This window comes from Crocodylus siamensis, chromosome 2 (assembly GCF_052110815.1).
Source record: "Crocodylus siamensis isolate JL-2025a chromosome 2, ASM5211081v1, whole genome shotgun sequence".
NCBI classification, from domain to species: Eukaryota; Metazoa; Chordata; order Crocodylia; family Crocodylidae; genus Crocodylus; species Crocodylus siamensis.
In genome coordinates, this window is record NC_143396.1 from 133,766,946 (window position 1) to 133,839,034 (window position 72,089).

Below are 72,089 nucleotides of genomic sequence, written 5' to 3' on the forward strand. Positions count from 1 at the left end.
TAACGCTCCCCATATTTCTTCCCAAAACTATTTGATTCAGGTATCCTAGCTCTTCACTAACCTCTCAACCTTTGTATCTGTCCCCTAGTGAACCTAATTTAAAGCCCTCCTCACTCCTAGGTTGGTGAGATGCTCTTCCCCCTCTTAATCTGGTGGGCCCTATCTCTTCCTACTAGTTGTTTTTCTTGGAACAACACCCCATGGCCAAAGAAATGAAAACCCTGCTGGTGACACCAATTACACGGCCACATGTTGTTCTCCAGGATATATCTGCTCATATTTGTGTCTTTCCCATTAACTGGAAAAATTGATGGAAACAACTTGAGCCCCCAGTCCCTTCACCCTCATGCCAAGAGTCCTGTAATCATTTTTGTATGCTCAGTGTCCACATGGATAAGTAGCATGAGGTAGTAGTTGGAGGGCTGTATGAGTCTCTGCAACCTTTCCATAACATCTTGGATGTGGGTCCTGGCAGGCAGCAAGCCTACTGAGACAACTACTTAGCCTCAGTTGAAAGCAGTTTCTCTCTTACCCAGAGAGCCCCAAAAGTGGGGCTTCCCCCCACTTTTACTATTTATTTCTTTAATGGAATAGCATTTTGTGATATGCTTTTATATGCAAAATGTAAAAAAACATAAAGCCTCATGGTATGGTTACAATTAGAACTGGCTTGACAATACAAAAAAAAAGTATAAAATATTTTCACATGAATTCACTTTATTGCTATTACATTAGAAGACTAAAGGGAAGGCTATGAAAATACTACTAATCACCCTCCCACAGCTGATCCTAGCTATTCATACAGACCTCAATTCTAGTCTTACAACTTATCTTAACTTTTTTTCACAAATTAAAGGTTGAGCAATAGATCTTCAGTAGCTCTGCCTCCTCTCACTATCGCCTCAAAAGCTCCAGATTTCACAGTTGTCCATCCTGCCCTTATTAGCCGTACCTGGTGCACATACATGGTCTTCAGGCTGCTCACACTCATACCCATCTGTTCAGATGGCATCATGCCTGCTCACAAGCTGGCTGGTGCTTGCCCTAGGGTTTAAGTGTCAAGCGATCATAGATGGGCAGCTAGCATAACATGACAACTTCCATCCCATCCACAGATATTCCCTCTTCAGTGAAAAGCAGTGAAGCATTGCCACCACATGCCTAACCTTGCAGTGGACTGTAATAGGTTGGAATTATTCAGGAGTCAGGTTTCTGACAGGAGATAAGGCATGGCTATTAGCCACAGGATCCTTCAGCTAAGCCTGCTTAGGTTTCTGTGTGCATCTTGTTCCTGTTGGCGGCTCAGCTCAAATAGTACCACAGTCACCGACATACTGCTAGTGCAATATCTATTTTCACATCAGTGAACAGAGTTAGAGGTGGAAGATAAGTCAAGATAGAATTACAGCTGACCAGGAATTTTTCCATGGATTTATTACTCTTTACATAAAAAATATATATATATTATTTTAATCAGAATTGAAAGATTTTGAAAGACAAGCCTATTTTGACAAGAAATCAAGTGATAAAAATTAAGAATGATTCATTTCAGAATTATGGTTCAAATTATTTTTATTTTAATACCATTTTAATTTTATTATTACTAATTATTTAAAACCTTTTTTGCTGTTATAACAGCATCTACAATACACCTTTTGTAGTACAGAAGTACCATTAAAAAATCACCAAGTTTCCTCTACTCCGATGGATGTTACTCACAACCAGCCAACTTTTTGGGATAACCCTGGCCAATCTCTTCTTAGGTTCTCACCTTCATCACTTAGAGAGGATGTTAAGAAGCTACTACAGATAATTTGGCAACCAGCATTAAGTCATCCCTTTAAACTACTGTATTTGCATAATTAACGCTCAGCCCAAAGTAATATCTTTTTATCAGCAGATGGTGCAAAGTAGCAAGCCTTGTACATAAAACTGTTGCCATGAGAAAAATTGCATGATAAACTTTGACACTATCAAGCACTCTGCACAAGCAATGGGCAGCAAATAATACACAGCAGGGTCTGATAGTCTTTGACAACTGCAGACCAGATTCTTACTTGGTGTACATCAGCATGATCCCATTGACTCCACTGGAGCTGCATTGATTTATCCCTGTTGAGGTTCCCACTCACATATTATCAGGAATCAAGGCAGCAAGAAAGCAGTGCCCTGGTCACCCGAGTAAGCTCCACTGCCAGTGCCCCAATACCCCCAGCTTTCTCCTGTTGCCTGCATATGTGTGGCTGCCTGCATATAAGCAACAGCACCATTTTATTTCAACTTCCATTTTGATGGGACAGTGTTTCATTTCAAGTTGCGTTTTGTTGAGAAACTGCTGTTCCATTTTGTCTTGTTGAAACTGTTTCAACACTGTTTTGACTTTTTGCCCATAGGCTATAATGGGGAAGCACAAAAATGCCTATAACTTCGTCATTTTTTTACCATAATTGGATAAAAATGGCAGGGATCATAGCCCCTTCTGAAGGCATAAAGCCTGCCAAGTTCCAAGGAGATAGGTAGAAGAGTTTCTGGGAAACCACACCAAATCTTGCAAGCAAAACTTGTGTCACTTGTAAGTGTGAAGGCACAGGGTGGTGAAAACAGCAAGCGTGGTAGCCCCTGCTGAGGCCATGAAGCCTGCCAGGTTTCAAGGAGATAGGTGCAGGGGTTTCTGGGAAACTACACCTCAAGCTGCTGACAAGCAAAACTCTTGATGTTTGACACTGCGTGTGTGTGTTAAGGCTCACTGTCACTGGCATTGGGGCCTCTACCGAACACAGTAGCATGCCCCAGTGAGGCCCCCATCTCCCCTACAGCTTCAGTCTGGTTCACCACTTGAAATGGCAACAGATAAGAACTTAGTAAGCAGCACAGTAGCACTAGCAGCATCTCAGGCAGCCATATAGTCACAGTCAATATGAGAGCAGCCCTTCCTGCCTCTTTCCCCTCCCTCTCCCTATCACCTATTTCCTTGCAGGTAGGCCCAGCTTCAGCTTCAACATGTTTCAAAATGTTTTGGCTGCCCTCGTTTCATTTCAAGGCTGTTTTAAAGCCCTTCCTTTTGTTTTCATTTTGCTGTTTCAAGCTCAAAATGAATCGAAACAGTGTTGAAACAAAACAGCCAGCGAAATTTCACATAGCCCTAGTAGCTTCCCCTGCCTGCTTAACCTTCTATCATAGTATCAGGTAGGGGCTGACCCTGGATCAGTGGTAGCAGTGGCTCCAGCAACAGTGGCTATGGTGTTGGTTACAAAGGACCAACTCATGGGATCATAATAAATTCTAGTTTATTGGATGGAATGTGAAGTTGTAAATAAAATCATAAATGCAAACTTTGAGTTTTGGGTGGTACTGGTCACCTTAGCACACACAAACAAACACACACACACACACACACACTCATTCAAACCCATGTAGAATAGTGTGTAATGGCTGCTGTAGTGATTGTGAGCACTGGTGTCAGAATACCTTCCTATCCAAGGCCCTGGAGACTGCTGTTGATGGTCAGCTTCCTTCAAGGTGATGTCTTCTCTAGAAGGGGGTCACCTACTTGTCCTTCTGCCTTGGTAGGTCAGGTGCTGGATGAAAGGGTGCCACTGAGGGTCACACTTCATTGCCTTTTATCCATTTCTGGCGGACTTGTGTGATGGGTACCGTCATCTTGCCTACCCAGTCCAGAGGTCGCTGTCCCACATGGGTCTTGAGTAGTATCTAACAGCTATTAGTCACGGGAGTCTCTGCCTATTACCTGAAGTTTTGGGAGTCCACCCTTGACTTATTGACTTAATGGCTGTATTGACATGGGTTACAGGAATAGTCCATAGGGTGAGTGCTCAGTTCCAGGAATCAGTTTTTTAGCTTGATTAGCTTAAAATGGAGTTCCTTTGGCTAGGCTATTGTCTACTGATAATCTTCATTCACTCGCATTCACTCAACAGATTTTATCACTTTACAATTACAATTTCAGTGCAGTTTTAACAATGGTCCAAGGTGTAACTTCATTATACAGGGACTACATTACTTAAGAGTTTAAAAGTATACCATATAAAATGCTAAAGATGAGACAAATGAAATATGAAAATGCACTGTGAGAAATATATAAAGATGCAATGTGAGGTAGTGAAGATCAAAGCCTACTGGGGACAGGAAGTGAGTTAGGTTGGCACAGGATATAATTACAGACTTTGCAGTGGATATTTTAGTTCTTTTGTTTTCTTTAGTGACATTGAGCTTAATTGATATGTAGATGTAGTTTCTAAGTTTCTCCTACAGGAAGCCACTTCAGCTTTCTAACTTGCTCTGAGTCTTGCCACACCCATAAAATGAGTGTTCTAGGTCTTTGCCAATACTTAGAAGGAAAAGAAATGCAGAAAATGGGAGGGGGGCAGTGCAGGCAAGGAGGGGCTTCTGTTATATCCATGTCCAGAAGGGAAATGTACAAAGGAAGCACTGCTACAATGGCGACACTGGTGGTGGCTACACTGGGGACTGTTTTTGCCCTCCCTCTTTGGGAGTGGCAGCAGAATAGAAGATGCATGTTGACAGATAGGCCTACTGGAATCCATCATGTCTGGCTGTGAGCATCACTGCAGTAGGAGAATTTCAGTCTGGTACTGGGAGATTGGAGATGACGTGACTGGAATTCAGTTGAGCTGTGCTTCACAAGGTACTGAAGGTCTGGCCTGACAGATCTAAACTGCTTAATTGATACACCTATGACACTAGACTGGGAACTGTGTTTTAGGGGCCAGAAGGATATCAGAAATGATAAAGAATGTAGGATACTAAAAGAGATCATACAAGACAATCAAGATTTACAGAAGACAGCACCAGGACCATTGAGGGCATGAACTATGATACACCCCACCCAGGAAAATGTGATCTAGGAATGATTCTTATGTTGTACATGGAAGAATGGAGGGTAAAACCAAAATAAATCATGTCAGTTTTCTTTTCTGACCATGTAGCATTGAAAACAGAGCTGCAGGAGAGACCCCAGAGAAGGCAAGGAAGAGTCCTGTATTAAATTTTCAGGTCCATTAGAAGATGAACAACTGTGTAGGGGATACAGATACCCTTGTATAAAGGGCAGGAAACACAAAGACTGAGACACGGGTAGCCAAGAATTGCAAAGAATGGGGAAAGTATATGGAGGGGGCAGCATTTCAGAGGAAAGGCTGGAGATATGTACATCAGGAAGATAGCTGACACATAGATGCTGTGGAAACCACACAGACTATTTAAGTAGGTGGAGCAGGGGTTCCTAGTGGGGAAAGAAACAACAGAAGTTTAAGAGGAAAATAGACAAAAACCTTTTTCAAGTGCAGGCACTGTGAACAGAGGAAGGGGAAGAATGATCCTATTTTTCCCATATAACACAAAAAAGACAGATAGGATACCCCACAATGTCCCAGACAATAAGGAAGAATGGAAGGAAGCAGGATATTCAGGAAGAGTTACTTGAAGCTGCCAGGATTCCCATAGAGACCTCTATGGTGTGGGATCAGTGAGAGAGGCTTAGATTCCTTTGTGGTAGAAGTGGAGAGAAAAATACCCTGGAAGGAAGGAGAGAAATGCCATAATCCTTAATTGTGGAAGAACTAACAGCCACAGTGAACAGCATAAATGGAAAGAACACACCTAGGTAGAACAGACTTCCAGCAAGGTTCTACCAAGTGTTTTGGGACCTCCTGGAGCAAACCTAGCGGAGGTTGTTAATGAACAATTGAGTGCAGACAGAAACGCAGCATGCCGCTGTAAGCAAGAATGCTTTGTAGGAAGCATTCTGAGTTCCAATGATCCCCTGAACAAACAGGAGTTCACTATTGGTTCCGGGGGTGCTACAGTCTTCTGGCTGGCAGCCTGTACCCAGTTTCTTCTAGAATTGGCCCCTACTCCCAACGAGGCTCTGCTGTTTTCAGAATGAGAAGGAGGAAAGGGAGCCAAGGGAGCTCATTCTAGGGGTTTCCCAGCCAGTGCTGAATGGTGGTGTGGGTGAATTGGAGCCCCCCACCCCAGGGGTCCTCCAATAAACCTGCCCCACCCTCCAGTGAGGGCTGAAACCCCACCAAACTGAATTCCCTTTCCCCACTTCCCATTCTGAAGATAGTGACAGGTTGGCAGGCAGCGCAGACAGAATCTACAGAAGACATTCCGTTTTGAAATGTCTTCATTTGACCCCTCGTGCCATGAGGGTTCAGATTTTCATGCAATCAGCTATTTTTGGATTGGTCTGCAGCTGTGCACTTGTGTTTGGTCACAACTATAGACCACTTTCTGTGGCAAGACTGGGCAAAAATTGTCACTTTTGTCTGTGCCCAAGGAGATGCATTGGGACAAAATCATAGCCCTGATGGTGTTCTTGCCTAAAAAAAGGGAGAGGAATAAATTTGAAAAGAAAAAAAAGAGGCCAATTACATTGTTTAATGCAGATTGTACATTAGTGGTTAAGGTATTGACTGTCAGGCTCATGAAAGTGTTAAACAAAATGATCAGAGAAGATCAGATTCTCCATGCCAGGGCAGTGAATCCATGGAATTCTTTCAGCAAAGATTTACCCCGGCTTTGTTAAATCCATACCTCAAGAAGGCATATATCAAGATCTAGTACTCATTTCTGCATGTGCTACTAATCACTCCCACACCCACTGTGTCACATTCAAATAGGAATCTCTTCTCAACTGTTGCCCTAGCATTGTGTTAACATGGCATTCTCAGATTCATTTAGAAAGTATTCCCCAGAGTTATTTAGATAGCTTGACCCAAATAAGCTTGTCTTTAAGTGACAGCAGTCAGGTAGGAAAATGGATTTGTTCACTTAATTTATGATGTAACTATCAAATTCTTCTTCGTCAATGATTGGCTGTGGAGCTTATTTCATATTGTTTTATTTTGGTAGACACCAACTTAATAAAGTCTCCATCATAACTCTTAGTATACCTGTAATTTTTAACATAGTTGGAAGGACACCATAGCCCTATTTCATTTTGAAGTATAATATCCAGCTCCCATATGTTTATGCATACAAAACTTGTGTGGGGTTTTAAAGGTTCTACCAATGTAAAATGTTTTAACAAATACATTGCAGATTTACTTAGTTAAGAAAGCAATAATTCTACATTTGATTATTTAAAAAAGGAATTGGGGGAGGGGAGATATGGTGGAGAGTACTTGTGCTTTGAAAATGGCATCCTCCACATGCACAGTGACAGAAGAATACATGTAGTACTTTGGAGTCATGTATAGAAAGGAAAGTGGGGGAGAAGTGGAAGTGAAGTAAAGCTGAAGTAAATTATTTTTACTAGTCCCCAGGGAGCCCAGGTGTTTGGGGGCAGGGGTTGTAGCATTATCGCCACTGAATTTGTACTTCCAGATAGCTGCTTAATATGAAGTGGGGTTTTCTCATCTCTTGTCCCTCCCTTCCCACTTCTCCAGTTTAATGTATGCATTTTAGGCAGAGTTAAGGTCATGATTAGTACAGTGTAAGTAGGCTTGACAGAATTCAATTTTAATTTTTTAATATTTTCAACAGATAGTATCTTTTTTATTTTTAAACATTTATTTCAATGGTATTGATTCAAATTTTCAGGATTGTGCAAAATTGTGGGGGACAAACAATTTAGTAATGACAGAATACCATTATTATAGTGTGGTTTAACTGCATGCCACAACAAACATAATTATAGGATTGCCACCAACTGAGGCAGAGCTGCCATCAGTCCCAGCTCCACTCGCCCTATAGCTCCCTTGTCCTCATCCTCTTCTTTTCTTCCCAGTCTCCTGGGTTTTCTGGGGGTTGCAGTCAGGACAGTTCTTTAGAACTGGTCCCCTTGTCATCACACACTTCATCAGCTATCATTTTTCTTTTGCCCCCTTTCTATAAATTTTGATTATTTATAAACAGAAATATTTTTTCATTCGTCTATGAGTGAGAGGTGAAATCGATGTTTATCAACATTTCCCAATAAAAAATGGATTTCTGCCAAGCCTAAGTATAAGTTGCTGTCTTGTTTGAATGTTTGCTGATGCTTTATATGCTGGCTTCCTAACACAGTTCTTAGAGACACCAATGATTTTGAAAGGTAAGAGATTCAGTGCCAATCTGTGCCTCTAAAAATAACCCTACAGTATAGAAGTTGTGTTGTGTGTTTTTTAGTTCACAACAATGCACTTCACATACTATCAAAACTACTAGGTAGTAAAATAATGGCTGCAAGTTCTTGACGTGCTTTGGATGGCTTAAAAAGAATAAGAAAATTATTCATTTTCATGAACACTCTTCAGAGTGCTACCCTTCAAACCTCTGAACTGCTAGCCAGGCCACTCATAGAAATCTATCTTATTAGAGGGATAGAAGTTTTGGTTTTCCCTTCTTATCCCCATTATGGAGAAAAACTAATGGGTCACTTTGTGATATCCTGTTGAACCCAGCCATGAAGGAAAAGTCAATAACTCATGAGAATCTCAGTAACTAAATAAAAGTGTGAAGAGTTTCACTAAACCTGAATGGAATTAATATGAAATATGAACAGCAACTTACATTCAGCTGCCTCCCTGTCCTTTGAATAAGTGCGAGGAACAAGCAAATGGCACTAATTCCTACAAAGCTATTGCCCTACTGACTTGCCTGACCCAAGCCTTTTGAAAGAGTTCAATTCTTTTCTAGCTGCATTTTAAAACACAAGCTGCTGCCAGCCTTTTCTCAGAAGCCATGAATTTTGTATGCTGGCCTACACCCTGGGTCAGTGCTACAGCTGTGTATGCATGTTGTAGGCATCACGTTTTATCTATCCAGCATTCAGTTGCCTTGGAATTCATTTTTATAGGGTTTCACATATATCATTCTTCTCTGCCACAGTTCACTAAAGCAGGACTTAGCTGGAGGAGATGCCTGTATAACAAGCAGTGAACTGCATGGTTGAAGACCTTCAGGAAGCACATGCTTATGTAAATAACTAGGCATCCATGGATCCTTGGTTATTAAGGGCTAGATACAGTACAATAATGTGCTCTTATAGCAATGTGGAGACTATGGTGATCCATGGGAGTCAGTTCTCTCTCTTTTTCTCTTAACAGGAAGGCATGGAGGAGAAGTGAGTAGCTTACTGATAGTGAGTATAAGGAGCAATTTACTGTGCTGGCCAGAGAGGAGGGGGTGGAGCCTCAGTTTTGTCCAAACACTCTGAGGAGTAAGTGGACAAACAACCTTGCTTGCCCTTGCAGAAATGTGTAGGTGGGGACATTCCTGCTCCTTCATTCTGAGAAGTTATGTGGGTCATGATCTTCTTCAATTAGAAGGTTCAGCTAGAAGAACAGCAAGTTCCACCTCTCATCAAATAGTCCATGATTCATTCCCATTAAACAGTCCTGACAGAGGAAGATCCAGATAAAGGTGTTCCTATCACAGAAGTCCAGACCCAACATGCATTGAATATAAGGTTAGTTAAAACCTGCTTTGGCAAAACACATACAACCTAATCCAAGCCATAGAGGTCAGTGGGGTTAGATACAGACATTACATAAACTTGTATAAGTGACGGGAAATTGGTTTAAACCTATAACAGAACAGAAGTTCAGCACCCATAGACTTAGTTAAAAAAAATGGCTGAACCAAGTCTAAGATAGACCTGAATGGCTGCAGTATCAGACTTAATTGATTTAGATTAGATCAGCATAAAGTACTGCTGAACTTCTGTCTCAGATCTCCAAGTCTTTCCATTGGCCTTATTGGTAGGGTTGTGTGAAGCTTCGTTCGCCAATTCAATTCGAAGGAAGTTCGGTTTGATATGGCAACTGAATCTCCAAATCTGAATCAAATTGGGAAACCCTTTCAGGTCTGCAAATAGAATCAGAACCTCTGAATCAATTCAGAGAGATTTGACGATTTGGCCATAGACACAGCTTTGTATGTTTTTTCTATGTACCTTGAGGTACCAGGCACAACTCGTGAATGCCGAGATGGTGGGATGGATCCGACCCACTCCCACGGAAGTGCGGGGGAGTCCACCATCTACTTCCGGGTCCGCCTCAGACCACCCACCCCTGGCTCAGTGACTGGTAACTCCTGGGTCTGGGGGGGGGCACCCAGGGTCACGCCAAGGCCAATAGCTGATCTGGAGGGGGCATGGGCAGGTCCTCTTTCCCTGCATGCTCAGTAACAGACCCAGAAGTGTTTCCAGTTCACTTCTAGGTCCTTCCCCCAAACTCCCATGGGACACTCCACCTGCTCCACCATCTCAGCATTCATGAACTGTGCCTGGTACCTTGAGGTACATAGAAAAAAACATATAGAGCTGTGTCTATGGCCAAATCGCTGATTCTCCAAATCAGAATCTTCAGAGTCAACCAAATCAAAATCGAGACAGTGATCTGAATTAGCAAATTGAAATCTAATACTGCCCACTTTGCACGCCCCTACTTATAGGGCTTTGCATCAGACATGTGGTATCTGACTAACTCTATTGAGACCCTCCCTTGAAAGCAGAGTTAGTTCTTCCCACACCCAGGCACATGAAAAGAACAGGGGTCATGAAGCCCCATTGACTGCTTTGGGTCCTTGCAAAGAAATGTCAATCTGCAATGCCCTTTCCAATGACCTTATGGGCCCTCCTATTTTGGAAGATGGAACAGAATTCACTATTCCTATTCCCACTTTTACCACTCTGTTTCCTTCTCATTGGAAATATACCACTAGTATCCTGCTGCTGCAGAACCACACCTCACTAGGGAGAGCTCCTTCAAGTTGGAGTGTCAAGGATCAAGCTTGCTTGCTTTTTCCATGTCTTCAAGACAATGTCTCTGGATAACTAAGAAGCCACTGGCTTCTCATAAGGTTGAATTTCTGGATCACAAGTTATCCTCTATGTAACTTCATAAATAACACTCAGTGCTTTTAAGCTCATCATTACTGCAAAAGAGATCACGAAAAGACCCTTGCCTCTCACATAATTTCTGGACCATCATGGCTACAACATTTCTTTAAAATTATCATAACTAACTTCTCTCATTTAAATATGTTGTAAAATATTGAATCTCTCTCATATAGACTGTCCTTTAAACTCTTGTATCAGCAGTGGGCTCCTACTCTGTGTAAAGAGGGTCTTTACATTTCCTTTGGTATCTGTCTTTTTTTTCTTTTACCCTGCAGAGTAAATGGCAGTGGCACCTTCTTGCAAGCTCTGAGATAGTTATGAGCATGTAGGCAATTGTGTAACAATAAATAAATCCTGAGCTTCATGGGCAACATCTACAAAAGGATGCTCAAAAAAGTGGTAAGGCAAAATTAGGTCCTTGAAACTGGAACTGCATTTCTATAAGGTAATTCTAACACATGAGCAGAACCAGCTGTGACTGAGTGGGGCCTTTTAAAGCTGATTTTAGAGCCTGGGGTGGAGGCTACATCTGCATGGAGAGAGACCTGTTGGCAGGACAGCAGAGGCAGGGACAAATCCAGAGGAGAGAGCAATGGTACAGATCCCCATCTTCCCTCCCCCCAGTTCCTGCTCCACTCAAACTTGAAAAGCAACTGCCCTGGAAAGGCAGCAGCATTTCTATTCAGGCAGCACTGAGGCATCAACTGACTCCATGGATCATTACAATATACCTGTTTCCTGCTATTCTCTTTATTTCACAGGTGTTAATGACCCTCACTCCATTTTAATGGTCTTGATGTTCCATTAATCAAGTATCCTGTCTTCTGCAGTTTTGCTGTCTGTTAGCTAATCCTCGCAATAGTTCTTTTCTATTTCTTACCCTGCAGACCATTTTTAGTTTTAGTTAAAAACCTTAACTGAGGTCTGGAAATGACTGTCAGGGAAGTATTGTATCCATTGTCAAGAGGCTTGTGGGGGCTGTGTTTTGTTTTATGAATATGAATAAAAGATGTACATTTAACTATAATGACTATAGAACTAATAAAGAACAATTTTGGACTATTCTTGCCTAGTTTGTTCTGTTTTTTTAACTTAATGTATTAAGCTAGCAAATTAGCACACCTTCCAATAAAGTTATAATTATTTTTGTGTTCATCTTAAACTGCATAAAATTATCAAGCCCCTAGAATTTGATAACTTCTCTTTAACTAGAGAAAAATGTGTTGTGTTATATGTGATGATGTACCACACCATATGCACCCCCTTTTTCAAAATCTTAGATGTGGCTGTATGCAAAGGGAATGCTTTCTGGGTGAGCACATTTGCATAGCCACTTGTAGTCCTGATCCCTCATTTACATAACAAATTAGTTTCCATTCCACAGAAAATTGTGATTGTTCTTTTAGTTCAAATATTTGCATTTTCCATGGAGTAGAAAGCCACCTCCCACCCCTTTCCCACACCAAAATAATAATAATAATAATAATAGTAATAATAATAATAATAATGGAGAATGTGGTATAATTTTGAGTCAGTTCCACATTAACCTGTATCTGCTACTGGTGCTACAGTGGTCAGGGAAATTGTAGCTCAAGATACCTCTATTACTACCTATGGTCGGTGGGGGTCCATGTCTGGACTTCACTGCCATAACACACTGGCAGTCATGCTACTCTCATGCTGCCCTGCACAGCTTATTTAAGAAGGCTGTAGCACACAGAAAGAAAATGGAACCTGTTTCTTTTAGAATTTGAGAGGTGTAAAGAGCTAGGTCCTTACTATATGATGCAAATCTGCAGAGGTTATTGAAATAATGTGAATGATAGCAAGATAAGATATCATTAAACTGGCTGTACGAGATTCTCATTCTTAATGACATTCTATAGCAATTTATAAATTTGCAGCAGTTATAATTAGTAATGCTATTAATGATACCTCATCATGGCATTAAATATACTGCCTTTCCTCTGCACAAATTATGACATTAATGTTGGCAACAAATCAGTTTTGCATGTCATCTTGTACACTTAATTGGGAATGCTCCTCACTAAGACAAATGGGTTGATGAAAAAGGAATCCTGTGTAGTTAGTGGCTGAATTCAGCACAAGTGCCAAGCTACCAAGTCAGCATGAGGTTTCCTAAACAGGAAAGAAGAACTGGCACCTCTTATTGTGTTATGCTGTTACTTGCTGTCAGAAAGTAGTTGCTAGTAACACAGGAATAGGAATGAGTATTCAGCATTCCTTAATTCCACAATCTACTCTTAGAAACACAATTTGCCTTAACAATTCCAGTAGGGAAATGTGACCTCAAATAAAAGCAGCCTGTTTACTCCTTGGCTTTCAAGTCCCTAACTACAATACTGAAACTATTCAAACATATTTGCCAGTACATGCAGCATGTTCTACACTAAGTTGAACCACTATAACGTCAAAATGGCAAAGCCAAGCATTCCATAAAATGCCCTTTACAGTTACCTATTCTTGCTCATCTTCCAGCAGCACTTATGGCCCTCAACTGAAATTGAAGTCCCATCATGCTAGGCACTGTAGAAAAGCAAAAAGAATGCCCTTGCCTTTAACAACTTACATAGATCTCACATGCAGGTGGGCATTTACCCTACTTTTATGGATGGAGCTAGGATTTGGAAAAGGAGGTTGTGAGGTGTTCTACATCCATCACATAAAACACGACACAGGTTTTTCCATGCAAAGAGAAACAAGAAGCTTTACTAATATGCTAGAGGGCTAGCACTATATATTATTCAGTTAAAGATCAAAGCAAAAACAAATATAAATGTATTGAAATGTACACTAATTTGCTAGATTGTATATTAAATTAAAAAAACACAACCAACTGGGCAAAAAAGCAGAAAAAAAGACCAAAAATATTGTGTCATTAGCCCTTTAGTCATTATGGTTAAATGTATGTCTCTTATTCAAATGCATAGAACAAAATCTAACCTTCTTGAGTATCTTGACAGTGCCTTCAATATTTCACTGTCAGTCATTTCTACACCTGTATTAATATTACCACACCTGAGTTAAGGTTTTTAGTTGGAGTTAAAACAGTCTACAGGGTTGTGAAATAAGAGAGAGGCATCACTGGAATTGCTAAAAAACAGCAAAACTGTAGAAGAAAGGATAGCTTGAACAGTGGGACAATAAGACTATTAAAAAAGGACAGAGTCATTTAACACGTGTGGAGTGGAGAGGGACTGGCAGAAATTGGAGAGATTATCATGAGCCATAAAGTCAATTAACTCTTTCTTGGCTGCCTGAATCCAAAATGCCTCTGCTTCTCCCAGAGAATTGGTTTTAAAGTTTAGATGAAACAGGATTCAAAGGGAGCGGGGGGCAACTGCACCACCACTAGGTCAACCCTTGCTCAGACAGATCCCCCCACTTTCTTTTTACAAATGGGGAACCTGAAACAACTGACTGTGATAACAGAGTAGTTAGGCCATCCTGCCATGGCTCCAGAGACTGAGGCCTTCTCATACAGCCAGAATTATAATTAAGGGCTCCCCTTGTTGACCCACCTATTTGTAGCTGAGTAGCTAAAGGTGACTGAAAGCAATGCTGGACACATCTGTCCCTTGTATGCACTGGGCTATAGAGATTGGTGAGCCTTAAGCATGCTAATCTCATGGGCTATTAGTCTTGGAAATATATTTAACTTTGACATTATGGGACACAAGTTAAAGAACTTTTTCAAGGTCACACATCATGTCTGCAACAGTGGACATCTATACACGTGATGCTATATTGCCATAGCAATGTGTTATGGCGATGTAATGTCAACAGGCAAAAACCGTGATGCCACAGCTATGTTACCATAGCAATGCAATCCCTTATTATAACACATCACCATGGTGAGACAGCAGCTAAGAAAAACTGTGCGGCTGGCATAATGTAGTACAGGCCGCTGCTGAGCCATCATTTAGTACTTCCAAAAGAAAGTATTGTCCTGTGGGGTCAGGCCAACTCTCAGGATCTCAATATTGTGCTGTTAGACAGGAGGGTGTGACACAACTGCACATATACAAACACACAAATAAATTAGGTGCATACACACATACACACTACCAGCTCAGGCACATTGTGAGGGGGCCAGGACCACAGGGGACCTGGCCCGAGGGAGGAAGCCCAGGGTTCCGTCCAGCTTCCGGGACCCGATCCGGAAGTCTGGTCGGGACTTTGGAGTTTCCCGGAACGTAAACCGGGCCGGCGTGGGACCGGCCCGGGCAAATAAAAGGAGCACCCCTACCCTGGGCAGAGGAGGACGGAGGCTCCGGCGGGAGCCCGACCCGGGAGCAGCAGAGCGGGGAGCGACGCGAGGGACGCCGGCTGCAGCGGAGCCAGCGGCGGCAGACCCAGGGTCAGCGAAGCAGGGAGCAGCACGAGAGACGCCAACTGCAGCGGAGCCAGCGGCGGCAGCTCCAGGAGCAGTGGAGCTGGGAGCGGCGCGAGAGACGCTGACTGAGGTGGAGCCGGTGGCGACGGTACCGGTAGCAGCGAAGCCGGGAGGCGCGGAGCCGGTAAGCACGGAACCAGGAGCAGCAGAGCCGGCGGCAGCAGGGCGGGCAACAGCGGAACCAGAGGCCACGCGGCGAACCCCGGCTGCAGCGGAGTGGACCGCAGCGGAGCCGGGAGCAGCGAGGCATCCTGCCAAGACACAGGTAGCCAAGGGACTGGTGGCGGTTCCGCCGGAGGAACCCGGGAAGGGAACCTCGGCCGGAGGGGCCCTCCTCCGGTGGCTGGTGGCCGGTTGGTCACGGAAGAAGACCCGCGGGCAGGGCGGTGGACTTTGTAGCCCCCCCCCCGGTCTAGAGACTCAGGCCGGTTAGGGCCGGACAAATCTGGACTAGAGGAGCCCTCAGTATCAGGGACACTAGGTGCTGGTGGGACTCCGGGGCGGGTCCGTCAGTGGGCAGGTACCCCACCGGACTATTCCATCAGCAGGGGCACCCCAGCGGGGCCCCATATCCCGGAGGCTCGGGCGAGGGTGTAGGGGAGGAGGAGCCCTCAGGACCCCTGGACTTTGGAGTCGGGGTACCCTTTTCCGTGGACCGTCAGCGCCCCACCCAGGTGAACCCCTTATTCGATCAAGTCGTGGCAGGAAAGATTGGCGGTGGCGCGATCGGTCCGGCGCATACCCCCTTCTCTCCAGGGGCCATTCGGGGAATTGGGGAACTCACTATCGGGTGACCTACCCCAACCCCTCACACACATACACATCCAAATCAGCCTAGGCACATGCATACCTATCACCAATTCAAGCACATACACTATACACCACTAAAGTTAGACACAGATCACTAATTCGTATATCATACACAATGCCATATATGTATATACACACACACACTCACCAGTTCACACACACGCAACCCACCTACACATACACACAAGTAAGTTCCTAACTTTGATGGTACAGTGTGTATGTGTGTGCTTGGGGCATCTGGGATACTTGAGGGAAGGTTCAGGCAAAAGAGAGAGAGTTTAAGTGTAGGAAGTAAAAGTGGCCAGAACCAGGATTAGAACTGGTAAACTACAGAAAAGCTGACTGAGGAACTGAGGCTTGGGTTTACTTAAGGTAGACTAGGTTTACTTAAGGTAAACTGAGGCAGACAGCTGAGACATTGGGGGCAGGGGGACAGATAAGTGGTGTCAAGGAGGAGAAAGCTAGGAATGAAACTGAGACAGAAACCTGGCTGCTCAGAGGAAAAGGAAAAGGCAGTGGTGATAAGACAGTGGCAAAGAAACAGGATTTGGAGGCAGAAAGGAGCTCAGGATAGGTGTTGGAGATGGAAGTGAGCCAGAAGCAGGAGACAGAGAAATGAGACAGAAGTTAGATGGGTGAGAAGCAGAGATTTCATAGATTTCATAGACATTAGGGCTGGAAGGGACCTTGGAAGAACATTGAGTCCAGCCCCCTGCCCAAAGGGCAGGAAGTCAGCTGGGGTCATAGGATCCCAGCAAGATAAGCATCCATTTTACTCTTGAAGGTGTTCAATGTAGGTGCTTGAACTACTTCTGATGGCAGGCTGTTCCAGACCTTGGGGGCTTGGACAGTAAAGAAATTCTTCCTTATGTCCAGCCTGAAACGGACTTGCAGTACTTTATGACTGTTCGACCTCGTCATCCCTTGGGGTACTCTGGTGAACAAATGTTCCCCCAGATACTGGTGATCACCCCTGATAAACTTATAGGTGGCCATCAGATCACCCTTGAGCCTGCGCTTTTCCAGGCTAAAGGGCACCATGGCTCTCAGCCAGTCATCGTAAGGTCTGTTTTTCTGACCTCTGATCATGCATGTGGCTCTTCTCTGGACTCTCTCAAGGTTCTCTACTTCCCTTTTGAATTGTGGAGCCCAAAACCGGACTCAGTACTTTAGCTGCGGCCTCACCAAGGCAAAATGATGTCCCAGGATTTGCTTGCGAAGCATCTGTGGATGCAAGCCAGTGTTTTGGTTGCTTTACTAGCCACAGCATCGCATTGGAGGCTCATGTTCATCTTGTGGTCAATGATGACCCCAAGCCTCTTTTTTCTGTAGTGCTAGCCAGTATAGCACTGCCAAGCCTATAAGGATGCTGCAGGTTTTTCCTCCCAAGGTGGAGAACCTTGCATTTTTCAATGTTAAACACTATCAGGCTCTCGTCCGCCCATTTGGTGAGCCTGTCCAGGTCAGCCTGGATTGCCCACCTGTCTTCTGCTATGGATGCTTTGCCCCAAAGTTTGGTGTCATCGGTGAACTTGGCCAGTCTGCTCCTGACTCCAATGTCCACATCATTAATGAAGATGTTGACCAATATGGGTCCAAGGACAGAGCCTTGAGGAACCCCACTGGTCACAGGGCACCATGATGATTGACTTCCATCAATTACCATCCTCTGGGTGTGACCACAGAGCCAATTTCCCAGCCAGCGGATCATGGTGGACCCAAGGCTGCAATTGGCCAGTTTCACTAAGAGGTGATCATGGGATACCAGATTGAAGGCTTTTTTTGAAACCAAGATATATGGCATCAATCTCTTCTCCCGTGTCCAGGTGATAGGTCACATGGTCATAGGTCTTGCTTGACCAATCTCATTTCCTTCTACCTGCAACAAACCCATGTGGGCTATCCCTCAGGATGTTGGTATCGGCCAGTCCATTAAGGATGGCCTCTTTAAAGAAACTTTTCTAAGATCTTCCCCGGGATAGAAGTCAGGCTGATGGGCCTAAAGTTTGCCGGATCCACTTTCCTCCCTTTCTTGAAGATTAGCACCACATTGCCCTTCTTTCAGTCTTCAGGCACTTCACCAGAGTGCCAGGAGTTTTCAAAGATCTGTGCCAGAGGCTGTGCTATGATGCTCGCTAGCTTGAGTACCCTGGGGTGTAGATTGTTAGGGCTGGCTGACTTGAAGATATTCAGCCTCTCAAAGTGTTCTTTCACGAGGTCAGCATTGATGGAGGGGAAGGGATCTCCCTCACCTGGACCTCCCAGTCTTGTAGTGGGCATGGGCGTCCCATGACACTGATGAAAGACAGATGCAAAATACCCATTTAATAAGTTGGCTTTTTCCTGGGCATCAGTTGTCAGTTGTGCCATCTTGTTTAGCAGGGGACCAATGTTGCCTTTGTTTTTCTTCTGGCTCCCCACATATCTTAAAAAGGACTTTTTGTTGTCCTTGATGCTCAAAGCTAGTTGGAGTTCAGTTGCAGCCTTGGCTTTCCTGGTTTGCTCCCTGCAGGACCGGACCAGCACAGAATATTCCTCCTTGAAGGTGAATCCCATCCTCCATCCTTTGTAGGCTTTTCTTCTTAGCCTCAGGAAGTCTGCCAAATCCCTGGAGAGCCAGAGGTGCTGCTGTGCCCTCTTGCTCCCTTTGCTCTAAGTTGGAATAGAATTAGCTTGTGCACTGAGGATTGCTCCCTTGAGGAGCAACCACTCTTCCTGAGCTCCCCTCCCCCTGGGGCCGTGGTCCCTTAGTGCCTCACTGACAAGCCTCCTGAGCTTGTCAAAGTCAGCTTTCCTGAAGTCAAGGACTTCTGTGTTGCTGACTGACTTGCCAGCTTTACGATGGATGGTGAATGTGATCAGCTCATGGTTGCTGTCACCCAGCTTCCCATCGACCGCTAGGTCACCAATTAGATCATCCCCAGTAGCCAGTACCAGGTCAAGCCGCACTTTTCCTCTGATTGGCCTGTAGACTTCTTGAGTCAGGTAGAGATCATCCACGCATGATAGGAAGCTTTGCGACCACTTGGATTTTGCTCAGTGATCCTCCCATGAGAAGTCTGGGTAACTGAAGTCACCCATGACAACCAAGATTGGAGCAGAGCCAAACCATAGTAAAGCAAAACCCAATGTAGGGGTCCAAATAACAGTTTAATTACACAGACAGCACACTACACAGCCCCATGAAGTTATTGGTTCACACGCACACACACACACACACACACACAAGCACTCACAATGGTAACAGGAGAAAGAGACTCAGTGGAAGGGTTGGAGTCCAAGTGGGGAAGAGAAGCAGAGTCCAAGCCCTTGGTTGAAGAGTGGGTGGGGGGTGATAGCTACCTATCCAGGCTGGAAAGGGATCCTTGTCCAGTAGGTGTTGTCCAGAGGTGGGTCGCTGGCAGGGCCTCTGGATGGATAAGTGGTGTGGCATGGTGCTGGTCTAGATGGAGAGGGCATCCCACTGGATCTATCTTCACTGCCCCTTTTTATAAGAGCAGATCTTGTGTGACCCTAGTGACAGGAGGGATGCCCAGGCAAGGGTCAGCTCCTGGTGTACTGAGCATGTGTGCTCCATGCAGGGGTGTGCAGTTTGGGTGTCTGTAATGGTGGAGTACAATGGTAGAGTTGCTGGTTCTGCAGGGTCTTTTGTCTTTCAAATGCTGGGTTCTTGTCTCTGTTCCTGGGTGAGGTCTGTGGTTCCTGGATGAATCAATGTTAGGTGATGGCCTGGTCATTACAGGCCATTCAGTAGAGGCCTGCTACCACTGTATTTTAATCATTCCCAATCACTCTCATTCATCTGGGAACCAATTTACATGGCAGGGGTACATGAATTATACAGCTGCAACACAGGGGATGCCCAGGCAGAGGACACAAGACGGAGGCTTAACATAAACTTGACATGACTTACGCTAACTTACATATATAGGCCTAAAACAGCAATCACACAATATAAAAGCAGTACAAACATAATAATTATCACTTATAAAACAGTGGATATTGATATTAAAATAGCAGGGAACTTATTTGCAAAGAGGGGAGAGAAAAATAAAACTTACTACCTAAAATAAAATGTTAAAGCTTATCCTACTTCTTAGCTTACTTATACTTATCTATAGGGAATAGAGGGGGAGAGAAAAAGTCAGACATGGCTGCGGAAAGGGAGAGAATACATTTTAAAATAAATAAAAAAAAGAAAAACTGGGGGTTTTGCTACAGAAATACTAAACAATGGCATAGTAACAATGCCATTGTATGGCCACCGGTAGACATGCCCAGTCAATATCAAAAGACAACTTCACAAAGACTTCATTATCAGAAGACAACTTTACAACTTCAAAATAACAGTTAAAAATGTCCCCCTCACCCCTTTTTATGTTTCAGAAAATATCAAGTAGTTCTGTCCCTGTCTTTTGCTGAAAGACTCTCTGGGGCAGTGTGATACAGCAGGAATCTTCTTAGCCTTCATTTCACGGGCAAGATGTAATCTTTCAAGAAGAGCAAGCTTCTCCACCCTCAACATTTCTGTGAGGAATTTAAGCCAACCAGTAAAAATATAAAATGAAAGGACAGGATTCCCCTCCACCTGAGTACAAATCCCCCTTCATCAGTGGAATAACTACTGATTTACATCATCCTGAGGCACCCCATATCAGGCTAAGAGAAATGTTAAACCATCTGACTAAGTAACTTTCCAGGTTTCAGTTTGGTCTCCTGGGGTGTCATGATCTTACCTATTTTGCAATCCCCCAGGCAAAGTCAGGACTTAACATTTCTAAGTAACAAATGGAGCAGGGTAAAAAAAAAAGGGAGGGGGGGGGATGGCAGCTTCTGAGCTTGTCTTTATAATCATAAAGGAGGAAGAAAAAACATGCCACATGGTGTTTCCCCTTGCATTTTACCTTGCAGTGCTATCAGAGTTGAGCTGACAAAGGTCTCTATGGGGTGGGACAGTCCCTGTTCCATGACTCTTAATTTTGCACCCTCCAGGAAGCGTCTTCAGCCAGATAAAGATTTTGAAAAAAAAAGCAGGATGCAGTGAGCTGCATCACACCTTGTTGTCTCTCCAGCTTCCACACCAAGCTAACTGTGTGCAATCCAATCCAACCTCCCACAACTCAACCCTTCACATCTCATTGTCTTGCCAAGATGATCTGAAAAGCCTGGAGGCCCCAGCACAGCCTTCTTTTTATTTTTAGTCTCAGGTAAGTTCACTTTCATCAAAGCAAATCCAACAAACACAATGAGACTTCATGACATTGCCAGTCAGCTTATTATGTCAATCAGCATTACCCTTTCCATTCAGCTCAGTGCTTGCACTCACAGCAAGAAATGGTGCCAGTGACGGTCAGCTGGGGTTCAGTTCTAAAATTTGCTAATGCTATGTTGCCTTAATCATACCAAAATCTCAGAAAATGCAACACCATTAAGCAAGATATATTCCCCTTGCTCAGCCAGGTACATTTTTAAATGTCTGTTGCTGGACAGAAATGTAATACTTTAAAAATCCAACATGTTGGTGTTCAATATTTATTCCCCATCAGTAATTTCTGTATCAAATGTATTCCATTTACAGTTCAAACCACCATTCTTGTAACTGCCACATGCTCCCTGTTCAAACTGATCTCCGAAAAAAATCAAGCTGCAGCCCCACCTCTCTGGAAATGTACAGTGCTGGAAACAAAAAAGATTCTGGACTGAGAACTTTAGCTGGCAATCAGGTTGAGGATACAAAAGAAGAATAGAAAACAGCTTCTTCTGTAGGAATGATACTGGCTCTGAAATGCTGACTACTAAATATTTACTTTATTTTTACAGATGTGTATTAATAAAAAATGATTCAGGAGTCTAGGGCCAAGATAAATGAAAACAGCTTAAAGTCAATCTTCTGACAGCCTACCTTGGGCACCTGAATTAGTGGCCTGATTTCAGGACTGATGAATATTCTGATGGGGGTCTTTGGGCAATCCACACTTTGAAAACAGTGTGTTCAGGCCCTGATTTAGCAAAGTACAAGATTCAACAACCTAGAGGTCCCACTGAAGTCAGCAGAATTGCTCTTGCACTTAAAATGGGGTGCATGCTTGAATAACTGAAGCGCCTGTCCTAGTCAGGTTGATTCTGAAAATCTTGCTTTAGATATGCATCTAAAGTTTGAAAGAAGTGACTGAAGTTTCCTGGGTGACGTGAGGAATAGCCCTTCATGTCCAAAATCTTGTCCAACAGCTGTCCCAACTATGTAGCTGGTCCAATAAAAGATGGCAAAAAAATCCTTATCTCTCTATCCAACCTCCAGACGTTCTGACCCTCTCACTCCATGATTGTCTAGTCTTTCGCTGTCTTTACATACCAACCCTTCAATCCACATGCTCATATAGACACATGTCAACTGCGGAATCCCACTTCTACGTCAGTGAAAGGGAGGATGCTCTTAAAATGGAGCCAAAGCACAAGTTTTCTCTGCTCTAAGTGAGATGACTCTATAGCAGAAATTGTTTAAGCACACACAAGGATCCTGCTTTGTCAGAATCTCAAGCAGCTCTCTTAAGGTTCTGACAGCTGTCTAGTTCATGTAAACTAATCTTTATACTCCACATACCTTCCAGTTCAGAGTATTCCTGAAAGGTATAGAATAAACTTCTACATCCCTTGTGGCATGTTTGCTTTCACTACTGGACTAGAGATTACCTAGTTTTAGGATTTCACTGTACTCTCTCTTCCTTCAAGCAGATTTCTACCACCAGGCACCTCTCAGAAATTCAGCTACATTCAAGAAGTAAGGCAGGATAAATTATGTCTTCACTAATTATTTACTCTGCTCAAATAATAGTGTAGCCTTCACGCCCAAAGCAGTATAATACCTCCATGCCCCTGCTATTCTCTACAAGTTAACAGTTGGGGAGCAGGAGCAGAGGGAGCACGGTGCATGTGTGCCACACGTGTACCTACCTTACCTCAGTGGTGAAGGCAGCAGCTGAGGAGGAGAAGTGGTGGGGGCAGCAACAGCTGACTTCCCCCTAAGGTAAGTGGGGCAGAGGGTACAGTGCAGCTGAGGTGGATCTGGAGGGGAAGCCCTCCAGAGCCCTCTTAGTTCGCCCAACAGGGAGCTGCACGTGGGCAGTGCACGTGAACAGTGTGCGCAAACAGGCATACCCTGTAAGGGCATGCTGGCATTTGCGCCAGCGTTCACGAAAGGCAGGTGTGAGGTAGCTGCCCAGAGAGGCACCTCCAGTGAGCAAAAGCAGCAGATACAGCTCTGCAGACACGGTGCAGATGTGGAGCGCAGCTGCCAGGGGCCCTGCCTGGGTGCTGCCACCAGATGGAGCTCATGGCGGGGCTGGTGGCCCCTTGCCCCCCTGTCTGTGGGGAGGGGCTCAGTGGGGTCCTGGAGGGGTGGGACCTGGTGGTCCCCTTGCCTGTCCCTCCTGTGCATGACTTAGGGCCTTGGAGGAGCAGGTGGGGGAGCTCCAGGCTGAGGTGAGCAGGCTGAGGGAGATCAGGGATGCAGAAGATGAAATTGATACCTATTTCTGCTCTCTGCAGGGCTGGTCACCCACTGTACAGCCCCCACAGGAGACGCATCCAATGCAGGAGTGGCAGAAGGTGTCCAAATCCAGAGCTGCTAGGCCTAGAGTGGTGGAAGCTCCCCAGGTTCACCTGGGAACAGGTTTGATGCCTTGGCAGCTGTGATGAAGAAAGACAAAGAAATTGGCTCCGGTGGGTATGATGTCACTCCCCACATGACAAAGAATGGGCAGAGAGCAAGCACCAGCAGGAAGAAACACCAGGTCCTCGTCATCAGAGACTCCATCCTACGAGGACTGGAAGGTCCCATCTGCCAGCCTTACCCCATGATGTTAGAGGTCTGCTTCATGCCTGGGGCTCAGGTTAGGGACATCATGGAGAGGATCCCGGCCTACATCCAACCTGCAGACCAGTATCCCATGGTTGTCATCCACGTGGGGACAAATGACACGGCCAGGGGCAACCCTGACCACATTATGAAGGATTTCAAGGCTCTGGGGGACAAGCTTAAGGAGACAGGGGTGCAGGTGGTATTCTCCTCTCTTCTTCTGGTGAATAGGCAGGAACGGCAACACAGGGCCTGCATTGGCGAGGTCAACCGGCGCTTACGCAGTTGGTGCCAACAGACAGGCTTTGGGTTCCCAGATAATGACCCATGCTTTCGGACGGGGGACTTGCTGGGGTGGGATGGACTTCACCTCTCTCCAAAAGACAAGTGTGTCTTCTCTTCCCAGTTGGCTGATCTCATACAGTGAGCTTTAAACTTGCCTCACAGGGGGAGGGGGCTGCAGGAAGACAAGGAGACACCACCCAAGCAAGACAGGTAACAAATGCAAGGAGCGCCCAGGTAAGAAACAGGGGTCCAGACAGACTCCCAAATCGGGGGGTGGCACACGCAGCTAAGCAAGGCCTTAAATGCCTATATACCAATGCTCGTAGTATGGGGAATAAACAGGAGTAACTCGCCCTTAGAATAGCCAGTTCAGACTCAGACATAATGGGGCTTACAGAAACATGGTGGGATTCATCCCACGACAGGGCAGTTAGCATTAGGGGCTATAGGCTTTACAGGCAGAATAGAGAAGGAAGGAAAGGTGGGGGTGTGGTGCTCTATATCAAAGAGCAATACATGTCAGCAGAATGGGGTCAGAGGAGAGAGAGGTGCACTCAGGAGCCAGGAGCAGCGGGGAGAGGAAGGACACAGGCACACGTGTGTCTTACACACGTGTGCCCCCTTACCAGACCTGGAGCAGAGGCGAGAGCAGCAGCGGCAGGAGAGGTGAATGAAGCAGGAGCGGGGGCAGCAGCAGCTGATCCCCTTAAGGTAAGTGGGGCGGAGGAACCGACGCAGGTGAGCCAGTAGGGAGCCACGCAAACAGAGCGCGCAAACAGGTGAGGGCTAGGGGGTGCTGTCCCCCCAAGCGAGGGAGCACCCTCGGAGCTAACCCTCGGGGACCGGGCTCTGGAGGCGCCGGGCCCCCCCAGCAGGGGAGCACAGGGGGGGCGGGATCGCCGGCAGGCACTTCTGGTGAGACCGGAGCACCTGATTGCTGGGTAGAGCAGCAGCAGGAAATTCAAACCACGGCCTTTAAAAGCTGCGGTTTGACGTAGCTCCCAGCACTTGGGAGCCAGGAGCAGCAGGGAGAGGAAGGACACAGGCACACGTGTGTCTTACACACGTGTGCCCCCTTACCAGACCCGGAGCAGAGGCGAAAGCAGCAGTAGCAGCAGCAGAGGCGAACGGAGCAACAGTGGGGGCAGCAGCAGCTGATCCCCCTAACTTAAGTGGGGTGGAGGGACCGACACAGCTGAGCCGGATCCAGAGGGGAAGCCCCCCGGATCCCTCTTAGCTGAGCCAGTAGGGAGCTGCGCTCCCAAGCCGTGCGAACAGAGCACGCAAACCGGCACGTTCTGTAAGAGCACGCCGGCATTTGCGTCAGCGTTCGCACCGGAGGGCAAGCAGGAAGGGCCCAGAGGTTGATTCCTGCAAGGCAGCAACTCCTACGATGGTCTCGACACTACCGGGTCCCCTGCCTGGGGGGTGCGGCCTTCCTGAGGCCTCCACCCAGACAGAGCCCATGGGGGGGGCTGGCATCCCCCAACCCACCGGCCTGCAGGAGCTGCCCAGCAAGGCCTGGGGGGGCAGGGACTGAAGACCCCCACACCTGTCCTGCAAGCACCTGCCTTAGGGCCCTGGAGGCGTGGGTGAGGGAGCTCCAGGAGGAGGTTAGCAGGCTGAGGGGAATCTGAGAGGCAGAGGAGGAAATTGACAGGTATTTTCTTTCCCTGCAGGGTTGTACGACCAAGGAGGGTGCACCTCAAGAAGTGACCTCCACTGCTAAGTGGCAGATGGTCATCTCCCATGCCAGGGCTGCTCGTAACATGGCAGCACCAGTTCCTCCAGTCTGGCTGGAGAACAGGTACGAGGCCCTGGGAGCCCTGGAGGAGGAGGAAGGAGAGAACGAAACCGGGGAGGAGGCAACCCACACTCACCGTGTCCCGTGCAAACTAGGAGACAAGCAGGCCAGGAGGAGGAAGCATCGCATGATCGTCATTGGCGACTCCATCCTGAGAGGTATGGAGGGCCCCATCTGTTGCTGGGACCCCTCGGCATGCGAGGTCTACTGCCTACCTGGAGCAAGGATTCAGGACATGAAAGGGATGCTCCAGACCATAATCCAGCCCACCGATTATTACCCCATGGTCCTAGTCCATATGGGCACTAATGATGCAGCCAGGAGCAGCCCTGATAGCCTGATGGATGACGACCACGCTCTCGGGCACGTGCTGAGGGAGATAGGCGCACAGGTGATTTTCTCTTCTATCCTGCCAGTGAGTGGACAAGGAAGACGGCATTTAACGTGCATCATGGAGACCAACTGGTGGCTACAGAAATGGTGCTTCGAGGTGGGCTTTGGCTTCCTCAGCCATGACCGGCACATCACAATGAGAGACATGCTTGGATGGGATGGGCTCTACCTTTCCCCTAAAGGTAATTGTGTGTTCTCTTCTAGGTTGGCGGATCTCCTCCGGCGGGCTTTAAACTAGGCTCATCGGGGGAAGGGGAAGATGAGGGCGGAGGAAACATCAGACTGCCAGACCAAACAATGCACCCACAACTACAGCCCAGCCCAGACCAACTAGCAAAATGAGCAAACAGGTAAGCAATGGGGGCCAGGCCAATGCTGGGACTAGGGGGACAGTACACACATCCACAGGAGACCTCAAATGCCTCTACACAAATGCTCGTAGTATGGGCAACAAGCAGGAGGAACTCACCCTCCTGATGGCTGACACCAGCCTGGACATAGTGGGGATCACGGAAACGTGGTGGGAGTCTACGCATGACTGGGTGGTGAATGTCAAGGGCCATAGGTTGTACAGGAGGGACAGGATAGGAAGGAGAGGTGGGGGCGTGGCACTCTATATCAAGGAGGAATACACATCCTCATCAATTAGGAAGGAGTCAGAGGAGGGGCACTCTGAGGTGCTTTGGGTTAGAGTACAAGGCAGTTGAGGGGAGAGACACTTAACGGAAGGGGTCTACTACAGACCTCCCAACCAGAGAGAAGAGCTTGACCAGGAATTCTTAGGTCAGCTCACAGAGCTAGTGAAGGCTAAAGTTGTGGTAGCCATGGGGAACCTGAACTTCCTGGACATCTGCTGGAAAGAGCAGTCAACCAGGTCTGACCGCTGACTTAGGTTCTTAGACAGAGTGCAGGACCTCCATCTAACCCAGGAGGTGCACAGCCCCACCAGGGGGGATGCCTTGTTGGACCTAGTGCTGGCCACGGGTGATGACCTGGTGAGGGGGCTGCGGGTGCTCGACCACCTGGGCAACAGCGATCATCGGCTGCTGGAATTTACCATCCAGCGCAAGGTGGCAAAGGCATGCAGTAAGGCAGCAGCCCTAAATTTCAGGACGGCAAACTTCAACGAGCTAAGGAGGATAGCTGGGGATGTGCTGAGGTCCCAGAGGGGAGGGGAGCCAGATGTCCAAGGAGAGTGGTTGTTCCTTAAGGAGGCAGTCCTCCAAGCCCAAAGGAAGGTAATCCCAACGAGGATCAAAGGGAGCAGGAGAGCACACAAGCCTCCGTGGCTCACCAAAAGCATCCGGGAATGTCTCCTTGCTAAAAAGGAGGCGTACACCCAATGGAAAGAAAGGGTCATCACCAGGGATGACTATTCTGCAGTCACTCGGAGATGTAGGGGGGCAGTTAGGAAGGCCAACGCAGAGATGGAATTAGGACTAGCTTCTCAGATTAAGGACAATAAATCCTTTTTTAAATACATAGGGGGCAAAAAGAAGGTCCCGGGTAATGTGGGGCCCTTGCAGGACGCGTTGGGAAATTTGGTCGGCCTCTGTCTTCCTAAGTAGGAACCAGAACAGCCACCTCCCTGCTGGACCCCCCTTGGGCCCCAGGGGAGGCACACCTGGGCCAAAGGTTAGCGAGGAACTAGTTAGGGAGCTTCTGGAGGGGCTGGACGTATTCAAGTCAGCTGGCCTGGACGATCTCCACCCTAGAGTTCTAAAGGAATTGGCCGAGGTCATTGCAGGACCCTTGGCACGGCTTTACGAGCACTCGTGGTGCTCTGGTGTGGTGCTGGAGGACTGGAAGAGGGCCAACGTGGTTCCCATCTTCAAAAAAGGGAGGAAAGAGGACCCAGGAAACTATAGGCCAGTTAGTCTTACCTCGATCCTAGGCAAGCTGTTCGAGAAAATTATGCTGGCACACATCCATGAGGGGCCAGCTGGGGACTGCATGCTTAGGGGCAACCAACATGGGTTCATCAGTGGCAGGTCCTGTCAGACCAACCTGGTGGCCTTCTACGATCAGATTACCAGATCATTAGATGCAGGGGTAGCAGTGGAGAGTCTTCCTGGACTCCTGGAAGGCTTTCAACACTGTCTCTCACCATGTTCTCATTAAGAAACTGGGGGACTGTGGTGTCGACACCCACACAGTCAACTGGGTCGCCAACTGGCTGGAGGGCCGCACCCAGAGGGTGGTGGTGGATGGGTCCTTCTCAAGCTGGAAGGACGTGGGCAGTGGGGTCCCACAGGGCTCAGTCCTCAGACCCGCACTGTTCAACATCTTCATCAGCGATTTGGACGAGGGGGTAAAAAGCACCCTGTTCAAATTTGCTCATGACACTAAGATGTGGGGGGATGTGGGCAAACTAGAAGGAAGCATCAGGCTACAATCAGACCTAGACAGGTTACAAGGGTGGGCGGATGTGAATAGGATGGGATTCAACACTGACAAGTGGAAGGTGATGCACCTGGGGAGGAACAACTGGCACCATACCTACAGGTTGGGGAACTCCCCTCTTGTTAGCATAGAGGTGGAAAAGGATCTTGGGGTCATCATTGATGCCAAGATGAACATGGGCCAGCAGTGTGGGGAGGCAGTCAGGAAGGCCAACCATACCTTGTCATGCGTTCACAGATGCATCTCGAGCAGGTCCAAAAAGGTGATCCTCCCCCTCTATGCAGCACTGGTCAGGCCGGAACTGGAGTACTGCATCCAGTTCTGCATGCCGGACTTCAAGAGGGATGTGGACAACATGGAGAGGGTCCAGAGGAGAGCCACTCGCATGATCAGGGGACAGCAGGGCAGGCCCTATGAAGAGAGGCTGTGGGACCTGAACCTGTTCAGCCTCTAAAAGAGAAGGCTGAAGGGGGATCTAGTGGCGTGTTATAAACTAGTCAGGGGGGATCAGCAGGCATTGGGGGAGTCCCTGTTCCCCCGTGCACTGCCAGGAGTGACCAGGAATAACGGTCACAAGGTGGCAGAGGGCAGGTTTAGGTTAGATATCAGAAAGCGCTACTTCACGGTCAGGGAGGCTAGGATCTGGAACCAACTTCCAAGAGAAGTGGTGCTGGCTCCTACTCTGGGGGTTTTTAAGAGGAGGTTGGATGAACATCTTGCTGGGGTCGTTTGACCCCAGTATTATTTCCTGCCATGGCAGGGGGTTGGACTAGATGATCTACTCGGGTCCCTTCCGATGCTAGAAACTATGAAACTATGAGAAGCAAGCTGAAGTGCTCTGGGTCAAGATACAAGGGGGCCGTGGGGAGAGGGATCTAACGGTGGGGGTCTACTACGGACCCCCCAAACAAGGGGAGGAGCTGGACCAGGAATTTTCGAGCCAGCTTGCAGAGGCACTTAAGGCAAGGGATGTAGTTGTCATGGGTGATTTAAATTACCTAGACATCTGCTGGGAGGAACAGTCAGCCAGGTCAGACCGTTCCAGGAGGTTCCTGGCCATGATACAGGACCTCCACTTAATTCAGGAGGTGCACAGTCCCACCAGAGAAAATGCCCTGTTGGACCTGGTCCTGGCCACAGGCAATGACCTGGTAAGGGGCCTCCAGGTTCTTGACCACCTGGGTGGTAGCGATCAGCACTTGCTGGAATTCGCCATCCAGTGCAGGGTGTCAAGGGCCTGTAGCAAGGGCCAACTTCAACAAGTTGAGATTAGTGGGAGAAGCACTGGGGTTCTCGAGAGCAGGGGAACTCAGTGCCCAAGATGAGTGGTCATTCCTTAAAGAGATGATACTCAGGGTCCAAGGGGTGACCATCCCAACAAGAAGCAAGGGGGGCAGGAGTGCCTGAAAGCCCCCCCAGCTCACCAAGGTTGTCCAGGAATGCCTGATCAGCAAAAAGGCGGCGTACAACCGGTGGAAGGGGGGTGCTATCTCCAAAGAGAAGTATACCTCCTCTGCTCAGACCTGTAGCAGGGCTGTCAGGAAAGCTAAGGCAGACATAGAGCTAGGACTAGCATCCAAGATCAAAGATAATAAAAAGTCCTTTTTTCAAATATATAGGCAGGATGAAGAAGGCACCAGGAAATGTGGGGCCCCTGCAAGATTCTCTGGGCAATCTGGTGGTTGCGCCAGAGGAGAAAGCAGACCTCTTTAAGCAATTCTTCACCTCCATTTTCTTGTGCAGGGACTGGGACTTCCCCACCATGATGCAAGACAGACTTGAGGGGAATGCCTCCAGACTTCAGGTTGGGGAGGACCAGGTTAGAGAGCTTCTGGAGGGGCTGGACATGTTCAAATCAGCAGGTCCAGATGCTCTCCACTCCAGTGCTGAGGGAGCTAGCTGGGGTTATTGCAGGGCCTTTGGCATGGCTTTATGAGCGCTCATGGTGCTTGGGCCAGGTGCCAGATGATTGGATGTGGACACCATCTTTAAAAAAGGAAGGACCCGGGCAACTATAGGCCCATCAGTCTTACCTCAATCCTAGGGAAACTCTTTGAGAAGATCATCAAGGAGCACATCTGTGATGGGCCGGCTTCAGGGATGATGCTTAAGGGCAACCAGCACGGTTTCATTAGGGGCAGGTCATGTCAGACCAACCTGATTGCCTTTTATAATCAGGTCACAAAAGCATTGGATGCAGATATCACTGTGGATGTAGTCTTTCTGGACTTCAGCAAGGCCTTTGACACTGTCTCCCACCCCATCCTCATTAAAAAATTGGGCAACTGTGGCATTGATGCCTACACTGTCAGATGGATTGCAGATTGCCTAAAGGGTTGCACTCAGAGGGTGGTGGTGGACAGGTCATATTCGACCTGGGGAGAAGTGGGCAGCGGAGTGCCCCAGGGCTCGGCCCTTTATCAGCGATTTGGATGATGGGGTGAAAAGCAACCTGTTTAAATTTGCTGATGATACCAAAATTTGGGGTGAGGTGAGCACACTAGTAGGGAGGGAAAGACTGCAGCAAGACCTGGATAGGTTACAGGGGTGGGCTAACAAAAACAGGATGTGTTTCAATACTGACAAGTGCAGGGTGCTGCACTTGGGCAGTAGTAACCAGCAGCTGACTTATAAGATGGGAAAGTCCCTTCTTGAGAGCACAGAGGCGGAAAGGGATCTTGGAGACATTATTGACTCCAAGATGAACATGGGCCAATAATGCAAGGTCATGGCTGGCAGGGCTAACCGGGCCTTGTCGTGCATCCACAGATGCATCTCAAGCAGGGCCAAGGAGGTGATCCTCCCCCTCTATGCAACACTGGTCAGGCCACAGCTGGAGTACTGTGTCCAGTTCTGTGCGCCCCACTTCAGGAGGGATGCAGACAACATTGAGAGGGTCCAGAGGAGGGCCACCCGCATGATCTGGGGACAACAGGGCAGACCCTACAATGAGAGACTGTGGGACCTGAACCTGTTCAGCCTTCACAAGAGAAGGCTGAGGGGGGACCTGGTGACTGTCTATAAATTCAAATTCATTAGGGGGGACCAGAAGGGTTTGGGAGAAGCCTTGTTTCCCCCAGCGCCCCCTAGCATAACAAGGAATAACAGCCACAAGTTGCTGGAGAGTAGGTATACATTAGACATACGTAAGAACTACTTCACAGTCAGGGCGGCTAGGCTCTGGAACAAACTTCCAAGGGAAATGGTGCTGGCTTCTACCCTGGGGGTCTTTAAGAGGAGGTTTGATGCCTACCTGGCTGGAGTTATTTGAGCCCAGTTTTTCCTCCTGCCCAGGCAGGGGGTCAGACTTGAAAATCTACAAGGTCCCTTCTGATGCTATATGAAGTGGATGCCAGTGTCATTGCTGTTTTAAAAATAGTTTGACTGACAGACAGACAGACAGACAGCTGGAGCCCTGTCAGGGCTGTGTATATTTTCTTAATAAACAGGAATCTCTGTACATGCCTCTCCCCACTCTATACAGCACTACAGCAGCAACATGTTCCTAGAAAGTGGCAAGAACTGGAGAGACCCTGTCTGCATCAAGCAAGAGGGAGGTAAGAATAAACAATGGCACACACGTATCCCACTTTATCCACCCCTGGTATAGGCCTTAGTGATAAAGAGGAGAATGGTGCTACTCGCCATATGTAGACTGGTTCAGATTTTAGCTTAGGTGCTCTGACTGGAGTGGAAACTTTCTCAGCCCTTAATTGAAACTTTAACACAACTTTTGTTTTCCTCTCTCTGTCAGGATATGAACTGTATATATGAAAACCAAACAGTTTGTAACAATATAAAGAAATTTTTCACCTCCTCTCAACTAATCATATTTTACCTCACTGGTATTTGATGGAAAGACATCCCAGAACTGCTGGATAAGATGTGAGACTGGCAGCGGTGGATTAAGAGTAGAAAGTTAAAATCTTAGGGCCTTGTTACACAGTAAATTTAGGCAGATTCTGGACTGGCTGCACACTGACACCTTTAAGTGGCTTAAAACACTTATTATTTGGTTTAAAGTTATGCCATTCCAGGGCAGAATTATCTCCAATCCACCTAATTTTATTCCTGTCCCATTACCATGTGGGTCCTTCCCACAACTACGCCACTCAAGTTAAATCCTCCTGCATCTCCAGGATTCAGCAACCCCTCCTGACTCTGAGATGGGACAGTGGAGCTGTACACAACACCTCACCCCCTGGGGTTGTTGGTCAGAGACAGACCCAGAGCATCCATTGGCTGCAGTGTCTCCTGTTACCATTCGGACCGACTCTGCTCTTGCTGGTGGTGGCACAGGGGTGGACACTGTTTGAACTCTGGGAAAAAAAAGGATTGGGCCCCTTGAAGCTCAGGCAGTGCTGAGTTGACCAGGACACTGGCCAGTAGGGGGACAAGATGCCAAACAGCCAGGTGTCACTTCAACTTTGAGGGGTCCAATCCTTTTTTTTTCCCCTTTGGAACCCATCTCCCCACCCCTGGGAGGGCAAAAGGATCCTGTCCTATTCTTCCCCACATAAGTGCAAGGAGACCCAGGTTTCTAGGAAGCAGCAAGTACAGAAGGAATTCCCCCTTCCCACCCCCTTTGCTTGCTGCTGGCCAAGAGACCCAGGCTACTTGTGCCCAGGTAGGGTGTCCTCAGCTCCCTGCACGTGTTAGGGGAAGACTAGCTTGCTGCTTCCGTGGGGCAGAGTGAGTGATTCCCAGGGCTGCAGCAATCATTGGGATGGGGAGAGGAAAGGTGTGGCGGGGAGGAAATCCCCTCCACACTGCTTGGAGGGAGCAGCAAGCCAGTCCTGCTCCTATGTCCTAGTTCTGCTCATGCTCACCAAGCCTCTAGTGGATTTTAGCTTTAAAGTGTGACTGCTCCACTAAGCCAAACAACATTTTTTTGGCTTAAAGCATAAGATCTAACAAGGGCCAGTCACCTATTAGACACCTGAGTGGACTTCAGTTTGATCCTATTCCACCTTCCCTAAAAAAACGCCAGCCCAAGATGCAAAGGGCCCCTCCTCCTTCCTCCTTTTTGTGACTTAGTTTTACAGCTACAGTGATGATGCATTACAATAGTCATGTTGTCAAGTTTTCAGGGGCTTAAGCAGGGTGGAATAGAATTGCAATGTGGAACCTAATAGGTGGAATAGGGTCTGTGTGTGGGGGTCATTGGTACTAAAGATCCAGGAAGCACCAGTCAGAGGAGGGAGGGGAAGCCCAGAGAGACCAAGGGGAGCAGCAGTCACTCAAGAAGTAGTCTGGAGGCCTCAGTTTAACTCCATATGTGACCCACTGGCTGCTAGTTGGATAGGAACTTGCTGTAAATGTGCACATCTAACACACTACAGATTCCATGAGAATAAGACTGCATTAAACCCCAAGTGTGGTTAGGGCAAAAAGCAAGCTACCTTTCTCCAGTGTTAAAACAGAAGATTGCTTACAGCTCTCAACTGTGCTAACCAATGTAGTTTTAAGTTGGATAATTTAATTTGGATGAAATTACTTTAAAATTCGACACCTGTTATGCTTCTAAGGTATATCAGTGATTGCCACTTAAATAGCAACCTGAATAGAAGTGAACAAAATGTGCCTGTTTTATGTAATCTGTCTCATTAATAACAAGGAAGCCCATGAACATTTTATGTTTCAGCCCATCTCCCTGAGGAGCCAGCTGCTATGATGGCCCTACTGAGAGTTTTTTAATGCCCTCTTAAACTACAGAGAGGAATTTGATTAGGGTCACATGATGTCAACTAGATTTATTGAACCAAATTAACAACTGCGTGTCCGATTTACTTGTAGCCATAAGTTAGTATTTAAGAAAGTGACACATTGCATAAACACATTCTGAAGGAAAAGGTCAGGTCATACTCTGAAGGAGAGATTTTATGATGATTCATGAATATATGATCCATTCAACAGAGCTGGAGTAGGTTGCACCACTTTTGGGGCCCAATTCTAATCTGGCCTTAGTTTTAATTTGGCATGTTTCCATTTATTTTAGGGCTATTACTCCTAATTTACACTAGTAAAAATGAAACCATGACAAAGTTCTATGTGACTTTTTCAGGTTATGTTAGTAGTGTCCCAGGCCTTAATTTTCCCAGTACCTTGTGAATGCCCATCATCCTGCCACTTGTATCAAACAAAGGTTCTCTCCCAGGAGAACATATTATTTTCTGGGTCAAAAAAGATCTAGGTTGCTCAGCAAATTTGGTTCAGGATATATTCTAATGTTCACCTCATCAAGAAGGAGTTCCCTGAAATAATGTCCTTCTAATTCCCACGAGGCAACAAACCACATCCAAGAGTTGACAAGAAACCCAGAAGTGAATAATTAGCTGGAACTACATTTCTGTTCCATCCCAAGTCTTAACTCTAACCTGAGGTCTTGACATTTGCCATAATTGGTAGGTAATGCTATAATTTTTAATAAAGATGGGTTTTTATCCTCTAAGGAGCTGTCATAATGCAAAATGACACAGGCAGTAATTGCATGGATTTCATGCAACTGAATGCCTCATCTTTTATTAATTTTGCTAAGTGTTAAACAATTTAGGAATCTGGTTGCTTCAACTTCCATTGCTTTCCACTGTGAGGCAACATTTAAAAGTCTAAGAACATGTTAAAATGTTTCTTTTTCAAAATTTAGTGAATGGTTTACACAAATTGCATGGAAAATTCAACAGCTGAAGAAGTTAAAGACTGTTCTGAAGAGTTATTATGCTAAGTTTGGAGACCAAATTCAGTAAGTGAAGTGTGAAAGAAAGGGATTTAACATAGTGGGCCCAAGTTTTCAATTTTTTGCATGGCTTTTTACATCTGTTTTTCTACATTTCACATTGCAAATATGTCACAACCATACTTGTGCTTTGTTACTATCTGTAGATTTTAGTCCTTTCACAAATGCAAATGTTCAGTTAAACTTTAAGAATGGGCTTACTAGAGATGCCACATGATATAATGACACAACAACACACAACAAAGCACCACTCAGAGTGGATTGTAATTGCACAGCCCCATAGTTCTTCCCCTACTTACAATCCAAGTATCCAAGGGTTTATACTGTTTAACATCTTTATCAATGATGTGGACACTGGTGTCAGAAGCGGGCTGGCCAAGTTTGCTGGTGACACCAAACTCTGGGGTAAAGCGCCCACATCTGAAAACAGGAGGGTGATCCAGGCAGATCTTGGCAGGCTTGTGCAATGGGAGGATGAGAACCCGATGGTGTTCAACATCAAAAAATGCAAGGTTCTCCACCTCGGGAGGAAAAACCTGTAGCATGCTTATAGGCTTGGCAGTGCTCCACTGGCTAGCACTACAGATGAAAGGGACTTGGGGGTCATGATTGACCACAAGATGAACATGAGCCTTCAGTGTGATGCTGCGGCTAGTAAAGCAAGCAAAATGCTGGCTTGCATCCATAGATGCTTCTCAAGCAAATCCCAGTACATCGTCCTCCTGTTGTACTCAGCCTTGGTGAGGCTGCAGCTGGAGTAATGAGTCCGTTTTGGAGCTTCACAATTCAAAAAGGATGTGGAGAAGCTTGAGAGAATGCAGAGGAGAGCCACGTGCATGATCACAGGTCAAGAAAGCAGACCTTATGACGAGAGCCATGGGATTCTTCAGCCTAGAAAAATGCAGGCTCAGGGGTGATCTGGTGGCCACCTATAAGTTTATCAGGGGTGGTCATCAGGATCTGGGGTAACATATGTTCACCAGAGCACCCCAAGGGATGACAAGATCAAACTGTCACAAACTCCACTGTGACCAATTCAGGCTGGACATAAGGAAGAACTTTTTTACTGTCTGAGCCCCCAAGCTTTGGAATAGACTGCTGCCAGAGGCAGTTCAAGCACCTACTTTGAACGCCTTCAAAACACATTTGGATGCTTATCTTGCTGGGATCCCATGATCCTTGCTGACTTCTTGCCCCTAGGGCAGGGGGCTGGACTTGATGATCTTCCAGGGTCCCTTTCAGCCCACATGTCTATGAAATCTATGAAATCTCTCCTCTCTCTAAACCTCCTGTACACTGTACCGAGGGCTCCAGGAAATTTTACTCTCTGAAATGCAGATGTAGTTCCGCGTACTGCCTGGCCTTCATGAATCCCACCCTCCTGTTTTGTGACAGCAGACTGGTTGCATTGTATCCCCACCTCGCCATGCCAACAAGAGAGACCCTTAATGAAAATGGAGTCAAATAAAAGCCAAATTAAATTTACATGTTACTTTTTACTCCTGTATTGAAAACTACAGTAGCCTCAATGACAAAATTGCAATACTACAACACTACACACATCCAGTCTTTGGTTTTGTATAAAATGTAGCTTTAAGTAGAATATTAGTAGCCAAAGAAGTCTGTTCTTAATATCCTTTTGGGGAGCAGAATTTAAAAACTGTTTTTAAAAATCTCACCCACATGCAAGTATTAAAAATTCAACAAACAAAAAATTCAATACCTTGCTTAGAGTTAAAATAAAGCTTAGAAAAGGCACTTTTAGGTGTCCAAGCACCATTGATTGTACAATATATAAGATTCCATCCTAGCAGCTTTAAAATCATGAGTGCCACAGGAATTTTTTCCTATCTGCCATTGAGGCAGACCCTCAGCATTTTCCAGAACCCTCTCATGCATGTGTCTTCCACATAAAAAGGCATTAAATTCAGACTACTTTGGATCAAAGGGGAAAATAAAAGTTCCAATATCTTGTAGTCCTGAAGGGGAGGGCCCAACCACATAACTCAGAGAGGGTCTCCAGCCAAAGGGCAAAGCCCAGGGCATGGGAAAGGAGAGTTTCCTCAGAAAGCAGAGTCCATTTAGGGATGTGATAACGAACATTACAGAGACTACCAGTCATATAGTTCCAGTGATCTGGCCTATTCAGTGACTGAGCCACTAGATTCCAGACAGTCTCCACATGTTTTTTGAAGCACAGCCCCAAGAAAAGTTCATTGCAACAGCCTAATCCTGAGGTAGCAAAAGCCTGGGTATTGGTGGAAATCACAGCTAGGTCTTTTATGCATTTTAAAGCCTTGGCAATTCCAAAAGATCTTTGCAACGAAAATACTGTTTTTACAGACTCCCCACATCAAACCATTTTTCACTGACCACGACAATTTTAATATTGCTACATAACATATTCAGAGATTTTATGCACTAATTGTATTTTGTTGTGGATAAAATACCGGCATCTGAGATGTGCCAGGAACTGCAGGGCAGCTGGTTCCCCGAAAGAGATGAATTTAACCATCCCTTGCTAAGATTTATTTTGTGTGTTAGATTTGATTAACCATGAACACTGAATGAAGCCACTGCTGGATGATATCAACAGGAAGCTAATCAGATCATGCATGGTAGTGACTTCAAGCTTCAGAAGTACAATGCTGGAAATGATAAACTAGTTCTTACATTTTCTGTGCTTGTAGTAAGGCTATTGAGTGGCAAAAGGAAAAGGCTTGTATGAAAAAATGCATTGCATTTTAGGACATTACAAATACAGTTCAATAACACTGTGCATAAATTTTGGCAACAAGATTTCATGCATCCTAACAAGACACAACAAAGATTATTATTTTCTGATTCTCACAGAGGGATGCTGTGGAAACAAAGGACTATGGATGGCAACAAAACTTAGCGTCAAACAGGGAGCAGCAAACCATCACAGCTCCTCTCCTATGCAATTCCACCAGCGACCTGGAGTTTCAGCACAAGAAGGCTTGCTTAAAGAAGTAATGCCAAAAGTTGGGCAGTGAAGCTGGCATACTTGAATCAAAGAAGAGCAAGCAATTGGATCAGAAGTGTTGCCTCTCAGCTCTGTGTTCTTGGGGAACCTGGCATAGGACGCAGCCTGTCTGACTCGCAAAGAATTCCACCTCCCTCCCTTCCTCTACCTAAACAAAACACTGATTAAGATGCAGGGGGAGATGCACCTAAAACCCTCCAGATAAGGGTGACAAAAGTGAAACAACTGCCCTAGGTCTCATTTGCATCCAAGATGGAACCAGATGACAACTCATTTACATGGGAGATGGAGAACAGAAAGCCTGAAGCAGAGACTGCAGTAAATTCTGGGATCAGAGAAGGGGAGCACTGCATGATGGGGAATCTGTGCTCCAAATGTTAACCAACCCACATTTACATACACGCAGCCTAGCATTTATCAGACCAGTTCTAATCTGGATTTACAAAGGATTTCCTCTCCCCTGCGCCCCCAAACACACATACACCTCTAAGCAGAAGTAAAGATTAATAGGCATCTTGGGCCGTGCATTCCCCGGTCCCACTATGGGAGGCCTATTTAAACTTGATTGACTAAAACTCTGTTGCTGGGTTAGGGAATGCTGAGGCAAAGAGACCTAGTCAGAGGGGGTATGGGCAACATTTGCACAATGGTAAAGGGTTCATCACAGCGTGCAGCCTGTTGGAGCCCTGACCACAAGTGTTGTCATACTTTTCCCGGGATGACTGGTAGAAGTCCTCCCCACCCCCCAAAGGTTATGAACACTCCGATAATTGCTTTAAGTCTGTTCAAAGACTATAGTAAGATCTGGAAAAGTCATGCTAAGCTGAGGCTTGTTCACAACAAGTAAAAATCCAAATCCCTGTTACTGCAAGCTATTTATTGTTTCTGAAGAAACCATGAGATATCCCATGCAGTATATCTGCTATCCATAGGAATTTCAAGCTGCCTCCTAAGTGTCTGGTTATTCCCTAACCTTACGTTTTTCCTGATTATCAATCAGTTTCTTGAGGTGTTCCAAACCAGATAACCCCTTGTCAAGAGAAAAGATAATGATTTACACTATTGAGAATGCTTGAAAGAAGCTGAACTGAGGGTATAAAAATCTTTTAAAAAGCAGCAAAAGTGTGTGTGCCTTTCGAGAGGGGAAGTCTTTTTTAAAACCATCCACTGTTGTTCTTGAAGAAGCTGGAGGAAACAGATCATCTCCCTTCAAGGATTGTGCTAAGAACTTTACCTGTCAGCACTGAAATCTGAGTGCCTTGGACTAGTGAGATCCCAGCACTCTCTCGCTTCTCTTTTCTCTCTAGGCATACATTTCTGAACCTGAACTGTATTAGTTAAGCATGAGCTAAGTTTCCCCAAATACTTAGTGAAACCAGGGTAGTATTGTAATTGCTTGTTTGTTTTCCTTTGCATGTCTATTACTACTAGTACCATTATACATTTCATATATTTAGCAATGAATAACTTTTAGAGTCAAACTAGTAGTAACTGGGTGTATTTTTCCTTCTCTACTTTCCTTCCCCACTAGCTCTGCAGCAACACTTCTTTTACCTAAGCTAAAGATCCCATGTGAAGCTCAAAAATACTGTGGGGTGTGCTCATTAAGAGGCTAAAAGATTGGGACGTGCTGAGTTTGAAACACATAAGGGGATCAGCTTGTACAGGCTGATTGACCCAGTTTTGCTCAGACGTGCCCTAATGAACTGAATGCTGGCCATGAGGGTGTCATCTGGATACCCAGCCAGATTCAGAGGTATTCTATTTACCTGTGTACTTATGTCTGACTGCAGTTTATTGTTGCTCTGATGAACTGATTCTTGGCATATGAGGGTGTCAGCCTGTCCATGCTGATCAACCCAGCTGGGTCAGGCGTGTCACGTTAATCTGTGTGTTTGTGTGTATGACTGATTTGGGGACTGGAGGAACCCAGCTCCATTGAAATGGAGTCCTGCAAAATAGCTCTATTGGGGGTGAGGACTTGCAGAAGGGAGATATACAGCTCCATATAGAAACAGAAGTAACACAAGCAGCACACTGATAGAATTACCAAGACCCTAGGAACGTATCCCTAATAACTGAGCACACCCCAAGGTGATGGGTAAATCTAGTAACAGAAGGGAAAGAAACAAAGGCCTTGCTGGTTGACAGGAAGAGGTGGCATCCCTGATAAGCAGAACCAGATCATCCACAGGGGCTTGTGTCTTTCAAGCCTTTTCCCCTGTGGATATTCTGGTGTTTGTAAAAGCACTAGGGGACTGAGCTAAAAGAAAAGGCAATCATACATACATACATACAAGAACATCTTCCCAAAGTTCTCTTCCTGACCAAAATCATCAAGTTGCTTACTATAAATGGGCATCTTCCCTGTAACACTGTGTACATGCCATGAACTCACCCAGTTGTAGGATTGACTTATGTCCTGAATAGCTATTTTTCCTGAAATAGATTTACTAATGTAGAGTTTTGTCACTATTATAGCTAATTTCAAGATATGTTTAGATTTATCAAGTTTACATTTGTATGAACCTTGGTATTTTAGATGAATTCATTTATATATTTTGATAGTATGACTGGAAATAGTGGAATGAATGTTTCTGAAATGTCAGACACATCCACAGACCAGACATAGCTATTCACACTTCAGAGAGAATTCCACTCTTTGAAAGATGCACCCAGAGTTACTGTACTTATTGACTAGCCAGAAAGATGGCACTATGTATTTGGGTAGAGGCACCAATCCCAAACAAGTATGGTTTACATTTCAAAGGGGAAACCCTCGGTAAGTGCCGTCTATTCTCAGGAGACAAACACTTGAAAAGAATATCATGCAGGGGTTGATATATTTCACTCTGAATGGAATGACAGAATCTATATCTCCCTTGAACAATTGGTAGCCAGGGAAACTGGATTAGCAATCTATAGGTCTGAGAAGATGTAAATGTTCCTACATTTCGCAGATAAAATTATAAATTGGGAATACAACCTGTCCTGACAAAGAGATGCGTATCAGAGGGGAGGAAGTCCTCAGCACGATATAGACATGCTCCCCAGGAACTAAGGAATATATACAAGTAGATAAGGTTATGGTACCTAAGAAATGCTGGGTAAGGCATATATTGACTAAAGATTCCTATCCTTAGGATGACCTGTACCCCAGCTGTATTTATGTAGCACCTCATGCAATTGAGCCCTGTTCTCAGTTAGGACTTTCAGCTATTATAGTCAGGTACAGTCGTGAACCATGGTGTTTCTACCATCTGGGTACCCTTCAGCTCCTACCTCTCTCCACTATACTACTAGTTGTCCATGGAGAGAAAGCTAAGGTTTCCCCTTGAGATAACGCCTTAGCCCAGTAAATCTTAGTTCCACTTGTCTCAGTCCAGGCTTTGCAGCTCCAGAATAGCTTGCAGTTTATGAGAGATAACCTATGGTTTATATAAAACTATATGTCCCATCCTCTGCAAGAGGCAAGCCTGAAGCTATCTCAGTATTGCAAGGAGAGGCTTCTTCCAGGAAACAGTTCCACTGGTTAGAAAGAGAAGCTATGTTTCAGTAAGAAATTCAATGTGAGATCCTACTCTTAATTTGTATGAATATTTTCCTTGTATTCTGTCACTACAATATACAGTTGCTTTGTGGTATTATTTATCTGGCCAATCTAATGTAACTTTTTGCTATTTTATTTACCTTACTGATTGCCTTTGCTAAAGGTGATTTTCAGAGAAGTTGATAACATCAGTGCCTACACCTCCCTATCTACCGACAAAATGAAAAAAGACCCAACAGAAAGAAAGAGGATAAGTCACCTGTTTTAGCTCTAAAAGATGGGGAAATGAACCTTTCAATAAATAAATCTATTTATACACATCAGATCATTAATTATCATCATCAATTAAAATCTCAACCACAAAGCAAATCCCTAAGAGCACTGGTATCTGTGCAGACAATCAGCTAACAGAATGCAGGGTTTAGTCTGCTGAATCTTTCATGCAGTTGACATCTGAGTTCACTGGGGCCTTGCCTTTTGCAAGGGCAAATCAAAAAGCAAGGGTTTCAGGATTAGGCCATATCAGGTTCTATCTGATACAAGGCCATAAACATTGGATCCCCCAAGTGTGTTATAAATACCTCGGGCCTGATCCAGTGCTAGGTCAAACCAGCCCATCTCCTTCAGTGTTCCATGGCAATTGCATCCACTTGCATTACAGAAGACTTTGTTCCCTTTAGTTTAATAAACACCTCAAGAGAATTACCATTGCTTTCCTCACCTCAGAGCAGCTGCATTTATAGAGGAGTGGGTGATATTCCGTTCCCTCTGTGGGACAGAATGATTATATAATTTACTACTTTAAGACTTTGGACCCAAATCCTAGATTAGCCTTAATGTTTTTAATGATCTGCAGGATTAACATCCTGGTTGCTGATATTATTTCTTTAATGCACATGGTTTAAAAGAAATCCCCAAAAACTATCAATTAACTGTGAAGGACTAACCGTCAATACAAAAGGCTCTTAATGGCACTGGGAAAAAAAGAGAGAGGAAAAAGAATCTCTGCACTTTAAAAAACAGCTTCTGAAGACTGACATAGGAACAGTTGGTACAAAAAAAGAATTTATGGTCTTCACATGACCATGCCAGGCCTAGATGCATAAACTTTACTGCTCTGACTTCTTCCTGGCTGCCTCCAATACATGGAGAACAGTGAGTACTACTTGAGGACTTACAATTCATGTAAAGGAGTTCTACTGTATCCTTATGTACCACTTTTACAATAACAGAGAAGTGTGAAGACAATAAAGTTACAAATAAAAATATCCCTTGTTACACAACTTGCTAAAATGTTTACTTTACAGTTAGGGCTGCCAGGCTCTGGAATGGGCTCCCAAGGAAGGTGGTGCTCTCTCCTATCTTGGGAATCTTCAAGAGGAGGCTGGACAGATATTTGGCTGGGGTGATATGATCCTGGCACCCGTTCCTGCCTGGGGCAGGGGGTCGGACCTGATGATCTGTTTAGGTCCCTTCTGATCCTAAGTACTATGATAAAAGTTAGCTTTTCCTCTTATGGCCACACTGGGAACATAATGCCACTGTAGTCTACAGTATTAGGTCACTTCTAATGGAAACAAGACCAAAAGGCATCCTGGCAAAAGAAGTCATTGTTTGCAATTGCATTGTAGGTTCAGTGGGTGTTTGTACAGGTGACAATGTCACGATGTACAAGTCAATGAAAATTTCCCTTTGTTTGGTTTAATGGCATCACACATTACACATGCACGAGTTTTTGGTGTTTTAAAAGATTCTGCATCATTGCAAACTACACTACATCCCAATATAGTTTAATGTGCAACATTGCAATGCTGCAGTCATTAGGTAGCCAGGCTGGGCTGATAGCTTCCCCAAACCAGCCCAGGCTTCCAGCGCTCTGTGTACCATCCCCACCTTTTCCAGCCTCCAGCACACCCAGCCACCTTCCTGCCACCTCTCTGTGCTACTCCAGGGGCATGACAGCCCATTTCCGGGTGGCCCCAGGCATCCTGCCAGCTTCAGAAGCCTGCTGAAGGCAAAAACAGCAAGGGACCTTATCCTTTTTTTCTGCAGAGCCTGCCTGCCTCTTTTGCAGCCAGGGGCAAGATGTCAGATTAACAGCACAGATTAATGCCCCCCCTCCCCCAAGCTGCAGGAGAGGTCAGAAGGCTCTGCCAAAAAAACAAACAAACAAAAAGATTGGGCCCCTTACTGCAGCCACCAGGACAATAATGTATATGAAAAACAAATACCCACTGTTTCAATTAAAAAGTCACCATTTCAATTTAGGGAGCATAGAATGCAACCCTAAGAACTAAAACCCATCATGTGAACAAGCACCCAGTATTTTCAACTGGTGCAGAGCTACAATACTTGTGTTTAAAAGCTGGTCTACATATCTCTTCCTTCTCATGAGTGATACCTCTTTTCTCAGATGGAAGATGAAATAGATCAGTGATATAATTACTAAAACCAGTAAGGAATTCTTTGTAGAAAAATGTTGGCCTGGTCAGTACAAACATTTTTATAATAATTTAACATATTTGGCAAAACCTCAGTTAAGAATGTTTTCTCAACTCCAGGATGGCATTCCCTAGACTGTTGGTCATTCAAAAACAAGTCTTCCTTTGACTTTTGTTTAAAAACTTCTGTAACACCCACACACACTTGGGGTTATGTATGGTAAAGTGTGTTCTTTTGGTTGTTGTATATTGTGTTTTTTATGTGGATGAGCTGGTTCAGTATATGGCAAGCTGGAGCTTGTATCTGGGTGAAGTATGTAAAACCCTCTGGCCTCACTGGCCAGAAGCAGCAGATGGATTGGGAGAAAAACTGGACTGTGGCGCTCCCTGGCTGGACTCTGCAGGAGCAAAGATCAGCACTCTACCACTTCTCCAGGAGCAATGAGGGGTCCCTTGCAAGGCAGGACCCCCACTCTCAAGAAGCTCCCTGCAGTGTAGTGAATCCAAGGAGCAGTTCTGGACTCTCTGATGTCGGCCACCCTCTCCAGCCCATTACTGAAGGGTAGGTACAGGGGTGCAGGTCAGAACCACTTGTTGGAAAGCCCTGAGTCCTAGACTGCCTGGGTATGGGTGAAGCCTCCCCAAGAGGTGCCACCTATAGACTTAGCTCTGTAGTTGATAGTGTTTTAAAATTATATTTAATGTTTTCTTTTCTTGTCTTTTATTCTCTGTAATAAATTTGGGTTTGTGTGTTTATACTGCTTGCAAGAAAGGGAGTTTTGCTTACATGGGATGCCCCAGAAAATTTAGTGTTCCCAGATTTTCTGGATGGGGGTTTGAGCCACAGGTACCCCAAAATTTGAATGTGGCCCCTTTTTTTGCTGCCAACTGGTATCTTAGCAGAAGGGTTACAATTCAAAAGGTCCTGGGTTCATTCAGATGCAGAAAGAGACCATTTCTGAGTTCTCAAAAATGTTTTGCAAGACATGAAAGGTATTTCTTGCCCAGCTCTAATCTTTGCTCTATGTCTCTTTGAATTCTCATTAGTCTTTTACTAAGATTTTTCCAGTAAAATCTACACTGGTAGGTGTAATTATTCAGTCATTTAAGTATACTATTTATTTATACCCTCCTTCTCTGGATCCAGTTTTAATGAGTTGAGATGAAACACTTAATTGAGTCCCTTAGACAACACTGGTGGTATCCAAGTTGCGGTTCAGCTAGTATTAGATCAGGCCAACAGAAAGCTTTCATTATTGTGTTTGCATGGTATTTTTGCCAAAATTCCTAGTACAAATCATTCTTCGATGTTTGGAAAATCTGTTCAAGTAGACAGGTTTTGGTACAATGGCAACAAACTGACGTAAAATTAATTATACTGCTTTTGGGGGGTAAACAATGAAAAACTTGGTTTCATATGAATTGTGCTCCATTGCCCCTTAATTGGTTCAGGAGCTTAGCCTTAGAGCATGTGCCTTTTGCAATGAATTAAGTGAATTCTTCAGGGTATTTAGAGCAAGCATCTACTGTGGGTAAAACATGTGTCCCAAAGACACCCAGAGTGGATTCACTATCAATGGGGAGTTAGCCATTTCTAAAGAGGCAATGGATCATGTTTAGATTTTTACCACATTTGCCAACAACCTTCTTCATTTGTGTGTCAGTCCATAGCCATCACACAAACATTCTAGCAAAGGGAAGGAGGGACAGTTCTGGAGTTTAGTTAATTACTTATTTATTAACCCAGTTACCCAAAAGGCCTTCATACGGTTCTTGAAGAATGCACAGCCTAAGCATCATAAAAATAATCACTGTAGAGCTACATATTAGTCAACCTTGACGCCAGAAACCAATGTTCGATCACATAGACCTAGTCATGTGATCAAGATCAATTCATTAACCAACAGTATATCCTGTGTGGTTTTGTGCTGTATTATAGCATAGGCAAGGGAAGCGTTCAATTTGTGCCATATGGAACATACTGGATATCTCTGGCTCCCCTTCTTCATGTTTTCCTGCCATTTTTTGCAATAGGCTTAACAAACCTTCTGCAATCTTGTGTTGGTTGGCATTTGTATCATAACATAAAATATTCTCTCATCTCTGCAATCATGCCACAACCATTATCAATGATTCTTTCTTTTAGTCAAAAATTCAGATTATTGGTTTATGATCTTCATCAGAATAAAGAGTTTTCCGTACAAATATTGTTGAAGCTTTTTAATCCCCCACATTTAACTCAAAGCCCCTCTATCAATTTAAGCATAGTTGTGTTTTTCTAGGAAAAAGACCTAGAAAGAAAAGTAAGAAGCCTTGTAATAGAAGTTTTTACCATACATTATATCATTGCTTCTATTTAAAATGGAGAAGTATCACAAGCTACCTTGAAAGGCACAGGGGCACTGCCATGGAAAAGGACATTTTTGGTGTTAGGGCTTCATCAAAAGCCTTGCAACCAAAGGTGAAAAAATATTTCTGTCTATTGTGAAATAGTTTGTTCAGAGAACAAAAGAATAGATGTATTATGTAAGAAAATATGGTTGCATCAGTCCATCCTCTAAATAGAACATTTTGTGGTGGGAATACCTTAAGAATAATTATTAGCATTCTTGTACATTAAGCAAATTGACATTGTAAAAGTCATTGTCAGTCTTGTTGCAGTATAATAGAAACTGAAACATTCATATATGCTTTGTTTGCTCTCTGCTTGCATTCATCCAGCCTCCCAAACACCTTTTGGAGTTCCTCAAGTTATCAGTCATCAGTGTCTCCTGTGGCCAACAGATCATCCCAATAATACTGAGTGCTAGGAATGCCCTGTGGTTTCCAGTCACAGCTTGCTGCCAAATAGCAGATGCCAATGCTATATCAAACACTCACTTTTTACATCAAAATAAGCCTTGTTTTAGTTATAAAGTACCTCTTATCCTGGCATTCACTCTCTATTTGTAGAAGAGCCTTGTGGCTAAGTGAGTCTTGAAGAAACGCTATCAGCTAACAAGGCAAAATAGATCCTTGTCTCTCCAAAAATGATGTCAATCTCTATACCATGCCAGGTCAAAAGTAGCCTTGAAAGTCAGAGATAAGAACAACCCCCAACTTCTTTATTATTGGCGCACTGAGGTGCTCCATTCACTCTTGTTCACATGCATTGACTCTGGAGCTAATCCAAGAATCCTGTAAAGACACAAGTTGCTGTATTGTAAAAAAGTTAGTAGACAGACTTTCAAAAACAGGAATTTCTCTGTTTACAAGCATAGATTTTGCTCTTTGACCTTCCCAAAAGACATTGGTTAACTTGTTTTAAAAAGTTCAGGTTATTTTCTTGAAGCCTGCAAAGATTTTGTATTTTACTACTGCACTTGATTATTTTAACTTCATTACCAAATAATTCATAGTTCTCCTTGTTTCACAACACCAAGTTTAACATATGCTATTTATAGCTGTGTTACCTTTACTGAAAAAGCTCTTAGGGGAATGCAGATTTCCTCTGTAAATATTTTTAGTGGTACTAAAATCTTCTACTATGTCACTTTCAAATAGCTTTTTGATAACCCTGTGAAAATGTAGAAAACTGCAGACCTTGCATCAGGTTCAACTGTATATCACTCCTTCCCCTTTTAAAGCAAATTAAGTCATATAATATATTTTTCCTAAATGTAAATTTTGTAGACAGGTGATAGCATTCCCCATAGACTCTATGTTGACACCTGCAATCCTCATGTATGGCCCTTGTGAGATGGCTGTTGAGCTTTTTTGTAGTGCTGTACATTTTTTTTTCTGTGCACTGCAGTTGGTGTTTGCACAGAGTCTGTCCTTGGACATATAGTTTAGTGCACTGACAGCAAATACCCGTTATCCATCTAGCGGCTACAAGGGCTAGATTCTGCAGCACAGACTTATTTAGTGCACTGGCAGGTCTCTAGCAACTTTTGTAACTATCTCCACAGATACAGTGGAGTCGGTGCACATTTTAGAACCAAATCAACGTCTGTCAATTGTTTTTGGATTGCTTCATTTTGTATGCCTCCAAATTGGCAATGGTCTGTTAATTTTCTTAAATCAGCCACATATTCAGAAACTGTTTCATTTCCTTTGATTCCCTTTATAGAAAGCAAAAACACTCTGCGTTTGCCAGGGGGGTTAGGAATAAATGTGTCAAATGGTTCATCTGCAAGCTTAATAGGAGCTGTTGAGTTACACAGGTTATAGAAGTTTAGCACCCATTCCTCAGCAAAAATGCAAACTTCATCTCCTTTGTTATGTTAATAACGAGTATGAACCCATTTCCCCCAAGCAGCAGGACATCTTGTAACCTTGTTTTTCTCAACAACTGAGCATTTTCCTTGTAGTCTCAGTAGCTGCAGACTGCAGTTCCCGTTTCTGTTTCCCCTTAGACCTTGCTTTGCTTTTTATACAACAACAATGGCAAATGAAAAAGACACCACCACAACAGAACCACAGAGGCAGCAGCAAAGTCCCAAGTAAGCTTACTAACAAGACATGTGCAAACACATCACACCTTCATCTGTAGGTTTGCTCAAAGTAGTTTCTGGCATATTCTAAATCACAGAACACTATAAAACACCACTAGAGGGCTCTAGTAAAAGTTATACTACCTTATCCCTAGATTCTCAAAGTAACGTCTAGCTTTACCAAAATCACAGCATCAAATCATTCTGCACCCTGACATGGGAAAACCCTGAGCTTTCTGCTTTCTGCTAGGTACCATTTGTACATTCTTTTGTTTTCTACTACAATTGTTGTTGTCATCATTGCTGTAGATATTGTAGCAACATCACAATCATTCTGTAAGCTTTGCACATTTTTTTTGACCTTCTAGCTCCAACAAAAGGACAATTCTTTCAGTGGCAATACAAGCACCAGAGACAGGTGCATCAGAAGTTTTATGGAAAAATTGGCAAAATCTACAATATTTAGCTTGAATACTCTAGGGATTGATATGTAAACAGAGTGTCAGTTATAATATTGCTAATATAACCATAAGTTGTAGCATAACATCTGTGTCATTCCTAAACATTGCTACCTGATACAAACGTTGTCACTGAATGCAGCTACTTCGAAACAACATGTGATTGTATTATCCAAACAGCATTCAGACAGATTAAGTGATTAAATACAAAATGTAAACCTGGCCCCACATCTTTAAACACAGGCACGTTCATAGTTTTTTTAAACCACCCCTCTTTTTTTGTAGGTTACAGGTGTTGGTCTCTGTCTTGTTATATAACAACAGCAGCAAAAAGTTGAGCAGAAATCCAGAACAATTATATGCAAGCTACAAAAATACCCACATTTTTATTTCAGCACATGTTTAATATTTGATCCGATATGTGCAATAAATGAGTTTTATTGCATGCAGTAATTAATTTCCATTCACAGATATTTATGTGTGAAATTAAATATTTCATACAGTCATTAATTTTATAATTTTAGAAGCTAGCCACTCTGAGGTGCACTAATCAACTTTTCCATTTTGTATGAAAGCTAATTCTTTAATGGGCAGTAATAATTTTCTCTGCATAATGAGTCATAATACGTGTTCTGAATACCAAGTTCTTTAAATATAGACCCATCTTTTCATCAACTTCACCAATATTGTCTTGCATTTTTGTTCATTGAAATTGATTAATCCCTTCAACATCCTCCCCTTACTTCAATCTTTAACTAGATCAATCAGATCCAAAAATGGGTTTGCCCTAATACGTTTCTCATTTTCATTATGCACTCATTCCACAGTATACTTGTTCCCCTGTAAAAGATACAAGCATCTTGTTTGAGCAGTAATGGTGCATCATATCAATACCAAGGTGGTCTTCTGGCTCATGGTATTGAACAATTAATTGAAAAACATATGTCCTTGTGTGATCTTGGGCAAGAAACTAGAGGACAGTTTCAAAAGCACTCTGCACTGGAGTAACTCAATTTAAGAGAATTCAGCAGAAGCAGACAGACAGATGCTCTGAGCTGTTCAGAACAATGCCTTTATTTTTTATGTCTCAGTTACTCACCTGTGAATTGGAGATCAAAATATTTTCCTTATTACATGCTCTCTTCAGATACTCAGCTCCGCAGTTAAATGGTGCCAGGTGATGCACAAATGCAGTATGCTGCACGTAGACCATCCTGTAATCAAAACAGAGATAGCCTTTCAAAATTCCAGCTCCCATTATTTGAAGATCTAGCCATTTACTTCCATGAAATGGAAGCTGAAGATCTGGGCTGCAGCAAAGTATAAATAAATATGTATAGTAGTAGCTGTACAAGTCATGTACATCTAAACACCCATAAAAGTGAAAAAATGGCATGGTAGGTATAAGGGTAAGAAAGCAGGGAACTGGAGACTTAATCTAAAATAGGATAAAAACAACAAAACAAGCAAGGATGTAGTGTCAGTTGAGGCTGAAGCTAATTGTTTCATCTCAATCATATTGCATCATATTTTTCAACAGAAAAGTGTCAAAGAGGAAAGATTGTTCACTCAAAGAAATTAAAACTGACTGTCATACTGGGGACTGTATTCCAAGTAACCCACAACCTTCCTGCGGCAGGGGAGGCGGGGGGACAGGACTCTCAGTGTCCTTCACTCTCATTCATTTCCAGTGATAAATTTGTTTAACCCTGGATTAGAAAATGAAATGCAACCTCCACAACCTAACAGATGGGTTTCTACTACTCTGGGGTAGAATTTTTTTTTAGAAGTTTCTTCTGCAAGCTCTCTACCTGCTCCTCCAGCAAGTTGTCACAGGGACAATAACATGGCTAATACAGAATGCTTCTCATTGAGATCAAGCAAAATATTAACGTATGCAAAAAGAAAAAAGAAAAAAACCAGACCGAGCTGAATACTGGCTGCAGTAAGGAGAGTCTAAGAATTTTGTCTCCCAGAAGTCCAACACTTCAAGGTTCATGTATCCTCTGTAACTAAGCAGCAGATGCAGAACTGCCATGACATCCCTTCCATTCAGTGGTAGCAATATCCACATAACATAGCCTGTATATTCCACAAAGAAATGGAGCTAAAAGACAAGTAGCATGGGTTAGAAGGACATATGATGGGGATTCGGGGGACTAAGGTTTTATTATCAGTTAAACCAATGACCTGCAACAAGTCAATTCCCCTCTATTTCCATTTTCCTTCATGCCATCTTTTTTTACTTGGACTATAAGCTGTTTTGGACAAGGAACTGTCTATTGGTAGACACATTACACAAGGAGGCCCTGTGAATTCTAGAAGTTGTTATAATACAAGTAATTAGAAAAGAGAAAGCAACATATAAACACTGATATTTTTCTTCCTAATGTAGCATTAATATTGGAGGAACCACTGAGTAGTGGTAATTGGTGGATCCTATGACAAGCACACTTTCTCCATGGAAGCCCCAGCACAAGACTAAGCAATTTGCTCAAGGACACACAGGATGTCAGTGGCAAGGCAGTGAATAGAACCTGGGATTTCCAGGCTCCAGGTCATCACCTGTACCCTAGGCCACCCTTTCTTTAAGAGGATCCCCAGCTTAGATGCAGCACTACATCAGAAGCTTTGAAGAAGCTTACAGCCAGGAATACATGTGTGCTTTCCCCTCTATTCTGTCACTGGTCCTTTCAGGGACAAGAAAAGGCCAAATGACTTCCATCTCTCTTCAGTTTTACTTCCTGGCTGAGTTTCACACCAGAGCATCCACTGCTGCAATTTCCTTCCACACACAGCCTTCCCACAAGAAACACCTGCAGTCCTGGTGCTGATCAGCACTATCTTGATCTTGCCCCATCCTGGTCTTCCTCCTTTCTCAGAGAGCTACCAGTAACCCAAGTCCCTTTGGATGGGAGCAGCATCTTTCATGTGGCTGCTTATTAAGTGTCACCAAAGTCACGGATCTTTCAAGATGCAAAGGTCTCTTCATACCCCATGCAACCTTGGGCAGCCTGAGATGTTTGATAGGTAGTTCCTCTGCTGCCACCTGTTACCCCAGTTCCCATAGCCCCTCTTTACTTTGCCCTATCCCACAGCTGGTGCTACCCAAGTCTCTTTCAAGTATCTATATAGCCCCAGAGATGCATCCTTCAAAGTCTACAATGGCTCCATTGGTCCATTAGAAGATGCCTTTAGGCACAAATCACTCTTCTCGCTAATAGTTATTAGGGCATTTAATCTGTCCTCAGACAGTCTTCAGGCTCCAAGACTCCCTCCTTCAGTTTTCTAACCATGCAGAGCTGTCTCTTCATAAGAAAAATCAGAGGGACTACTAAGTCTTAGGTCACCACTGCCCTGGGTATGCAGCCGTCTGATCTTCTTGCCTCTTGGGCAGACTGTGGCTCCATCATTTCCCTTTGTGTCAATCTAAGTTGGTAGCATTCTAGAGGCACTATTGCTGCATGGACAAAACCCTTGGGTAGGGCTCCAGGGACATGAGTCCTACTCTCAATGCTGCTAGTATCCTGCTAGGTAATCTTAAGAAAGTCACTGAACTTCTTTCATCCTCAGTTTCCACATCTGCAGAACAGGCTTAAGGATACTTACTTCCTTTGTAATCCATTTCAGCATCACATACTGTGCTATATGAATGGTACAATTGGTGCAAAGCAATACAGGCAACACTGTAATGCTTGGAAGGTGAGCAGCTGGCCCAGGTTTTCAAGAGCTCTTACCATGCTTGACCATGTGGAGGCATGGCCTGAATGAGGTAGATGACTTGGTGGTACACTGCAGCTATAGAAATGCTGTGGATACATGCAGGAGATTTCAGTATTTCTAACAAACAATGAGAGCAGATTCATTTCAATCCCATGCAGAATGGTTTGTCCATTCTTACTCTCAAACAGTTTGTTTATTTAGAGATAATCCTGTGTAGTTAAAGCAGCTTACAAGTGCTGGTGGCCATGGAGGTCACTTATCTGATTACTGTGCCTGTGTGTTGTGAAGCCAGGTGGTTTCACTAGCATCAAAATCTAATGAGTTACAGTAACAAGCATCTAGAAAGTACCCTACTAGGAACTAATGTTCACCTCAAGACTAAAACTATGCAAACATGGTTTACTTCAATTTCCAGGCATTTGTGCCAAATATTTTCTTTTCTTTTCATTAACTCCATACCCTTCAATTTTCACTGCAGAGCATTTTTTGAACCACAAATTCAGCAAAATAACCAAGTTTTTACTGGAGAAGGAGGTGGAGGAGAAGAAATCACCATGTTTATTGCAATTTCTACACACTAACCCATCTCACATATACCAGAAAGTTAAAACAGGTTTACTAAATGCCTGCAAACTTCAAAGAATTTGAAGGAGGCTTATCACTAAGTTGGGAAACCAGCAAGCCTGACCCAATTTCAGGTACCACAAAATTCTTCTCAACAGCTAATATTCTGTTTCTGCTCATTCCTGTGTGGCAATGGAATTGAATGAAATATATTCCTAAATAATTAATATAAAGATAAAGCATAGTAAAATAGGAATGGGACTGTTTGATAAAAATAAAACCATTTTAATTTTGTGTTTATATAAGAGATCTCTGGGAGGTTTGGCCTGTAAGGAAGAAGTCTTTATAAGACCTATGACTGCATATGTAAATCTTAGAAAAGTAGGGTTGAGAGAGACCTCATGAGGTCATTTATTCCAGCTTCTTGCTAAAGGCAGGATCATCCCTACCAAACCATGCTAGGGTGTGTTTAATCTATGCTTAGAAACTTTCAAGCATGGAGATTTGAGAACCTCTCTAGATAGCCTTCCAATGCTTAACCATCTTCATAAAGAGAAAATCCTGCATAATAGCCTACCCAAATTTTCCTTGCTCTTTGTCCAGTCTCTTGCAGGCACAAAAAATAATCTATTATCACCTTTTTTATAACCAAAACTATTGGCTTGTGCAATAAGAGCATACTGTTGACTCACATTCAGCTTACAATCCATTATACCCCTCAGCCTCCCCCAACACATTTTTGACAGTACTGCAGCCTAGCCTGCTGCTCCCCAGGCTGTATTTATGCATGTGATTCTTCCCTCTTAAGTCTAGGACTTTATCCTTTTCTTTATTAAATTCCACTTGATTAATTTCAGACCATTTCTCTACTTAAATCAAGAAAATTCTGAATCCTAATCCTACCCTTCAGATTTCCTATAACTCCACCCATCTTGATCTCATCTATGTGAAATTAGTTAATAGAACAAGTAGTAGCTTCCGGCCCATACTTGCATTGCCTAGAGGTTTGGGGGCTCAATCAAGTTGTTATACATTGGCAATAACTTCCAGCTTGTAGGTCTTAACATACACTGCCCTTGCAGTGCTCCATTTCACAGCCTCTGAAAAAACAGCTCAAAGGGTGGACATTAGTAATATGTCATGACTCAGTCCCCTTGCAAGCCCTTTTCCTTTTCTGTATGATTCTTCTTTGAGAGGTTGATTCTTCTGTCTACACCTCTGACCTAAATGATTGCAAATAGCCCTGCAGGGCCATGGTTGGAAAGCATTATCACTGTTTAGTCTGTGTGCCGTGTGAACAGCATTTTTTCATTTCAGAAATCTCTGAGCTCTGAAGAGTTAATGATAAATAAAACTATGTGTTGTGTGTGAGGGAAGGGAGGGTTCATTTTTTCTATAAAGCTGCATAGCATTTAAAGCTAACAAAGCATGGGCAACTGGTTCCACTGGGAACTATCTATCAAACTATCTTTATTTTACGTGCATCACAGCAACAGCAAATTAACTTATCATAAGCTAGTAAACACACAAAGATTAACAGAGCTCAAGGTAAATATATTCCTTTGGTTGGCATATCCTTACTGTTTGGGAGTAGGCCTGTAGAATGTTACCCAACACCAACTTCTGTGCACTCAGTATTGGCAGTCCCAAGCCTCAATAAGTCTTTAGGCAAACCTCCCAAAAAGAGGATTTTTTTTTCCTATAGAAAAAAATTATTTTTGGGTTCCTTTGATTTGCCTTATGCTTTTCTTGAGTGAGCTTCAATCACATTTCCAAAATTTTCCGCCCAACTACATGAGCATGAGCCATGCATTATACCAGCACCAATTATCTGTTATTAGAGGAAAATGGAGAGTGGTGGAGAGGTAGCAAAGGTTGTGTTTCTGAACAGTCTATAATTGCTGGAGTAAGCTATGGAAGCCCCTGGGAAAATCCTGCATGCTCATTGCACTGACTAGTCTAGGCAAAAAATACACTTGTGTAACTTGAGTTTAGGAACCTAGAAATCTCCAAGTCATAAGCAAAAGCCTCTGCTTCTCCAGCTAAAGAAAATGTTTCATATTAAATTTTCATTGGTACTAAGGGTTTGACTTCCCACTGGTGTTATTAATTCAGAGGAGTAAGTCTAAAACTGGAGTAATGTTGTCATGAGTAAGGCCTCAGTATTTTATTCCACTATGAGGTGTACAGGTTTCTCAGCGGCTAGCAGTCCTGCAGACTGTCCAGGATCAGGTGAGATGAAAAGGAACCTTTGCATCTCTTACTCACCACCTGAGTCAAGTTTCTCTTAAGTACAGCAATGGATCTGGGTCTGAGACTTTCAGAAATGAATGCCAGAGAGTCAGGTTTCCAGGGGGAGATATTTCAAGACTGCTAAGAACCCATGAGGTGGGGACAGATTTTTAAAGAGGACTTAGTAGGCAGCAGTTCCTGTTGGGAACGATAGGAACTTCTAGGTATAAAGCACTTTTGAAACTCTGACCAAGTTCTCATAGAATCACAGAAAATTAAGGTTGGAAGGGACCACAGGAACTCATCTCGTCCAACTACTTGCTCAAAGCAGAACCATCCCCAATGATATCGCAGCTAAGACTTTGTCTACTTGGGTCTTAAAAACCTCCAAGGATGGAGATTTCACAGCCTTTCTGGGTAGCCTGTTTCGGTGCTCTACTACCCTCCTAGTAAGTTTTTTCCTTGTATGTAACCTAAATTTCCCTTGCTGCAACTTGAGACTGTTGCTCCTTGTTCTGTCATCTGCCCCCACTGAGAACAGTCCAGCCCTATCCTCTTTGTAATCACCCTTCAAGTAGCTGAAGGGTCCTATTAAAATCCACCCTCAGGCTTCTCTTCTCCAGATTGAATACGCCCAATTCCCTCAGTCCCTCTTCAGAAGTCATGTGCCCCCTTATCATTTCCATCGCCATCTATTGAAATGTTTCCAACTTGTCTGGTCTGTATCCTTGCTCCTTGCAGTGGAGGTGCTGGTGGGGGACACAGTACTCCATATTTTGCCTCACCATTGCAGGATAGAGGGAAAATAATCACTTTCCTTAATCTGCTGGCAACACTTCTACTAATGTAGGTACCCCAATATGACATTAATTTTCTTTACAACAAGGGCACACTGTTGGCTCATATTCATCTTATTGTCCACAGTAACTCCCAGGTTCTTTTCTGCAGAGCTGCTGCTTAGCCACTCGGTCCCCCAACTCATACCGATGTATGGGATTATTTCATTTTAAGTGCAGGACTTGGCACCTGTTCTTATTGAACTTCATGATACTTCTCTCTCATCAAGTTTTAGTTATCTCTATGGGAATTGTTAGGGAGCTGATGACAACCCAGGTTCTAAATCCTTATCTATATGCTGAAAAAAGTGACCTGGTTTACAAAAAGCATTGGACAGTCATCTAACCCATTCACTTTTAGGCTAGGGACAGACATTACACATAAATCAGTTTAAGCGATCAGAAACTGGTTTAAACTTGTAACAGAACAGATGTTCAATGCACAAACCAGTCTGAAAATGGCTGAAACCAGTTTGAGATTGTGGCGGGACGCCCTAGGGGTGCCGTGACCTCCCCTAGCGCCCCTACATACCGTGCCAGAATTGGGTCCCGAACACACCCTCTATCTCGCCCGCCACGTCTTGCGTCCCTTTTCAAAGGGAGGCTGCCTCCTTCCCTCTCTGGCATGGTTCTCTTGCTATACCGGGGCTCTGTCCAATTGTCCTGCCGCGCGGACGTCCTCTGGCTAATCCCGCACTGCCCTTTTCGGGACTTCTCACCTGTGCCAGCTCTGGGGCCCTCACTGCCCCCTAACTCTGGGACTCCTCCCTGGCCCCTTTTCTGTGGCTCTGGACTCCTCACTGCCCCCTGCCTTTGGTTCTGGGGCTTCTCGCTGCCCCCAAACTCCAGGGCCTCTCGATGTATACGCCCCCTCCCGGGGCTTCTCGATGTAATGGGTGCCCCCTCATTTCTCTCGCGGCCCTCACTGCACCAGGGCCTGCCTCCTGCTCTCTCGCTCACGCTGGGGCGTCCACATGCTCGCCCCTTCCTGGGGCCTGCCCAATATGCTCGCCCCCTCCTGGGGCTCCTCCCGCATAGACAGTGCCCCACCTGGGCCTGTCTTCCTGCGCTCACGTGCTCTCGCCCCCTCCCAGGGCCTGCTCAATATGCTCGTCCCCTCCCGCGCTCTCGCCCCAACCCGGACCTGTGCCTCACACTCTCCCCGCCCGCACTGGGGCCTCGCTTGCGCTTCTCATGCTCCCTGCCCGCACTGGGGCCTCTGCTCATGCTTCTCGCACTCCCCACCTGCACTGGGGCCTCTGCTTGCGCTTCTCATGCTCGGGGCTCAGGTGGCCATAGCCGTGCCTGGCCCCCTGACCCTCCTCCTGGGTCTTATGCCCAACTGGGCTCTCACCAATTGGGGCTCAGGCCTTATCTGGCCCCCAGACCCCTCCTTGGGTCCCACGTCCACTGGGCTCATCCCGATAATCGCCCACACTGGGGCCAGGGTTGGGACACCCCAAAACGCAGCGCCCCCTGTGGCACTAGGAACCCCCCCCTCCCACTGCTGAGGAGCTTCCCTGAGGCCTCTTCCAACCCCTACAGCCTCACCCGGTCCTTTGGTCTCAATCATAACCAAAACAGAATGCAAATCCCCTCAGCTATAACATAAATCTTGAGCCAACATGGCTATCCTTCGTTCATATCCCTGTTAGGGTCCTCTCCACCCTGTATCACCATGCCAACGCACAACACCGCTCAAGCTATCTGGCTTCCTTACTGGGCCCATCCTGCTGGCTCTAGCAGAGCTCCTGCTTCTCAGGCTGCCAGAGGGGAACTGACTCTGGCCTCCGCCTTGCTGTTTATAAAGGCCAGGTCCTGCTCCCTTCCAGTCAGCTGACTCAATCAGTTGCCTTAGCAACCCCCGGCTGTGCTGCCCTGTTGACTGGCAGCTAAGCCCGAATCACCGTTGCCAGTAGCAAGTACCCTAGTGCCTGCTACAGAGATAAACCTGGTTGAATGTAGTCTAACTTAAATGATTTGGGTCAAACCGTTTTATGCAATCCCTTTCCCAGACCCATTGCTGCTTTAAAATAAACCAGATACCCCCAACATCCCGGCATGCTCTCTAGACTGGGTGGGACTCTCTGCTCCATAGCAGGGCTGGCCCCTCCCCCTTGCTCCCTGGCCAGGACTCTGGCAGAGACTTTCAGGCACAGAGCATCTGCCTGGCTTCTCCCTGCTAAACAGGAATTATTCCACACTCCCCTCTGCCTTATGCAAACACCTCAGCATTAGCTAGCATATCTCATGCTGGCTACAGTCTGTAGGAGATGACAGACTTTTTGGAAGTAATCAACAGATAGCTTAATGTCCTTCCTTGGAAGCTGTTTAAGAAGAGCTCCATTAGTTAATGGAGAAAGGCTTTGTTTAAACACTGAGTTAAGGGTGATAAACATTCCCTGCTGGGGTGCTCAGGAGTCGGGGGAATAATCAGAGTGTCCTGCTGGGCCTGGCCATGCCCTTCCCAGCTCAGCCCTATACATGTGCCTGCACTTTTTTTCAGTCAAGAGGGGATGTCTTGACAAACTGGTTTAGCCTAGTCACGTTAGAATAACCTGCAAAGATTGAATCAATTTAGACTCAGGTTTTTTGGATGTCTGTCCCTAGCCTTAGAGAAAAAGTCAGGTGTCCAGCACTTAAGAAAAAATCTTGTCTATTTATTTATGATCTTAAACATGTATAGACAATTATAACAAGAGGGTCTTTTCTAGGATAAAAGTGGAGCTGCACTGTGACTTCTATCACGTTGCAGAAAGTTTGCATTTATTGTCTAAACACCAAACTACTGCATCAGTATCAGCTGTTCTCTGTATGCTATATAAGTACCTGCTTAGTGTAGCACTGCTAACTGTACTGTAGACTATACAATATAGCCTGACAGTTCTAGTGTAGGTGTCTCTGCTGCAAATGAGAATTACTGATAGGTACTAACATGGTAACAGAATGTGCTTCTTAACTGCAAGGTGATAATCATACCTTGGGCTAAAGTACCCTGTTCATACAAAAACTATAAAGTTTACAATATTAGGATCATTATAGAGTAACAAATTTTAATTAAAAAGAGATATAAAAATCAAAATAGGCTGTGAAACTGCATGAAGGGAAGTCAGTCTGAAAACTCATAATCCTATTGGCATTCTCACCCTGTCTATATCATCGGTCTACCTGACTCTTTTATTGTATTTTCCTCACCATTTTACCTTTTCTCCTCATGGCTTATTCAACAAGCTGCTGACACTCTGCTCTCAAAACCAAACTGGGAAGGAAGGACTGGGACAACCTAAAATGGCAGTAGAAAGCCTAGAGCAAATTGAAAATTTTCAGTCAAGAGTGTTCTTAGACAGAAAATAGGGTTTTCAGCAAAACAGCATTTTTTCACAAAGCATCTCAGCTTCCTGGAGTAAATTTTGAATTTTCCTAGGGACTAAAAACTAAAGTCTTTGGTTTGAAAACTGAACCTTTTTGTTTGACCATGCCCCCAAAAACCTGGAAATTCTTCTTTTCTTCATTTTTCTTGAAATTTTACAGGATAAAATAATTTAAGGAAATCTAGTATGGATAATACAGTATAAATGAGACAAAGCCTATATCAGAATAAATGGGATTTAAAGTAAGCATAAATATCAGGTAATTGTATTCACCCATGTGAATGCCAGAGAAGTGTAAAAGGGGCACAGTATAAATGATGATGAAGTCCCTCATGTTCACCTGTGAGGTGAGGCGGGTAGTTACACAGGTGGATAAACTTGTAAGGAAAGAGAGAAAAAAGGAAATGAGTCTCAAAAATGTTTTCATTATCCTACAGCTCTTTACCTCTCAATTGCTTGACAGCCCAGCTTCCCTTGGTATCTGGTAATAGCTGTTTTTTGCTCTTCCATGTCCTTTCTGGAGTCCTGGTTTCAGCTGAAAGCAGTGGAACACTGAGGTAGCTTCTTGGTTGCTGGCAAACAGCTGTAAAAGGAGCTACAGCCACAGCCATTCAGAGCAGAGGAATTTTATACTAGCCAGGTGTGAGATTTGCATATGTACAGAACAATTACTGAGAAATAACCACACAACGATGATGCAGATTCCTGTACAAAAAGTGGCTAATAACAGCTGGCATCCAATAAAGCACAGTGTGCATTGTGTTTATTGAAGTGTAACTGCTTAGTGAATCATGGAAACACAAGTAGGTGCAAAACTATATACTTTTATATTGGTCAGTGTGCTTTAGTGCCTGAAACCACCCTATTTCGGTAGACTGAAATGTAATTGTATGTACATAGATGACTAACACTCAAGCTCGCATGATCCCATTTGCGGAAAGTGCCCTAGAAACATTTCTTCAATAAGTTTCCCAAAAGCCTTTGGAGGTAATCATTGTAAGTGCCTGATCCTGAAACAGGTGACCTGAAGATGGATTGAGCTCCATGCTGACATAGTTCAACTGCTACTGGTACCCAAGTCACTCACGCGAAGCTTAACTCAGGTATCTTGCCTACCTGAGTTGAATTATTAAGGTTTGCATATGATCTCACTTGGGAGAAAAATATCACACTAAAGTCCATTTAAAAGTTCTTTACCAGAACTCCACTCTGTTGGCAACTTCCAATCTCAATCCCTCCCTCCACACTTATCATTAACTGAGCTCCTTCACCTGGGTCTTTAGATTTTCTTGAGCTGCTATTTTACAGTGGGAGGGAAGAATGGTCTTGGCAAGTGTAGCTACCTGTGGGCAGAAAAATATCTTGTGCCTGTAGGATAAAGCCAGCAGTCTTATCCATCTTAATTTTCCAAGGCATGTTTATCTACTTAATCCATTCTAGCATGAAGGAAAGATGAAGATTATCTGCTTTAGATGTGCTTGACAAGAGCCAATATTCTTTCCATGGCACCTCATTAGGCCTTCACTAATAAAAAATTTCATTTCAGAATGCAGTCTTATGGGAATTCTCTTCTCAAGCCATTGTCAGTGCAGTTGGTCATCAAAAGCAGAGAGGCCTGAGTTGGCACGAAGATAAGAGCACTGACTGCTTTCTTTGTGAGCAATCATCCTCTCCAAAAAATCCTACAGCCATTAAGGATAGCCTGTGGGAAGCAAACCATATCTGCCTTCTTAATCACAAGTATTTGCAACAGCTGAAAGATGAGGTGATTTTGAAGGCATTTGTGACTTCTATTCATTTCAATAGAAATACTGTAATATTCCATGGTGAAATAGGGAAATTGACCTTTTCACTGGTTGAAGGAAAAGCCAGAAAGTCTCTTCTTCAATTTTGAAAAATGGTATTTTTAAGGAAACTTCTGTCTGGTCCAAGCAGCATATAGCCTTAATTTATTTAAGTACAAGCTTAGCACTCTTGGAGTCTGAATTCTTTTATTTGTTTTACAAAACTTGCTACACTAAGAAACTAGAACTTCTGGAAGAAATATGTGATGCAACTTTCTTTATGTGTATTTCTTTATGTGTCATATTCTTCCGCATTTATTTCAGGAGACCAGTTCAACTCAGAAGTCTCATGTCACTGAATATAGAGTACAGCTATATCCAATTTCCAGTAAATTCCTTTCAGGAGTTGAGAGTCCAATGTGACCTTTGCCCAACCTCACTGCAGGACCTTCTTCCACATGGGACCTCAGACTTGGAACTCTTCCTGACCCATCAACTATGCCTCAGTCTTCTCTACCACAGTTTTTCAAGAAGATTTATAATCCTTCTTCCCATCCTTTGCAAATAACTAGAAACAGTATCGGAGTTGCCAGTTCACTACTTAATCACAAATCCCACAATGTGCGTTTCACTTAGAGCCCCATCCCATGATGTTAGATTAATTACATGAAAACAGCAGCTGCTATTTAAATAGTGAGCTTTTTGCTCTAGTGGTTGCAAATAAAAATGTGGAAATGTGACCCAAGTGTACCCAACAGACTTAAAAAAAAATAGCAGACCTCCAAATGGATTTTAAATATCTTGTGTAATTTTTAAATTAATCTCAGATTGTAGGGAGGACTGATTTGTGGTTTTTGAATATGCAGCTTTGGCAATGCCAAGGTGTTTTTCAAAGAAATTTTTACCTCCCACTAAAGCCCCACCCCCAGAATGAATAAGCCATCTAGAGGTGATAAACATTTTGGGGTTTTTTTACTCCAGTCTCCACTGCCTTCATTTGCACATTATCTGAACACATTTTCTTCAAATGAATTTCTTTCTTCCCTACTATCTGTGGTGTGACCACCACAACCAGCCTGTGTATCTAGGAGATCAACTATTAGTACCCTGGAAACTAGAGAGCCACAGTGCCCCTATTTCTCCAGAAAATACCCTTCAATTGCCTTAGGCTAGTAGGCTGTAAAACAGATAGGCATTTCTTCAGGGAGGAAGTGTTTTCTCCCAGAATCCTATGAACACTAAGTAGCTGTAAAATATGAGAGATAAAATGTGTTAACACTTTCTCCTGGGAAACTACTGTGTGAATCTGTAAGTTAATTTGGGGTCTTTCCAAGGACAAGCCTATCAGGCTGTGTGCTGTCCCTGTCCACCTACTGGCAGAGGAATAGCAATGCAGTAGGCCTGCGCAAAGCTGCAAGTATTCACTTTGGATTTGGATTCAGCCGATTCAGAGAGACAGTGATTCAATTTGGTGATTTGAATCACCACACTAGGTACAGCTGCCTCCAGCTGGTAAGTCTGTTGTGGTAAGTGGAGGTGGAAGGGAAGAGGCATGGGGGTGAGCAGATCAACGCTCCCTTAGTGAGGGAGGAATTGTGCCTGGGGCTGGGAAAAGCTACTGAGCTGGGGTGGGGGGCACGGGACTCGGGGAGGGGGGCTCCTGCCACCGCACGCCACTTGTCCAGGAGGGCATGGGAGCAGGCATGTGCACGGGTTGGGCTGGGCTGGGCCAGGCTGTGCTCTGGATGGGCAGAAGAGAAGGGGCTGTGTCCTCCTGCCACTTGCTCAGCCTCCCCGCACCTCCTGGACAAGCCATGGCTTTGCCCAGGCTGGGCAAGCAGCAGCAGGGCATGGGGGCGGGTGTGCACACCAGGATCAGAGCAGGGCCAGCAGCAGGGGCTATGAGGAATTTTAGGCTTATTAATTCTGGCGGGGAGGCTTTAGTGCCCACTCCCATGCCCTCCCAGATCTGTGGCACAAGGCAGCGCGCAGCGGCGGGAGCTCCCCTCCCCAAGTCCCTTGTCCCCCTGCCCCGGCTGGGCAGCTTGTCCCAGCCCCAACCCCTCCTTCCTTGTAGGGGCATTGATCTGCCTTCCACCCCGCACATCCCTTCCTTCCCCCCTCTGCCCACCACAGACTTATCAGCTGAAGGCAGCTGTGTCTGCCATGGTGAGGACTGCTCCCTGTTTAGTCTATGGCCAAATCTCTGAATCTGAATCGTATCAGGAGACCAGTTAAAAGCTCTGAATTGAATTGGAAACCTCCAAATAGATTCAGAAAAATTCAGCACCAATTCAGAAATTCATCCACCGAATCAGGCCAAATCTCTTCTGAATCCAATTGGCTACCAAAGCTTCACACAGCCCTACCATGCAACTTGGCGAGGCTATAAGTGTAAATGACTGTGCTGTTTTTGTTTTGGTCAGAATCAAAACCTGGGACAATCCAAACCACCTTAAAAAAAGATGTCTGTTTACAGATTGATCTGGCAGCATTAGCTACTGCAGCCAACAATTCACATTGTATGGTCCTATATCCAGTTGCTACTAACTTGGAAAAAAATGTAATTATTTAGACTAAAATTTTCCATGCCTGCTGTCGGTCTCTGGCCGATTCCTCTCCCCCCACAGTTACATCCAAAATGGTTAAACTATTTCTAAGACATAAGCTAACCAATACTAGTGACCTGCTCTTTGGCATGAGAACGTGAATTATTGGATAGTTGCAAACTTTATTCCAGGGATGTGCCTTATGCCATCCTTGTGAAAGTCTGCCCAAATAAAACCATGTTGTAAGTCTTGGGAGAAAAATAGAGGAAAACAAATACCAACTCCCCAAAAAATGGAGGCCTGCACTTTCTCAGCAATGTCTTACACTGACACCTCACAGTTCCAAGGGCTGACCAAAGTGTGCATAGGTTATCCCCAAAATGCAATTGCATGTGCTTAGTTTTGTTTTTAAGTGGTGATGTCACACAGTCCCTATTAAAGCTGCTTCTGGAGCATTAGAGATGGGACTAGATAATGTCTAACCTGTGGTCTGGTCTGGTGGTTAAAAAAAACTGCTGGGAAGTCAGTGGTTGTGGACAGATGTAACAACTTAAAACATTTCAATTGCCTTTGAAGTATTACATAGGTCCCAGTAGACAAATGAATAAGCCTTCTGAAATGTTCCAAAAGTGGATGGAGAACCTCTTGAATGAAGAACATTTTGGAGTGCTTTACTTCTGGTTACATCAGCACGGGGGAGAGAGAGTGAGCAAGGGGGAGGCAGGGAGGAGGAAGCAAAGAAGAGAGGTACAAGTTGCTGCAGCCTGCTAGAAGGGGCTGAAGCATTTCTAAATATTCCAGCCAGAAATGACACATAGGTTCATATGCATCTCCTGAATAAATTGTTTCCTGTATAAAATGTTTCCAAGTGTATTCCACTTGTTAAGTTTCTCTACACCTTCTTGAGAGGTACAAGTTCCAAGCCCTTCTGGGTAAGAGGACTCTCAAATTCAGGTATCTGGCTTCCTAAGTGAGTGCCCTAGCCACTCAGTTACTGGGGATAAAAATATGGCAGCGGCCTCCTCATTTTCTCCAGGATTGATGTATACTCAGATATGTGTATACATAGCTGTTCATGCAGTCAGCCAGTGTGCTTGTACTGCACAAGTCTAGGTATGTATACTTACAAATCTGAATCAATGCATAATGCCAGAAAAGCTGATTTCTTATATTGCCGAAGAACTGCCATTTAGGTGCACAAAGGCAAACATTAGCTGAAGACTATTATCACAAAAATTAGCCTGCTTTGAATGATTCAAGATTTATCTAATAAAAAAAATGCAGTATAGGAGACCAGGTCCCTTTTGCCATGAAGTTCAAGTCTGCATTCCCTGTGTTACCATGACATATCCCCAAATGTGCATAAGTTTACACCATAAAGCAATTATCTAAAGTTGAAAACAGACAAAACATAAGAAGGTTGAGTTTTATTTGCACCCCTGGTTCATTTTTCTATTAACAGATACTACACTTATTTTACAGCTTTTGATACATCAGTTTTATTAGGATCTTTTATCAGATCAATCTATATGAGTTTTTGTAACAATTTAAGGAACACGCACAAAGGGGTGTAGGAGACACCAAACAAACATGTACATAGAGAAGGCCTGCAGCTGTTAGTTTTTCTTATTCATTTATCCAAGGTATGGAAGATCCCTATTTAGAAGTACAGTGAGCCAAAATCAAAACTAAATGCACACATCTATTAAAATTAAGTTCCTGATCCACTCAGTTTCTCTCGAAGGGGATAGGTTTTACACTGTAGGAAACACTGCATAGATCCTAACATCTTTCATGAGGCTTCTGTTCTAGAGCTGAGGTTTGTTCATTGTCTTTGGGGTTGAAGTGCAATATTATTTATTACATGTAGACTTTTCAACTCAGGCTTCCTGGGCCATTTCAACTGCCCAGGTAAAATATTATGAAACATCCTCTCTCTCTGATATGAAGGACCCAAAGCAGATCTTTACTTGTGCCCAGAGGCTGCTTGGGAGTGCCTATCATTTCTGGACCATAGGTGTATTGTGCTATGAAAAAAAAAGCACTGCTGAATGACTGGGTGATTGCATTCTGCCCAGCTAAAGTTCCACAGTTTTTTCCAGGTATACTTTGACATAATACTTGTTACTGCAATCCAACCTGAAAGTGTCAAAGGCATGACTAATTGGCAAGCTTCTCATCCCCCCAAAAAAGATGCAATCTCCTTGTGTAATGCACATGGGGCAAATGCATTCTTCACCACTAATTTCTAGAATCAGGTCCATGATATGGTAGATGAGACAATAAGCCACTTTAATAGGCTAAACAATGGGTGAACTCCCTCTCTTGAAGAGGAAACCAATTATTCCACCCTTTTCCTCCTTTTGATTTCCCCCCCAGTTCACCAAGATTTACTTACAATAGCAACTCTCTCTACAAAATACCAAGTTAATCTTAGATCTCAAGAACAGAAGCTAGTGCACTAAACCACTGAAGCCCCCTATGACTTCTGTTTCCTCCATCCCTTTACAGCAAATAGGTTCTTTTCATGAATATAGACCTGCATAAAAGCCATAACCCAGATCAGGCTCACTCTGTGTTAAGCAAAACTTAATGTTCCAAACCAGCTTTTCAGGCCCTTCATGTTCTGGATTGGAAATGGTATCAGCAAAAGAAGGACAATGCTTATACTGATTATTTATCCACTGCTGAGCACTGCAATGGGCAAAAATTATCTAAATTAGTAGTGTCAAAGCACTTCCAGCCATTGGCATGGCTAAATTAATTATCTTTTATTCCTGCCTGAATGGTGCCACCTATTCATATAAACAAAAATAGTTTAAATGGCTAGTGTCAAAGCAATGCACTAGATAAATTAGCTGCTGAGTTTACTGAAGTCAGACTGCTAATAAATGGGTTCTCTCGACAATATTTGTAAATTAAATGTGCCTTGCACGGGTGCCAGTGATGAAGTTTGAGAATTGCTTTATTATTGAAATACGATGGAATAAAAAGGAAAGAAACCCTAGAATGTCCATTCCCTTTCTGAAATTATCCATCAGGAGTTAACCAAGAGGCATTGTATTGAAGTTTTTTATGTCTGCAGGAGAAAAAGGTATCTGTTTTCCTAGGCTACTTAACAAAATGTGGCACATTTCTTATAAGTCAGAATCCTGAGAAAGCAATGAGATAGGAAGAATACATTTCTGGGCAACACACGTTTGAGAGGCAAGACCTCTGTGTTAACAAACAACTTTAGCAGGTAGTTATAATTAAAAAGAATGAAATTCCATAACTGGAAACTAGGAAACCCTAGAACTGCCCCTACAGGTATTCAACTATAGTTATCTGCTATCCATCTATAGCTTAAAGACCTTCAAACCTCAAAATGCAAATCTTCCCTATACACTCATGATTACTTTTTTTTACCATAGGGTTCTTAAGATTCCTCAGCATAGGACCAACTCTGCTTTCACCGGTGTTCTTATCAATATCATACAGATAAATATTGGCTTTCATCAAAGTCTGTGGTAATTTAGGCCATGGGTGTCAAAGTCATCTAGCCCCATGGGCTGGAAGAAGGGCTTGGGGCCTATGGGAGAGATCGGGCCCATGGATCCATCCCCAATCTCTCCTAGCCCCACATGCTGTATCCAGTGCATGCAGCAACTCCTCTGGCCAGTTTGGGACTCATGCAGCATGTGTGGGTCTCTTTTGAGACAAGGGGGCAGTAATAGGGGCCAGAAGATGGAAAGCTTTGACATCCCTGATTTAAGTCAAGACTTCTTGCTTGTAAGATACACCTCATACTCACCCTTCCAGTTGAGGTGCAGCACATTCCTGGCTGCCTTCTGTGTGGGTGTTAGGTATAATGATCAATAGTGCTTTCTGGACTTCAATCTCGTACTGCACAAGGGCATGCAGACTTCTTGTAGATGATTGCTGGTAACCACCCTCCTGCTACAATCTGCAGGACCCTAAGTAAGCACTAAAAAAAATAGGGAAAGACAGAACATCTAGATTCCTCCTAGACGGCACATAGCTTTGGTTATTACCTGACAGGTGCTCTCAATAGAAAACAGGTTTTGAACTTATATTGCCTTCCATTTTTGAAAAATGTTTCCTTTTCTTACCATCATCACTTCTGTTTTGCTCACTTATTTAATCAACACATTATAATAAGTGAGCACTTATTATAAACAAGCAATTTTTAACATGGGTACCAACTTATGACCTGCACAGTGATTTAAATGAATGTCTATTCCAGTATAACCATATGAAAATGTACCCAAACAATACAAACATGCTTCAAGCCTGAGAAAATGAATATGGTGGATTAGCATTTACAACTTACTTGTTCATCTGAGTCTGTGGGAAAAAGCATTAATCAAGTACTATTAAACACTGGAATTAAAGCTTTTTTTTTTCTTCCCTGGTGCATATTTGTGTTTTGAATATTGAGCCTTCAAGGATAATTAAGATGATATTTACATGACTTTGATCTACCCTTGAAATTATTCAGTGCTCAGGATGGTAGTATTATATCTTACATCCATATGAATAATACCCAAAGAATTCACCATGATTAATGTTTTTACAATCAGTACCAAATGAAGTACAAGTAATTTCCCACTAGTTGTAAAGTGTTGTTATATTATCTTTCAGTAATATCATGATTGTATAAACACCATTACTTTCTACATCCACTATATAAGTGAAACAATAAAATCCAAAGGGCGAGTATGAACAAAACAGACAACATACCACATTGGCATTCTAAATTCTCTCTTCTTTCATGCACTTCATCCAAAAAAAGAGAACGTGGTCAGCCTAGCAATCTCGAAGGCAAGGGAGGAGGGGGAGGATTCATAAAGTGTCTCTGGGGTTTAAAGGAATATAAGTACCTATAGAGGGGAGGGAGAGTGGAGAAGAGCAAAATACATGTTCATAATTTAGTCAAAGTCTTTAACTGCAGATTAAGCAGCCCAAGATGAGCAGTTGCAGGGCAAGATGATCCCACTGACTTGGCAACATGTGCCTAACATAACCAACCCTTTCTCCAAAGATGGAAAAGGCCCATTAACTTTCATGTCCAAATAGATCTTCATCCCCTTGCCAAGACCAGGGATTCCTGTTAGTGCCCAAGGTGTTTTTGTACTTAAGTCCCATTTTTAGGAACTATATTGACACTACCCATGGGCTTTACACAGGCTCCTAGACAGCCTTCTTGGGCCAACTGGACATGTCTGATTGTAAATGAATGTCAAAAAAAAAGGAAGGACTGTTAGTTAATTATTAATTCTTATCCTCCAAGTCACTCCACCCCACAGAGGTTTCCCTTTCACACCCTCCCTGCCGTCTTTGCGGTGCAGGGGGAGGGAGAGTGTTAAAAGACACAAAAGACAGTTTGGCACCCAAGTTGTATTGGATTACAATGGGACTTGGGCATCAAACTCCCTGTGTCTGCTTTTTAAAAATCTCACTGCTATATCACCCCAATGGTTGGCATTTAAAAGTAGTTCATAATAAACAGTAATCAAAGGTAAGACTCCCAATGCATTTGGAGTCTGACTAATAAACAAGTCCTTTGCCTTCAGGATCAGAGATATGAAGAACTGAGATTTAGGTATGAGAGCAATAAACTTCAGAGGAAGTACAATAAATCTCCCATCTAATTTAGCAGCGTCTGAATATCATCCATAAAACTGGATCAGGGCAGGCAGGTGACTGAAAGGGAGGGAGGGGGCAAGAATTGGGTAAATTAGGTACTACAGCTAAAGATGATGGTTAGCTGATAATAGGTATGGACCATGACTTTTTGAAACAGGAGTTTAAAGAGACTCCCAAATCTGTATTCAGGGACATGAACCAATTTTTCAAAAGTTGTGAGCACCCAGCAGATCCCACCAATGTCAGCTGAAGCCACTAGGTGTTCAGTTGCTTTGCTAATGAGACCTCTTTATTCAGGAGTATTTATAGAGATTTAACGATGTTGTAGTAATTGGATTTGAGGAGGCCTATCCCCACTTGTGTGGCGAAGTGGGTGAAAGTTCATAAAATGTTGCCATCACCTACACTAATGAATGTTGATAGAAAAAAAAGGGACAAGAGGCCATCTATTTGTCCTAACAAAAACAACTTTGATATCACTGAAAGACTATTAAGGAAATGGCTGGTAAACAAGAAAAGAAGACTGGAAATGAATGGAAATGAATGGAGCAAGAGTTTTGCCTCAGAAAATAGGTCTCATTAATAGACTAATCCATCATGTTCTGCCATGATTTCATGATGCTGTGGTGAAACCAAAAGAATCCACCATGACAACACCCTGAACAGCTTCATGTTGGTACCCATTTGCTAGACCTCAGAGTAATGGCTCTGAAGGCCATGTGCTGTTACCATGGCTCTCCCTCAGTGAAGTTCCCAGATAGAGTCAACCGAGGCAGATACTGCAGTCCCTTCTTTACTGATCTTTTCAGACATGGTGGCTGATTGTCCTGTTTTGTCTTCAAATGTTTTACAGTTAAAACAGAAACTCTAGCCAACTCTACTAACTTTGTCTTTCTGAAAAGAACTATTGATCCCATCTAAAGAATAGAGGTTAGATTTTTTTTCTTCATGAAGTGTCCCAAAAGCCAAAGCAAAAGGTAGCAAGTGACAGTGTTCAAATGAAAGCCTTAATGTTTTATACATCAAATGCTTTAAGTGTCTTTAGTTTATTTGATGATCCTTTCCAGCTCTTTTTTTTAAACACTCATTACAGCCATAACACACAGTCCTGGACAATAGTTTTCAAAGAGATGGCTTCACATTTAAAAACCAAAATGAGAAGGAGACATATTTTCAGAAGTCCTCAGTCCCCTGCACTATTTCAATTGCCTTAAGGGGGTAGATTCCTTTTGAAAAATATGGCTGCACATGTAACTTCAGGCACTGATTTTGTAAGCCCATAGCACTGGTGGCTTGCTAGAAGCAACTGTGATCCTTTGCCTCAGTTCTAGTGATCAGTCTGACCAAACTGACGAACTCTGAAGAATCATAGCAGGAAATCCTGTGAAAGAAGAGATGAATAATTCAAGTGAAAGCTAATACACACATATTTTAGACTTTCAGGCAGAAAGGAAAGGTCACAGTCTAAAGATATTTCTGTGATATTAATATGAGATTTTAACAACCTGAATGCACTTCAAAAATGTCAGCACCACAAACTCTATTATATATAGACCAACAGACAACATTTCACCTAAATGTTGCTGCTAAAAAAGAAGCTGAAGTGAGAAAATGGCTATTAACAATAATGTTTAGAAAAGATAATGCACTGCAAACGCAATGTATTCACTGTGCATTGGGTAAACAGTGCTGCAGAGCTGAGCATCTGAGGGGAAGTCATCTGGATTTAGGGTGTTCAAAAGTTCCTCAGAAGAATGCAAGTCCCACTGACATCTATTATCTCACATCCACACATTGTGAGGCTTCCTGCACATAGCTCTGGAGTTGCTTGTACCAGTCAATGTAAGACACAGGATGCAGGATTTGGATGGACCAGG

General features: G+C 44.0%; 1 protein-coding gene across 16 annotated transcripts; it reads left to right on the forward strand.

Moving 5' to 3' along the window:
* The first annotated feature begins 15,077 nt into the window (after window positions 1-15,077).
* On the forward strand, window positions 15,078-42,453 carry LOC149870786 (uncharacterized). 16 transcript variants are annotated; one of them, XR_016440838.1, is made up of 5 exons: window positions 15,078-26,044; window positions 26,137-26,531; window positions 26,639-26,784; window positions 32,322-32,394; window positions 38,427-42,453. XR_016440838.1 is itself a non-coding variant. In XM_090036870.1 (5 exons), the coding sequence occupies exons 1-3, from the start codon at window positions 25,974-25,976 to the stop codon at window positions 26,774-26,776; spliced, it is 561 nt and encodes a 186-aa protein (XP_089892996.1). In that variant the 5' UTR covers window positions 15,078-25,973; the 3' UTR covers window positions 26,777-26,784; window positions 32,322-32,394; window positions 38,427-42,453. The 16 variants fall into 16 exon arrangements, 2 of the variants coding, with proteins under 2 accessions (XP_089892996.1, XP_089892997.1); XR_016440834.1 differs by having other exon boundaries at window positions 15,078-24,471; window positions 24,867-26,531; XR_016440836.1 differs by having other exon boundaries at window positions 15,078-24,447; window positions 24,867-26,531.
* Window positions 42,454-72,089: the final 29,636 nt, after the last annotated feature.

Coding starts and splice junctions, on each gene's coding strand:
- LOC149870786 (XM_090036870.1), top strand. CDS start 25,974: ATGGTCATCTCCCATGCCAGGGCTGCTCGTAACATGGCAGCACCAGTT. Junction 26,200..26,334: donor TGGCGACTCCATCCTGAGAG/GTATGGAGGGCC, acceptor CCATGGTCCTAG/TCCATATGGGCACTAATGAT. Junction 26,532..26,638: donor TACAGAAATGGTGCTTCGAG/GTGGGCTTTGGC, acceptor GTTCTCTTCTAG/GTTGGCGGATCTCCTCCGGC.